The 72089-nt window shown below is 39.5% G+C and overlaps 3 protein-coding genes across 4 annotated transcripts; all 3 read left to right on the top strand.

The window, feature by feature from the left end:
- The first annotated feature begins 33521 nt into the window (after positions 1-33521).
- On the top strand, positions 33522-42246 carry siae (sialic acid acetylesterase). Its single transcript, XM_056256468.1, has 10 exons — positions 33522-33593; positions 37017-37178; positions 37310-37470; positions 37554-37692; positions 38129-38312; positions 38977-39113; positions 39200-39333; positions 39608-39762; positions 39842-40034; positions 41664-42246. The coding sequence occupies exons 1-10, from the start codon at positions 33533-33535 to the stop codon at positions 41904-41906; spliced, it is 1569 nt and encodes a 522-aa protein (XP_056112443.1). The 5' UTR covers positions 33522-33532; the 3' UTR covers positions 41907-42246.
- Positions 42247-44027: 1781 nt separating this feature from the next.
- Positions 44028-56192, top strand: clasrp (CLK4-associating serine/arginine rich protein). Of its 2 annotated transcripts, XM_056256451.1 has the most exons (21): positions 44028-44164; positions 45397-45536; positions 45667-45764; positions 45888-45992; positions 46674-46753; positions 46867-46951; positions 47037-47176; positions 47315-47411; positions 49722-49800; positions 49900-49973; positions 50301-50342; positions 51100-51282; positions 51605-51922; positions 52024-52194; positions 53106-53145; positions 54103-54163; positions 55362-55420; positions 55513-55559; positions 55666-55754; positions 55962-55986; positions 56087-56192. In XM_056256451.1, the coding sequence occupies exons 2-21, from the start codon at positions 45438-45440 to the stop codon at positions 56127-56129; spliced, it is 1935 nt and encodes a 644-aa protein (XP_056112426.1). In that variant the 5' UTR covers positions 44028-44164; positions 45397-45437; the 3' UTR covers positions 56130-56192. The 2 variants fall into 2 exon arrangements, with proteins under 2 accessions (XP_056112426.1, XP_056112433.1); XM_056256458.1 differs by lacking the exons at positions 55513-55559; positions 55666-55754; positions 55962-55986; positions 56087-56192 and having other exon boundaries at positions 53106-53149.
- Positions 56193-57423: 1231 nt separating this feature from the next.
- znf296 (zinc finger protein 296) lies at positions 57424-70891 on the top strand. Its single transcript, XM_056256442.1, has 3 exons — positions 57424-57658; positions 62396-62707; positions 69008-70891. Exons 1-3 carry the CDS (start codon positions 57607-57609, stop codon positions 70522-70524), a joined length of 1881 nt encoding a protein of 626 aa, XP_056112417.1. The 5' UTR covers positions 57424-57606; the 3' UTR covers positions 70525-70891.
- The last annotated feature ends 1198 nt before the right edge of the window (positions 70892-72089 follow it).

Here is a 72089-nt window from a genome sequence, read left to right as displayed (position 1 = left end):
TGGCGTGCCTACGAAATCTATTGGGCGTCTCCCCTAAAATCGGACAGGAGGAGGACTGACTCACGGGGTAACCTCGGGTTCACTGCCCCATCAGTCCGCACCCCAAAAACACATTTGTCCGGAAGCTCTAGGAATGGAGTGAATCCAGTCGGCACCTCACAGAACCTCGAGTTTAATCACGTCAAACTCACTCCTTCACCACAGACCCAGACCATCAGCATGGTTCATCTCTCTTACCCAATTCTCAGTGCCATTTGAGTTCAGTTTAGAATAAAAAGGAGGATGCAAAATAAAGCACAGTGTAATCAGTCGGACGTACAGTGGCACAGTGTTCATTCAGTAACTGCACAGCTGAACCGAAGTGTTTCGAGTCTGGATTTGAGTGAACCCTTGGTGTTTCTAGCTGATGTGATCCTGATGATCTGAGTGATGTGTTGGGTTTATATTCAGTGAGCATATCTGCGATGTATTGAGGACTTGTGCCATTGAATGATAAATCAATCCTAATTGTAACTGGGAGCCAGTGCAAAGACCTGAGGACTGGTGTGACCTGGAGGACTTCTAACAATCATCAGAAACGCTTTGAACTACTCAGAATGTCAGTGGAGAAAGGCTATAGTTCATCATAACTTTGTAATATACATCATACACCCTCTATAATGCCAAATCTACCCGATTTTTCATATCAACAAAATATACTGGGATAACATGGCATCTTTTGAGACTCCCCTGCTAGTTCCCTGTTAATGATATGCTAAAGCCCTCCGGCACGTTGATCTGATTGGTTACAAGGTAGTTTGTGACGTCAGAAACACCAGCGATTTCAAACCGTGTTTTTGAGACTTTCTTTGGTTCACTGCAGTTTTAAGCAGAAAATACTCAGCAATGCTGTCGACTTATGAATTTGCAATGCACATGGTTGTCTTAAAGTGTCATGATTCTGTCCTTGAGTTCTTTAGTTCTGAGACAGGATCATGGCAGACCCATGTTTGTGTACAACTCATGGTCTTTGGTTTTGGCCATGTGCTTGTGTGTCTCGTTACTTTACCCCGCCTCCTTGTTATCCTTGCTTGTCATGATTGTCTAGTTAGCATCACCTGTTCCCTTTATTGGTTCTCCTATTTAGTCTCCTTGTGTTTGCTGTCTTGTGTCGGTTCATTGCGATCCTTACCTCTGTGTGATCCTTGTGAGTTTTGAGACCTTGTGATATCCTGTGAGTTTCCTGTTCCAGAGTATTGTCTAGTTTTTGTTAGTCATAATCTAGTTTAGTCTCTTTGTGTTTTGTCTACGTTTTGCCCCCTCGTGGGTTTTTGTTTTCCCTGTTTGTTAGTAAATAAACTGTTTGTTATACATCCTGTTTGCGTTTGGGTTCACCCGTATTTATCGTGACAGAATGAACCGACCATACCAGAACCCAGCAAACAGTATGCCACCACGTCTTGATCAGCATTCGGACCCTCTTGTACAATGGTGGCAGGAGACGATTGCTGATAGTAGGAGGGGCAAACTTCCCTTCCCTCCCCAGGGTGAGTGGTCCCTGAGAGAGTACGCCCGGGTCGTGGACGAGAGGAGGGTTTTCTTGCCTGACGCCCTACTAAAACGCTACCTCATCGCGGGCCTGAATGAGCCGCCTCCTCTGGCTGAACGGGAGAAACTGGTTCGTCATCCGTTCCAGGAGATGATTACCTGTTTGGCACAGAAGGAATCACGGACTTCCATCAGACCGTCATCACCTGGTATGCTGCCCGTGATTCCAGAGGGTCGCATCCTCACCGTGGCCACGTTGGTGAGCCAGACTTGTCCCAGCGCAACCTCTGAAGCATCCTCCACAGCTACAAGTCTTCGTGGAAAACGAGAGAGACGGCTGTCGTGGGAGTCGGCTTCAGAGTCATCCTCCACAGAGACGACAGTTCCTGCTGTGGTTTCCTCTGAGTCTTTCCAACCGGTCTCAAGTCCGGTTTTGGCCTCTGCTCCGCGGCCGAGAAGAAAGAGGAGGAAGAGGGGAACTTTCTGTTCTCCGTCTCTGTCTTCTCCTGAGTCCACGAGGACTCTCGAACCTGCTGCAGAGAGCGCAGGTCCCCAGTCAGCACTGGTGAGAGTTGTTCCTGAGGCTGCTGCAGAGAGGATTATTCCGGATCCTGCAGCAGTGAAGATGGTTTTCGAGTCTGTTGCCACTAACGATATCTCAGAGTCAGTTTCAGAGAGGGCGGCGGCCGACACAGCTGCAGAAGCACTCCTCCGGGCAGTATCAGCTCCTCAGGACATGCCGATTGCAGTTACGGCCAAGACTTTATCTAACTACTTGTCTAGTCTTGTAAAGATTCTGGAAGTTCCTGTCAGACCTGTTTTACCCTCAAGTCCTGCGTCCACAGCAGAGGAGAGTGCGGGTTTCAAGTCGGCTGCAGAGAGAGCGGTCTCCATGGTTACTACAGAGAACTCTGTTTCTGAGTCAATGATGGAGTGTGTGGGTTCCGAATCTGTTTCAGAGGGTTTCGAATCTGTAGATGAGACCGTGGGTCCTGTCCCAGCGTCACCGTCTGCCGCAGCGCCTCTTGTTCCCGATTACTTACCACCGGCTACACCTCTTGTCTTCGTTCCGTTGCCGGTTGCAGCAGTTCCCACTGTCACCCAGCCTCTGTATGTTTCCCCTCTCCTCCCTGTTAAGGCTCAACCCCGGACTGTGTCTACCATTTCCGCACCCAAACCCGCCCGGGTCCCTCGTCAGAAGCCTACATCCCGTAGACCCAAGACCACCGTCCCACTCACCCACCCTGGACAGTCTCCCGTGAACTTTGTTGTGCCTCCACCTCCCCTCCCTTGTTTACTGTTCCTAATTTTTCACCCTAATCCTGTCATTGTGTTTTCATGTATGCCTTTGTTATTATTGGTTATGTTGTGTTGGTTCATGTCTATGTCTCGAGTTTTGTGTCCTCTGGAGAAGCGTCTGGTAGCCGCTTTTTAAGGGGGGGGTTCTGTCATGATTCTGTCCTTGAGTTCTCTAGTTCTGAGACAGGATCATGGCAGACCCATGTTTGTGTACAACTCATGGTCTTTGGTTTTGGCCATGTGCTTGTGTGTCTCGTTACTTTACCCCGCCTCCTTGTTATCCTTGCTTGTCATGATTGTCTAGTTAGCATCACCTGTTCCCTTTATTGGTTCTCCTATTTAGTCTCCTTGTGTTTGCTGTCTTGTGTCGGTTCATTGCGATCCTTACCTCTGTGTGATCCTTGTGAGTTTTGAGACCTTGTGATATCCTGTGAGTTTCCTGTTCCAGAGTATTGTCTAGTTTTTGTTAGTCATAATCTAGTTTAGTCTCTTTGTGTTTTGTCTACGTTTTGCCCCCTCGTGGGTTTTTGTTTTCCCTGTTTGTTAGTAAATAAACTGTTTGTTATACATCCTGTTTGCGTTTGGGTTCACCCGTATTTATCGTGACATAAAGCATATTAAAAACACCACATAGACATACTAACATCATTACAAACTTGATTTTCACCACAGGGGGACATTAAGCATTAAGTAAACATACCGGACATTTTATTTATCATTCATGCATTTTCTAAAAGTATATGCAGATGTATTTTTTATTTTTATAAAACTCTCTATCAAACCCTTTCCCCTGATCTGAAAACCATATTCAGATCCTTTTTTAGGGAAATCTAATTTCTATAAACTCTAAGGTATTGATTGCAATTGAGCTTTTGATAAACATCATCGCCCGGTTTGATATCCCTGTGAAGATGAGAGCGGTTTCTGAGGGGTTAGTCATGCTGTTCACATCTCCACTCTTCCACAGCAGGAGCTCAGAAACCTGTTTGATGTCTTCCTGACGTATTTCAGATCAAAGTCAGCAAACGTGCATCCCTGCCTCATTTTTGGCCTGTGTAGAAAGAGATGTATATGTCAACTGACTGTATCTGTTGTGTGTGTCTTTCATCTGAAACATTTTGTGGGTTCGTAAAGCACATTATGACAATATGTTACAATTTTACCATCATTGCCAGCGAGTGATACATCCATAAGCAAATAGCCTGCCATGTTCGACAGGAGCAGTTGTGTAAACTTTTGACGCAACCAAACCAAGTATGTATCCGCCTTTTTCCTAACTAATTCTTCTCCTTTTTCCAATCGCATATCAGCTCAGACAAGCATTTATTTTAAAGGTCCCCTGACATGAAATTTTCACTTTCTGAGGTTTTTTAACATTAATATTAGTTCCCCTAGCCTGTATTTGGTCCCCTCGTGTCTAGATTTTCAATCGGTGTAAACCGAGCTTTGGCTATTTTTCTCTTCTCTGCAGCTCAGACGCGCTGATCTTGAATCTCCTCGTTATGACGTCATAACGAGGAAAGGTTACCTCCCCTTTCTCTGCTTTGCCCGCCCGGAGAATTTGGCCCGTCCATGAGAAAACGAGCTAGGAATAGGAAAGACGAACGCGCCGGCGCGATTTGAGTTTTTCCTAGAGAAATAGCTTTGAGATTTGAGTTTTTCCTCGAGAGATATCATGGCTTGCAAACGAGCGAAGCATTGCATTTGATCAGTGTTCGTGTGTACAAATGAACACAAAAGTATTTTTTAGTTCCTTCATCCGAGCCTCTGAAGAAACAATGGGTTAATTTTATTTTCTCTGGAAATGCGCCGACAAGTTGTGTATGGTCCAAACATTTCACCGACGACTGTTTCCTCAACTCGATGAACGTCTGAAAATAAATCGATCGAGCTACCAAGCAACAATTTCTGATGTGTAGCCTAATTGTTCAAGTTCAGACAGGTAAGTTAATCTTTCTCTCAAAATCGTTCAATACTGTTTGTGCATCAGTAAGTCAAGCCAGTGACTAAAATATCAACTTCACATCGTTTCTTTAAGTAGGATGAAAATAATCTTATTTAAATTCTGAACAAATTATACAGAAAGCGATCAAAGAACAATCTTTCCACACAGCGCGAGTTTATCTGGACAACTCGTTATGAAATCAATGACGCACGTTACACTGCACAACGAAGCTCTTACTGTATGTACATCTTCGTGTTTGCATTGGGGAAAGCATTAGAGAGAGTGCAGAAACTGCGTTGCAATGATAAGATCTTCATGCTCGCGATCAACAGACTGTCATCTGCTCAATGCTCATGACGGCAACATTTTATGTGATGGGAATAGATCTAAATACTTTAAAAACTTCTCACGATTCGTTAATCTCGATAGCTGTAATAGTAAAAACGTAATAGCTGTAGTAAAAGTATTCGAGAGAGTTTCACATGTAATATGTAGCCATTTCATATGCAAGCATGTCAGCCAATCACAGCAGAGGCCGGTTACACACAGCAGACACGCCCCTTCAAACAGAGCGTTCAAATCAGAGGCTAAAATCAGGCTAGGAAAAATGCCTTTTATTTCTAAATTATGACTGTTTTTGATCTAAAAAACATACTAACATTATAAGGGTAACCCAGGAAACATTATAAAATAATAAAATAACCCCATGTCAGGGGACCTTTAAAGAAAAAGTGGAAAAGCCAAAAGTGGAAATAAAAAGCCATATGGTGCGTTCACACCGGACGCGAATAGCGCGTCAGGCGCGAGTGATTTCAATGTTAAGTCAATGCAAAGACGCGTTACGCGCGTAGAACATTCCTGCGGCGCGAATGAGGCGTAGAGCGCGGCGCGGTAGACGCGAATACGCCTCATTCGCGCATTACGCGCGAATGATTTAGTTAGTGCTATTTGTGCATTCACGCGTTTGACACGAATTCGCGTCTGCCGCCCTAGTTGAAAAATTTGAACTTCTGCGTCAATTCGCGCCGCGTTAACCAATCAGGAGCCTGCTTGCTGCTGTCACGTGGTGAAGTGAAAGTTTATGTTATTTTAATAAACTATTTTGTAATATTACTAAAATGTCGGGTGTGGTTCTAATGCACAACAAAGCAAATCTTTCACATAAAATCTTGATTTTAATATATGAGAGATAGTACTCATTTTGTATTGAATGCTATTTATTCCATATCTATTTTAGATTATATGAAACATTATTATTTTAATGTAAAAACAACAAACACTTAGTGTATAATAAATAAATAAAAATCACAGGACAGGTTTCACTTTTGGAGGCTGGCTCCATTTATTATCAAATAAATGTCCGGGCGAGGGTGAACCTCTTGCCGGGCTGTAGAGCGCGGGCTCGTCAGGCAGCGACCACTCGAGGCCGAGGCTTTACATGGCCTACGCTGTCCTCGTCAACGTCCTCACCGTTAGGTCCACCAAACCTAGCTCCTGGAACAAATGGTGAAACTCCTGAAACCCTCCGGAGGGTCTGGTGGATCCGAGTACAGTGACGATGTACCCTACGCAGCTGTTTCTGCTCTCCAGAGCAAATACGAGCGGTGACTCTCTCGATTAATGCTAATGCTAATGCTCGATAAACATCTAAAAAAGATGGCGGCCTCCGGATTTCGCTTCTGACGAATAGCGAATAGCGCGTCAAATTCGCGTCTACCGCGTCTAGTTTGACGCTTTACCACTTTGTGTTAATTCGCGCGTCAAGAGTGAAACTGACGCGCGTAAAAACAAAAGTTTGAAGCAAAATTTACGCGCGTCAGTTTCACTCTTGACGCGCGAATTAACACAAAGTGGTAAAGCGTCAAACTAGACGCGGTAGACGCAAATTTGACGCGCTATTCGCGTCCGGTGTGAATGCACAGTAACAGGTATTTAATTATTTCCCCACCATTGACAAGTTTTTTTCCGGTAGTCCCTGTTTTATACGGTAAGGGGGCGATGTTACGCATATTTTTAAAATAGTACAGCATCTCCAAATCCAAAAACAAGCTAAGAAGAAGATCTGCGTAAACATGGGCTGTGTTTGAAATCGCCACTATTCCCTACATTAGTCCACTAATATAGTCCACTTGAAGGAGTGAATGAAAACTAGTGAGTGAATTCAGACACCAAATGCGCCGCTTTTGCTCGCTGTTTAATAACCATTTGAAACTTTGCAAACTGGCAGCTAGTAAGATGAAAAGATTTATCTTGAATTTATCTAGCTTGTTTTAACCTTAATTAAACAATTTAATAATCAATTAAATAGGAATTTATACTTGTATGATATTACGCTGTAGCCACATTGGACCAGGCAGCGGTTTGGAAAATGGATGGATGGATGATTCAGCTGCGGGCGCAATGTTTTGGCGAGACGCAGGAATTCATTCATCACGTGACTCTCGCAGTGCATTCTGGCTAATCTCTAGCCGTTGAGCATACACACTCGTTATTGCGGTGTATTGTGGGATTGAATAAGCGCACTTGATAACTTCCGCTATGGTTTCGGACACCACTACAAATGGCTGTCCCCTCATATTATCAAAATAAAAGAGTTTATATTACGCAATTCTGACTTTATAACTTGCAATTGTGTAGCCTGGGAAAACCCAGACAACTTCCGGCAAATTTAGATTTGCTCTGAAAGTTAGTCTGGCAAAGAGCTCATTCAAGCCCATTTCCAATCCGCCGAAATCGCGGCAGCAATCAGAAACGTTGGGGCGGGCTTTACACGATGACGACAGCGCTGGGATTTTGAAGCAGATTTTGTAGCCTACATTACAAAGATGGATGCCGCCGTCGAACATCACTCGTTTGAATCAGCTATCGCGTCTGTTTTAAGATATTTGAACGTTTCCTTTTAGTTAAAAACCGAGCAAAGAACAACACTCGGAGATGTTTCTCCGCCGCTCTGCATACGTCATCTCCTTCATCGCTCTGATTGGGTTTAGGTCTATCCGCGACGTCCGTTGGTGACGCCCCTCTGGAAATGATTTGTCTATGACGCTTTGCCAGACCATAACTCCGTTACAACTGAGAATGGTCTGGTTTTAACCAGGCTAGCAATTGTGAGGAAAAAGTCGGAATTATCTTTTTAATTTGTTTTATTCCGTGGTGGAAACACGCTTCCATACTTTCTAAACCTGTATGACTATGACTGACTTTATTTTGAATTAAATGAGCGATATTGGCCAACTGTGTCGTCTTCATTGTTTTGTTGATGGGAACTTAAAATAGTTTTGACATCCACTGTTCCCCTGCTCTGCAGATGCACCGTCTGCCATTGTGCATGCCTCGCTGTCCCCTTCCTTTCATCCGCGTGCATAATGGATGTCCATCTGTGAGACACTCATAAACAGAGAAAGGAGATGCAGATGTTAGCGGGACAATGCAGATGGCACACATCACTCTCTCTGTCATCGCACATCTGCCCCACTGGCCCGCAGGCCGACCGTGCATGAGCGACTCTTGACATGCCCAGAGCTTTTGAAAGTTATTAAATATTGATTGAATTTGATTTTAGTGGTTTCTGTTTTAGAGTAATATTCAAGATGGTTGATTATTGTTTATTTGCAAGCAGATTACCAATTAAACGCCCATGCACTCAATGCTTCATTGTGCTGCTTGCACTAATTACTTTTTTTCTTTTAATGAAAGAAAGATTACAAGAGTGTAAACACATTACATCTTTCAGAGGATCTTGAACATTTTCAAACATATACATTTATCAAACATGTACACTTATTCTAGCACAATGTAACAATCCCATATCAGACAAAAGTAAAAACAAAACAAGAGAGCAAAAGAGGGGGGAAATAGCTTAACATTTACGGTACACGAAAGACCTCGTCATATTTTTTATTTATTTATTTTAATAAATAAATGCTAGTGATTTGATTAAATGTTCTACTTTGCATACAGACTCTATAAAAGTAGGTATATTTTAAAGAAACCATTGTTTGTGAAAATAAAGTTTTGCCACAAGAATTAGAAAGTTAACATTATTCTAATGACGTGTTTTGGTTTTCAAAAAATCAAATAACATCCTTAATGCAAACACTACAATTAATATTGCTTGCACTGATTACTATGCGTTAATGATGATTGTATGCTATGACAGGAATAAAAAAAAAACATTTCCTTGCAATTATTTATATGCAATATATTAAAAATACGACTAATAACAATAGTTTTTATATTACATTAATATTATTAATACATTTCAGTGTTTGATTATACATATTATTTACATATACATATTTTTGTTTACTTTGGTATCATAACTAATTTGAGTATTTTGTATATTGTTACACTTGATGTCAAATATAAAATATGGTTCCTGAAGGAAAACAATCTATAGCCTGTATAATATTGTTTATTATTATACAGTTAGGCTAGTTCCAGTTCTCAAATATGATTGGACAGGTTATATATATTGGTTAAGCCAATAGGTGACTAGATGAGTGACTTAAATAATTAATTCAACTGATTCGTTCAAAATGCTGATTCATTCAGGAACGATTTAGGTGTGTTCGTCTGCTCAGACCGATCGGTGTCTGACATCAAAGTACCGCGAGACGATTCGAAAGCATACGGAGCCGTCCGATCTTTAACTCGCGGTACTTTGATGTCATACACTGAGCGATCGGTTCAAGACAAACACACATATAAAGTCTGTACGAGTGAGTCATTGAATCACTCATTTAACTAATTCATTCAAAACGCTAAATCATTCAGGAACGAAACAAGTGACTGTCTTTATGAACGAGTCACTGAATTAATTTAACCAATTTGTTCAACAACAAAATCACCCAGGAGTGAAACACCATTGTGTTTGATTATTATTTTATTTTTTTACTTTTGTATCATAACCCTAAGTAAATTTTAGTATTTTTAATATTATTGCATTTGATATCCAATGTATCACCTGGCAAAAGGTTAAATAAGTAGCATGCATTTCAGGTTACATTTTTTGTCCTTTCTGCAAAACTGTTTTAGTGCTATATATTACATTTATGACCATTTTTTGCTAGTGCTGCTCTGTAAGGACACATCGAGTAGATTACCTCAGACAACATTTTCATTTGATTCAAAAGAGAAATGCAGTGTTTTGCTGTGTTTGCAGTAAAAGGTCATATTAATTCAGAAGCGAATGACAGCCACATCAGTTAAACTGTCAACATGTCAACGGTAACCTTTTAGAAAAAATATATGAAATTAGAAAATTGAGGAAATATTTCAGAGCAGCCGAGTGTGCAATCATTGCTCATTAATGAAGACCTTAAACCGTCTCGAGCTTTTAATTTGTAGGGTCCAGACAGCTGCAGAGGACAGCGTCTGTGGGAAGCAAATTGTTATTCACATCCACATGTGTGTGTTGAGAAATTGTTTGCATGATTTTATGGACTTTGAAAAGGTCAGTGTATATAAAGTGAGGATACTGACAAGCACATTTACAGTGATTTTAAGAAACAGGTGTATTTACCTTACAAACGACTTCACATCTGGTGCATACATGGCTATATTTTCAGGGAAACTCATTGCTGATTTACCTGGATTGCTACTTGAAATGTACTGGAACATATTTGTGATGATTAATAACTTTTCCCCAACAGTCACACATTTGTGCTTTGAGAACAGTTTGACATCACCATCAAACTGACAAATCCAATCGGCTTTCACGCCGACCCAGAGAGACGATGTTCCAGAGCGAATCTAAGACCATCTGTCCGCCAACTGAAGCTCAGCAGAAGTTGGGTGATGCAACAGGACAAAAACCCAAAGCACAGGAGTGAAACAGGATCATCTAGACTAGAGAGACCCAGAGAGAGACCTGATGCTTTGCCATGAGCTCAAGAGAGCAATTCACACCAAATATCCCTAGAATATTGCTGAAATTAAACTGTTTTGTAGTGCAAAACTCTTCCTGATTGTTGTGCAGGTCTATTCTGCAATTATGTGAAACTTTTGGTGGAGGTTATTGAAAAAAAAAAAAACATATTTGGCAAGCAATCCAGTGCATATCTGTGTTTGCGCTCTGGAGAATGTCAAAGGTTTCTATTTACAACATGTTTATGCAGCGTTAAGCAATGTAGCCAATCACAAACATATCTGTTGATTTCTTGAACGCAATGGCCAATCAGAGGTGTCTGAGTTAGCACTGAACAAAAACTGAACCAAAAAATGTGGATTCTGAGTTCTGCACGCTTGCAAGTCCTCTCATTATAACAAACAATATGCAAATAAGAAATTCATCGTGCTGTTAGCTTCAGTGATTATATCGTAACTTTGTGAGATTGTAATGAAATAAGATGAGTGACAGCTTTTTAGTGACTATTTGGAGTGATCTTTGCACGCTTTATGCCAATTCCCAAATATAGTTGCTTTTCTGTTGAAATTAACAGTGGTTGGTTTGTGAACATAGATGCTTTAATTACACAGGATGTGTAGGTTGTGCGGCGACTCGTAACTTGAAACTATTTCGAGGAAATCTATTTCAAATGTGTTTTTAAAGAGGAAGAGCATCTCCTTACCTTACCCTGAAGCCTCACCGCCTACGAATGTGTTGTTAAATTATTGAAATATTATCAAATTTATACATTTTAAGAGTACAAGTAAATATTTTAGTCAAAGGGTTTTGGCTGACCAAACCCTTTGGCAATCCCTGCTTTAAAGGGATATAAATAATATTTTTTTTTCTCATCATCTAAGGTCGTTCCAAACCTGTAGGACTTTCTTTTTTCTGTGGAACACAAAATAAGATTTTGTTAACAAAATGCGCAAGTTAATGGGGTCCAAAACTATTTTTGACCCCACTGACTTTCACTTTATTGAAGAAAGCAATTGTAACATTCTTTAAAATATCTTCTTTTGTGTTCTACGGAATAAAGAAAGTGACATAAGTTTGAAACAACATGAAGGTGAATTAATGATGACAGAACTTGATGCTTATAAAAACATCTACCACATGTACACATGCAAATGCAAACATTAGGATCAATTTATCCATAAATCCAGTTAAATCTTCATAATATTTACTCTTTCCAGCCCACATTTGCTTTCCATGTCTGCTGACTCACTGATTGTTTTGGAATAAATTAGGGCCTACTTTCGACTGACAGTTTCTCCAGATAACTTGTCATTTCAATATAATTTCCGTTCGGTTCGAGCTGTCAGAGCATAATGATGCTTTCCAACTAATGTTATTTTCATGCAGGGCATACTGCATAGTGTTTAGATATGAAGATTGCCCACTGGGGATTATGTGTTTTCATCACAAATATTTCCAGCTTCAGATCTTCCCCATGAGTTAACAACAGAGGAATGTTATCTACCAAGGTCTGAGACACTCTCTGGCCCCCAAACGATAAAAGTGATTAACTATAATGAGCACCAAAAGTGTTTGGACAACAAGCCTCTGCTGTGTACAACAGCTCATTATATTGAAATGACCTGGTAACACCACCACCACATGCATTCTGGGAGTGTCGGTAATTTATTGAAGTGCTGGTCTGCTGTGCATGACTTTCCATACATTAAATAAGATTGTGCAGTAGTTTGATATTAGATAGCAGAGCAACTGTATCTCATGTGCTAATGGACAGCTGTCCAGGTTGGTGATGCTGAAATGCTCTTAGATTTAATGTGAACCCCACAAAGCTGTTTATGGGGAAACCTCACAGCAGGAGTTTACGGGGGTTATTTCACGGCTTGCTCTTATCCATGCTAGGTTGCATGGATGTTCGTTTAGTTTTTGTCCAGAACAGAACCATACCGCCAATCCAAACTGTATGCTAATCGTCAGTTATCTTTGATGGAAGTGGTCCTGACAGAATGAGCTGATTCTTCTCAATGAATCTGTTGAATCAGTTTGCAAATAACACTGAACGATTAATTCGCTGCTTTGACTGATCCGATTGCAACTGTTCTCGAGTCAACAACAAACTCACTGGTCTGGTCAGAGTAAGTCTTCATGTCTGACTCAAGTTTAGCTAAGAAATAGGAGATCCTTGCAGCTTGAATGTCTGCACGACTAATGGCATGCAAAAATTAGTAATGCCGAATTTAAGTACTAGTTATTGTAAATGAAAATCATATTTAGGGCATTTGTCAACTAACCCTGCTAAATGGGTGACCAAATGGGTGAGTCATTTGTATGTCATTGTCTATATGTCTATAAAAACTGTAAAATAATGCAAATTAGCACCCACGAATCTTCCCCAATGCCAATCGCTCTGCATTTGCATAAAGTTAAACATATCTCACAGGACACGCCTCCATCCTGTCACTGTCACTCGTGTCGCTGGAAATCGCCAGCCCTCCATTGAAATAAATGGGATCATGTCGCTTTGTCGCAGCATGTTTCTGGCAGTGTGAACGAAGCTTTAGAAGTGCTTTAATCTAATTGAAAGCCAAAAGCTTAATATAAATAGCATAATTCACTTACAAGGACCTTTTTCATATCAATAGCAATTTTACGTTCTCTAAAGAAAATGTGGTGTTTGCCCATGCAAAACTCACCTCCATGTTGCAAGGGTATTGTTGTCAGGGTATTACTATGCGGTTGCAAAGGTGTTCTGAGTGGTTGTAACCTATTGCTATGCAGTTGCAAGGGTTGTGGGTGGTTGCTTCTCTCTAAAACTCTATGATATTCTGGTCTAGATATTGCTGGAGTCCATCTATTAATGTAAGCCCCATATTCACAATGAAGTTTAATACTTAAAAGGGTTTTAAAATTGTAATAGCAATGCTTGCCTTAACAAGCACATATGAATCAATTCTAACCCCCTATTTCTACAATCTTACTGTCCACTGACGTCAAATCAGGTTGAGTAATTTCAAATGACATTATTCCTTATTCACAAATAGACTTGAATAGATAGCAGGCCTGCTGGATTTGAGCCATTGTATGAGACTGGAAAAACAAACCCCAGAGTAGATGAGCTTGTCAGAGTTTTTTCTGTCCTCATCCTTTCTTTCTCCAGGCATATTTCTCAGCAGAACCATGTTGAAAATATGTGTGACTATTGTGTATGTCAGCTATGAAATTGGTTTGGATGCTGATAGGGCGGCAGCTCAACAACGGCCTGAAAGAAATCCGAGAAGTGTCATATTACAGTTGAGACAGCTTTTGTTTCGACAATTGCTTTATACTTTCTTCCCTGCCAAATTAGAAACACTATAAACTGCCTAGAAGAACCATGCACAGATATCCTTACGAAACATCATGCTTGTATTTGTGCACCATTTCTGCTTTCTAATTAAAGAGGGCAAGTACAGTCAAATTAATTAGAAATTAATCTGTTCGGAAGTACACTCTGCAACTGAAGCACATTGAGAATTTTAAAGATGTTTGGTACAAGATTAAAACATCAAGATTATAAAGCAAAACTTTGCCATATGCGAATTTTAGATACTGTCAGTTTTGAAATGCAAATGCAGATTGGCTGTGAATGTATAATCAGCTTGTTTATTCTGAATTGGTGCAGATCCTAAACGGCCTTCTCAAAGCCGACATTCTTTGAATTTCAATATGAATCGTGAAATACTGAAATGCAAATACAGAGGACTGGTCCGTTTGTTTAACTGAGTATCATGCTTGAGCAAACTCTGTGTTGAATGGTGGCAGAACTTTGAACTTTTTGTGCTATTTCCAAGGACAGCCATATGCTCGCACATGAATATTAATCTTTTCTCTGTGGGGTTTCATATTCTACTTCCCTGACATAGTTGTCATCGGCCATATTCATCCCACACCCCTGATATCCCCCTCTAGCTAAAGAAGGAAAAGCTTTCAGGAGGCCAGTGGGCATGGCTGATAGGGGCTTGAGGGTTTGTACAGATGGCTGGACCATGACGGTCCACAGGCGAGGACTGAGACAGCCCTGTTCCACTTCTTGCCCTCAGATAATTCCAAGACATCTGACTTGGGAACGGATTTCACAGTTGACGTGTAGATTGGCTTACCCTTCGTGGCAAGGCAATCTGCAGCATTTTTCACTGTAGCCAAGGCCATGATTTAGCCTTAAAGGGATGCACCCCCCAGATAAAGAAAATTATTTTATTTACTCACCCTCATGCTTTCCCAGATGTATATGACTTTATTTCTTCAGAAGAAAACAAAGCCATGTTTCAAACAACCCAGCATTTTTTTTAAATGCAAAACTGATAATTCATACAACCCCAGTTGATGAATCAATGTCTTCTGAAGCAAACGATAGGTGTGTATTTTAAAGAATATTTTAAAGACCCCCTGTGGTGAAAATCTATTTTTTAATGTTGTTTATGTGGTGTTTTTAGTATGCTTATAGACAAACCGTGTGCAAATTCATCAGTCAACAACACCATTGCTGAGTATTTTTTCTCCTTAAAACTGCAGTGAAACAAAGACAGTCTCGAAAACGCGTTTTGAAATCGCCCGTTTCCTACCGTCACAAACATGTAATCAATCACTTGTTGCGTGAGTTTCACAGCGCTTATAACATGCTGATGTCTGTCAAGCGTGAATTCATAAACCCGCATTTCACAGCTGGCCAGAATCAACGGTTTACAGTTTAAATTGTTCGAAGTTTTACTTCCGAACACATTGATCTTTCAACTGAGGTGGTGTGGATTACTGTCGTGTTCACTTTGTGTGGTTTTTAAAGTGTCAATTTTGGAGCTCCATGCACACTTGCTTTGTATGGACTTCCAGAGATGGATTATTTTTCAAAAAATCTTGGTTTGTGTTCATCTAAAGAAAGAAAGTCATGTACATACGGCTTGAGGGTGAGTAAACGATGAAAGTGTTTTCATTTTTGGGTGGAGTATTAGCCTGACTTCACAATACTCATATTCTAGTCAGAATGTGAGTCTGATACGGCTCCATAGGGCTTTGATTATGAGGCGTGTCTTAACCGAACCAGGAAAAAAGAAACCTCTGCACTCAATTGGATAGACCTACAACCAATCAGAGCAACGCAGTAAGTGGCGTATGTTGAGCTACGCAAAGTTGTCAACAGAACTCAACTGCACGCACGCTGGAAGAAGTAGTAAAAGAGTGTTGCTTCTTATACTTGGTCCTCCATAAGTGCGACCAAAGGAGAAACCACAACGACCACAGGGTTTTCATTGTGTCCCATCTTCTTAGAGACCATCGGAGCCAGCTGATAAATTAAACTTTTGCCGAATCCCGTAGGAAGGACGGCAAACACATCTTTCCGATCGACAAACATCTTTCTGTTCGTCTTTTAAAATGAATGCGCTGTCGATTTCTTTTACAACAGACGCAATAGCGGGATCTCTACATCTCAGTTCTCCAGCGGCAGTCATCTCTGAGGGAAACCAGTTCAACCCAAGCGCTCTTTGATAACGTGATGATTACGTAACTGCAGATCATCTGTCCATCATCGTATAAAGCCCGCCCTGGCAATTTGATTGGCCCGACGATTTCTGAACCGATCATAATTACTCCTCAATGGATCGAGTCCAGACCGAACTTCCCGATCAAAAAATGTTGTGGGCTGGCATCCAGGCTAGTGGAGTATACATTTAATAATGCTTTCCCTCCACATGAATCATAAATATCACTAGAGATGTTCTTCTTAAAAAGGGAAACAGAGAATGCATTTGGCATACAGTTTGTTCTATCAAAAAGTGGTTCAAATGAATACGCTTCACGTGGCTATTATCACCATGCCGTTCCATGGAGCATGCAATCAATTTTACCACTCACAGTTTTGCATTTGCAATGCATCATTAGAAGCACCCTGACTGTTTACATGACACTACACACTGAAACGCTGCAATGTGAGCTGAATACTGGCCATTAGATTGGGATCATACAGCATGTTCCTGCTGCTGGGATTTATGATGGCCTTATTGCTGTTTGTGTCATTTTATTTGCCTACATGATAGAGCTGTCAGGCCCTGGTATGATGAAGAGCATGCAGTGGATCGGACATATCTGCTGGGATTTTCCACTGTCATGTTACAGAGCTCGTCTCTCTCAGAAATTGCTCACTGGTTTATTGCCTGCTGTGAGATTAAATCTGGGGCAAAGACACACTCTTTTTGAACATTAGGCCGACAGTTTCCAAATACTGACACAGGCCTTTATTGCTACGGTCTGAGCTGCTTAAAACTTCAGGTTTCTAAAAACGTATAGCCGATTGTGCGGTAAATAGTGGTCGTCTGAAAAACAAATCATAAATAAATATTTACATATTAAAAACAATGACAGAACATCAGTTTATGGGGGGAAAATACAATTCTCTTATCCAAAACTGGAAAGAAAATAGCTGTTCGGAAAACATCACAGTGTAAACAACAATAACAGATGCTATATTAAGTCAATGATAATAATGTAAAACCAGACGAGTAAAGTTTGCTGACAAACTTTGATGTTGGCTTGATAAAGCCAGGTCAGAAAGTTGAAAGTCTAAAAAGAACATGTTGCTAGTAATTATTAACATGTTGCTAGCAAGTAGCTAGCATGTTTTAACACATTGCTAGCCTGTTTTAGCATGCTGTTAACATGATTAGTATGTTGCTAGCATGATTTAACACGTTGTTTAACATGTTAACATCCAATGATACAAATGTAAAATTAAACATCATAACTTTAAAGGGGTTCAAATGTTGACATATCTTACTAAGATGCGATTATATATAGTTTATACTCTTTATTAAATACAGACATGGACCATGGTGAACATATTTAGACAGTTTGTATCCCTGTTTTGTTTTCAGACAGTATAATATAACTTTCAATTAACTCTAGTACAAGCGATAATGTCACTCATAAACAGCAGCTGTCACAATTGCTACTACATTTTGTACTGGGATGCATCTACTGTGAGCGTTGTGTCAAATGAATTCCCCCATTTCACCAGAAGATGACGTCCACAGCATTTCTGGTGTCCAAATTCGCTCACTCATTTTCATCCTCTTATTCAGTGGACAAAATATATAGTGAATAAGGGTATAGGGTGCGATTTTGAATAAGACCTCGACCCATTTGTGGACACTTTGATTGTTCATGACACTAGTTTAATTTACACGATTGGTCAGATACAGTGTTATACAGATTTTACGATCTTCCGTTTTTTTATTTCGATGGCATCGCTGTCGAGTAATTAGCTGGTGAAGTGGATTTATTTAATGTAGACTTAACAAAAATCATCATTAACATTGTAATGTTTGAAGCGGATGTCATAAATTATTTTAAAACGACTGGATCATTCATAAATTCGTAAGATCTGTGGAAAAAATACAAACCGGAAGTTGACGAACGCGCTGAAAAGGGGCGGGGCTATAAGGTCAATTTCACAGCAGCGCCATCTTTTACTTTTTACGAGGCTGTTAGGGATAGACATACATCTCTTCAATGGCTTGTACTGTTATTTAATGTGTTTTTTGATTCAGCTGACGAAACACTGCAAAAACACCTTCCCAGGACATTGGAGCACAAAAACTCCAAACAACATGATATAGGAGCTTTATTATACAGCTTTTTACAGCAAACACCATTAAAAACACGGTAAGTGTAGCCCTCACAGCCTAGCTTTTATACCTGTCATGGCGCTACTCTGAATAAGGTCTATTGACGACGGCTATTCAAGTACACTGAAATCAAGTATTCCAGAAAGCCATATATCAACATTATCAAATTCAAGCTGATCTTTAGAAAATGGCTACAAAAATCGGTACATTTAAAAATAATAATGATTTTATGACAATTTATGTGACAATAAAATAGCATAAAACATAAGAACTCTGTTAAGTCTCTTCACCAATGAAGGAGCAACCACTAGGCAATTAAATTGTTCTCTCAGTGCTCTCCCCAAATGTGTTTTTAAAATGTTCTTCTCTCCTAAATCATGTTAATTATACTTACAAAGCCTTCAGCTCTCCAAATACCTGTCGGCATGATGAAACAGCTTAGCAATTCTCACAAATTTTTTACAGCAAATTCAGACTCATACTCCTTTAAACCAAGAAGTGCAGCTTCACAGGGAGAGTTAAATGAGTACTCCTTCAAGTACAGGCACAAATCTGGCCTCATTACAGCCAGCAGTCTCTCCTCTCCTCATTAAAGTCCCCATGAATTCAAATTTGACCATACTTACTTTGTTTGCCTAACCCTCTGGGCTTCTTCGGTCAAAAATGACCGAAAACTGTTACGTTTTGAAATGTTTAATTTTTTTGCTTGATCGGATCGGGCTGAAACTTGGTGACTTTTCATGTATTACCTATATGAACACACACAAAAATCAAGGAGATGATTCTGATTTGTTAAAGGGTCGTAAAAAAAAAAGTCACACTTAGCTTCCTCCCGGTCAAAAATGACCGACATAGGAAATGAATGGGAAATACGAAAAAATAGGAAAACTCAGAGAAACTTTTGCTGGTACAAGCTACAGATCAGCGACTGTGCCGAAAAAAAGTGTACAGCAATGAAGGGGTGACACTCTTGAACATCAAGAGTGCAAATAAGATCACCCCACACACACACACACACACACACACACACACACGCACACACACACACACACATACACAGATAAACTGGCAAGACTGCAACAGCAAATTTGTAGAATATGAAAAATAAAATCAATAAATGAGAAAAAAATCTTGCTCAAATGCGCACTCACACCCACACACGCATGCACGCACACACACACACACACACAGAGAGAGAGAGAGAGAGAGAGAGAGAGAGAGAGAGAGAGAGAGAGAGAGAGAGAGAGAGAGAGAGAGAGAGAGAGAGAGAGAGAGAGAGAGATTAACTGGTAAGACTGCAACAGCAATTTTTGCATATATTTGAGAATATGCAAAAATTTATAAATAAAAAATACAAAAGAGTGTCACTCAAATGCAACACACACACACACACACACACACACACACGCACACACACGCACACACATACACACACACACACACACACACACACAGATAAACTGGCAAGACTACAACAGAATTACAAATAATTACAGTTTGTATGTATATAGTTAAAATAATGTTTATTATTGTTATTATTATTATTATTAACATTTTATTTTTTAACCTAGTAAATGATTGTTTGCTGTTATTTATTTTGTTTATTTACGTTCATCACAATTGCTGTTCCCTTCTGAAGTTATTACTACTTATTGAATTAAAATTAATAAAAAATACCAATTTATTGCAAAATGTCTGTATGAAGTGTTTTGAATTATCACTAACCATCCCTTTTTTTGTTAAATTATTTGAATGATCAAATACTGAGTAACAAAAATGTTTGCATTGTGTTCCCTTTCTAACCAAATGCTATAGTTTGATTGTAATCATAACGCAAAACCTAATACTTATCTTAAAAAATTTGTTAAAAAAAATAAATAATTAGTCTTTTAGAATATCTAAATGTATATTTAAATAAAAAAAAAACGAATAAGATTGAGAAATCATGTCTAAACCAACAAAAAGAATCAAAAAGCCTTTCTATGTATTTATATAGGAAGCTATAGGCAGCCTACAGGCTGTACAGGACATTGCACACATGTAACTATTTTTAAAGCCACTGGGTGGCGCTCTTCTACTTGAATTTTTTTTTTTATTAAGCTGACACTCTATTTTGATGTGAAATGTTGTATTTATTGAAAAAAAATATATATATATATAAAATAAAAATATGTATATTAATTCTAATGGAAAAAATAGATCATAAAAATTATATAATTAATGCAAAGTATCCTAAAAAATTATAAAAATTCTAAATAATAATCAGAAAATATTATAGAACAAAAATATATTTGAATGGTTATCCTGGGAAGAAGTAAAGTTAAATTTTAAGGCTTCGTCTGTTTTTGACCGGGAGGAAGCTAAGTGTAACCCATTTACGAAGAAGTCCAGAGGGCTAAATTGATCGTTTTGTTGTGAACAATTCATCCATGCAAGTCAATCCACACAAAAAAAAATTTTGGCTTCGTAATCTTTAATCAAAATCTGAAATTTCCCCTCCCCTCTGCGTTGGAGGACCTTGCCTGATGACGTAGGTTTCACGGTTTGGGCGTCTTCTTAACATCCGTAATCACGCCCCTCCAACTGACAGTAGACAGGCTGAATGAAAACACCTACTTTTCTAGATCCAATCAGGTGCTAGTTGGGAAAAAAGCCACGCCCACCATTTTGCCTCATTTAGTATTCCGTTTCTCTCGGAAATACGTCACAACACTGGAGAAAAGTCGTTTGCAACTTCCGGTTCACGGGGACTTTAAGGTTGCACTCAATTAAGTCTTGTTGGGTGACGGCAAAATTGCAGCAACAAAATCTTAACATATTCTCTCATCTGTCCAGAATGAAAGAGTATCAGGACAGGTGAGAGAAGTAAAGGGAAGTGGATAATTTAATGTATTGCTGTAGAGTGGCTACAGCCTCTCTATTTAAAGGCACTAGTAGCTACTGTGTAGGATGATGTGTCTCTCATACACACATTTCAGTGTCATTTGAGCTCCCCCTGCTGACCAGGAGTCTAACTGCAGCTAGTAGATCAACCATCAACATACGTCTGTCTTTGTACCACATCCAGCCTGATTTTCACCGCTCCATAACTCACAAACATGTGCTCCTGCAGTTTTAAAGTAGTAAGTCTTTGCTGCTGTTTAAACAATGCTTTATTTTATTAATGCCAGCCCTATATTTTATGTTTGAAAGCACTGAATCATTTAACATAAGCTGGGAACATTGCCATCCAATAGAAATGAGAATCTGTCCATCTAAATTGCAGGCAGACACTGGGGATTCAGATTAGTAATAAAAGGCAGCTGAGGCTGTAAAATATTGTGCTATTATTATTATTATTATTATTATTATTATTATTATTGAGTGACCTGAAAGGTCATGTTGATAAGATTTAAAGGGTTCATGACATGAATATTTTTTATTTTGTAATTAAGTTGTTCCTTTAGGTTCACTTATTAATAGGGCTAATATTGTTTTGCACAAACAAACATATATCCTCCTGGGACCCAAGAATAGACTTTTGTCCACTGTAGTGGACATTATATTTTAGTGAATTTCTCTGACATCATACATGTCACATGACACAACCTGGCTGTCCTGTAAAGAGCACATTCAGGACTTTTCAGAGATACCAAATGTTTGGAGGTTTCACCATGAAAACAACTTCTCCTTGGTCTTTAAAAATGTCTGACATTAATTTAGTGATCAAATGTAGCATTCTTATGGAAATATGATAATATAGTGTAATTATAATATAAATTGGACTACTTTTCAAATTGTATTTCATAAAACAACATCTCAGGAAAATGTTAAGGGGTTTAAAAAAAAAAAAAACTTTCTGTTACAGAACAGGGCATTGATTTCAAACGTGTCCACTGTAGAGGACATCAGGACTAAAATCATGTTTATCAGGCATTCTGGGAGACACAACAAGTGAATATGGAAATAAATTATACATCAATATTCCTATGAAATGTTAGATATTGTTATTAAAATGTTGCCAATTATTACTCCAATTATTACCCTTTATTCTTTCATTAAATGTTGCTCCCAGAACACATTAATGTGCAAATTAGATACAGTGTATAGATACATTGCATTGAATGGGAATATTAACTTATGGCCATTTTACCCACATATTGCAAAAAGTAAAATGGTGTATCAATTCATTCCATTATTTCTTTCATAACATAGTTGAGAATAATCTTTATACAAATTTTGGTTGAAAAAATCCTGAAACCCCAAAATGTATTGGTGATTGAAAAAAAAATCCCATTGTTTTTGCCTATACATATAATTTCATGTCATTTTATTTTTTAAACAACTTAGTCCTGGCGTCCACTACAGAGGACATAGCATAACGTATGAATAAAATATTATTTTATATATGTGTTTTTTTACCATTTGTTTATTGTGCTCTAAACAGTGTGATGACATGGAAAAAAACTAAATTCAAAAAACTTTTTTTTTCTGGGTCTCAGGAGGATATGCAGAAAAACAATTATTTTCAAACCTCATTTTGACCCTCTTGTCTGAAATGATCCGCTTTTAATGCTCTGCTCCGTTAAGGCTTGTCAGTAAACGGCCACTGTTATGATTGGCTGACGTCATTGCATAGGAAACAGTATCAACAGTGTTTTCGAAACATTATCCAAATAAAATGGCCATGAAATGATTTACTTATGGTTTGTGATGCAGCTGCTGTCAGATCCAATACAGTTGCTGCTTCATCTTTCAAGAACAAAAGTTTCTTTGCGAACCCTTCATAACACTGTGCCTCGTTTACAAAACTAAATGCTCTGAAGAAACATGTAATAATAATAATAATTGGATCCTTCTGAAGTCTGTAGAGAGACACAAACGAGCTGTTTAAACTGGACGTGTTAAAGCGAACGTTCTTTCACTCTTCCATTTGTCCTGTTGTCGACAGACTCAAGCGTGTGGAGTGTGTCAGAAACTGAACACACATCTGTACACTGTTTTAGTGTAGACAGCGTCAGTGATTATAATGGGTTTTATTTGCTTTTGCTGTGACGTTCACATCCAGTGAAGGCGAATGCCAAACGTTAAAGCTGCAGTCGGCAAGTCTGGCAGATTGAGTGGACTTAGGCAAAAAATTTAATTTTTACAACTCTCATGCCCCTCCCCCACTATTAACGAATACCCTCCCACCGAGTTCATGCTCGTCAGTGCGTGTGCACCAGGTTATCTGTGAACGTGCCCGTCTCATCAGCATCCATCAACACCATGGAGTATTTGGAGGTATGCTAATCTACCGATAGATTGCAATTGCTAACGTCATTTATACTCTAAATGAGCATACTTGATTTGTTAGTGTTTTGAAAGCGAGATACATCCGTCATCACTCTTCGTTACTGCGCGAACTTCCGGCGTGTGCATGTGATTGTAACGTGCGCGAGGGGTGGCGTGTGCCCGATCTGTGATTGACAGTCAGATCTCACCCCCCTGCGCTGATTGGACCCGATGATCCGGGAGCGGTGGATTTTTGCAAAACAAATAACACGCTCCAGGTGGAGTTAGAAGCTCGGGTTTTTTTCTAAAACCACTTTATTTATGTTGTTCTGTCGGATTATAGTGTCGATTTCACTGAATATGATCAAAAAAATGTTGCCGACGGCAGCTTTAAGCAACTGAACGCCAGGGGGCGGGGCCTACGGTGTGATGATGTATAAGTCATATGCAAATGTATTCGCCCGTGTGACGTCACAGATCCTGTAATATCAAAACGAGCTGTTTTTGGAGCATGATTAAATAAATGCTTTGTTTATAATGAGGATAATGTTTTAAGCTCTGAAACTTGCAGGATGTTTTAATGGTACAAGACCTCTTACACTCACCGGCCACTTTATTAGGTACCCCATGCTAGTAACGGGTTGGACCCCCTTTTGCCTTCAGAACTGCCTCAATTCTTCATGGCATAGATTCAACAAGGTGCTGGAAGCATTCCTCAGGGAGTTTGGTCCATATTGACATGATGGCATCACACAGTTGCCGCAGATTTGTCGGCTGCACATCCATGATGCGAATCTCCCGTTCCACCACATCCCAAAGATGCTCTATTGGGTTGAGATCTGGTGACTGTGGAGGCCATTTTAGTACAGTGAACTCATTGTCATGTTCAAGAAACCAATTTGAAATGATTAGAGCTTTGTGACATGGTGGAAGTAGCCATCAGAGGATGGGTACATGGTGGCCATAAAGGGATGGACATGGTCAGAAACAATGCTCAGGTAGGCCGTGGCATTTAAACGATGCCCAATTGGCACTAAGGGGCCTAAAGTGTGCCAGGAAAACATCCCCCACACCATTACACCACCACCACCAGCCTGCACAGTGGTAACAAGGCATGATGGTTCCATGTTCTCATTCTGTTTACGCCAAATTCTGACTCTAACATCTGAATGTCTCAACAGAAATCGAGACTCATCAGACCAGGCAACATTTTTCCAGTCTTCAACTGTTCAATTTTGGTGAGCTCTTGCAAATTGTAGCCTCTTTTTCCTATTTGTAGTGGAGATGAGTGGTACCCGGTGGAGTCTTCTGCTGTTGTAGCCCATCCGCCTCAAGGTTGTGCGTGTTGTGGCTTCACAAATGCTTTGCTGCATACCTCGGTTGTAACGAGTGGTTATTTCAGTCACTGTTGCCCTTCTATCAGCTCGAACCAGTCTGGCCATTCTCCTCTGACCTCTGGCATCAACAAGGCATTTCCGCCCACAGAACTGCCGCTCACTGGATGTTTTTTCTTTTTCGGACCATTCTCTGTAAACCCTAGAGATGGTTGTGCGTGAAAATCCTAGTAGATTAGCAGTTTCTAAAATACTCAGACCAGCCCTTCTGGCACCAACAATCATGCCACGTTCAAAGTCACTCAAATCACCTTTCTTCCCCATACTGATGCTCGGTTTGAACTGCAGGAGATTGTCTTGACCATGTCTACATGCCTAAATGCACTGAGTTGCCGCCATGTGATTGGCTGCTTAGAAATTAAGTGTTAACGAGCAGTTGGACAGGTGTACCTAATAAAGTGGCCGGTGAGTGTATATGTCAAAAGATCAAGGTCAATTTGATTTCTAATGTCATGCAACTTTAACATGAAAACAAAAACCTGTGATTTGTTTCAGGCTAAAAGTCACATTCGGTCATGAAGCAAAATTTGATGTTACTTTTAGGAACACATCTCTGGGCTGTTTTCTTCCTACTAACTAAATATGAAATGCATCACAGCAGATGCAAAGTGCAAAGGCTGCGTTCAAAATGTATTTAATTAGCAATGCTTGTCCTCAGAGAAGACATGCAGTGAATCTCAGGTTAACATCTGCAATGGAGATAACAGTGACTAAGCGATGCATATAATTAAATTCCACCCAATTAATGAGATTTCTGCTGTGAACGAACACCGTGTCATTGTCAGTCCAATTTCGTGCTGGAGTCTAAAGAGTTTGATAACGTTTTTATTACAGAATATCTTTTGTTTGCAGATTCTGTTTTTACAGCATACATTTTTAATCTGCAGTTTTCTTTGCATTCATTGTAAGCAGAAGAAGATAAAAGGTTAGCAAACATGAAATTAACTCATTATGTTTTATATTACTGTCCGAGTCAAATGATTTCCACTTTCATCCTTGATCCACTTCCAGTTTTCTGAAGAATGTTCCTAACAGGATCTTGATATCAAACATTTAAACATGCAGAGCACAGCAGGATGTTATAGTAAGGTATTACAACACATAAATCATTTATTTTCTAATATTTAAAAGACTTGAAGCAGGAAAGAATATGCTTTTTTTTTTTTAAATGCATGAATTTTTTGCATCAGACAAATACTGACCGTCTCTGGACCAGCAGATTTATTAACTATGCTATCATGATGACAAAAGCCGTGTTCAATTTATGCTTGAAATTGGTCTGAAAATATATGATGCTGGTCTGTTATATGACTATTTGTCAAACTAATGTATATGTCTTCAGTCTCAAGATAGATGGAGCTGATGTTCAAGAAACTGGCCCTTTTCCTAGTGCGCCGTTCATGTGCATCTTAAAGCCATCTAATAGATCAGCGTGCTGGTGTTAAAATTCAGGCCTCATGCTCCCTCTCTGTCACATCTTGATTTATAACGCCGGAGGACTCAATTAAACGCTAATGGCCATTACGATTACTCACTTTGCATTTAAATTTTCTTCTCAAATCATTCTTTCTCCCACCATCAACTTGTTCACTTTCAAACCTAAATGGTAAAATACAACGGTAAAATGTTTGAGGAACCCTGGTCTGGCACCAAATGAAATACAAGTATCCCAATTTTTATTAAGATAAATATTTGAAATGTGATATGTAGCCTAATTATAAAACAAGAGAGGACTTTTGTTTTTACAATTTACAAGACCAAGTAAATGTTCCTCTCCCAAGCTAAAGCTAGTGTGCAAAATATCTCCATTAACTGAAGTCCTAAGCACAGCATTTTCGTTTAATATAAAAGCAACTGCCTTTGCAATGTGCTTCAACTTCCCCTAATGACCTAATTATTCAGTAATGATTCACTGACCATTTAAAACCCCTGTTTCTTCATCCCTTCCTGCTGGGTTTTAACTAGCTGATTGATCAACATATTTCTGCTCTCTCTCTCTCTCTCTCTCTCTCTCTCTCTCTCTCTCTCTCTCTCTCTCTCTCTCTCTCTCTCTCTCTCTCTCTCTCTCTCTCTCTCTCCTCTCTCTCTCTCTCTCTCTCTCTCCTCTCTCTCTCTCTCTCTCTCTCTCTCTCTCTCTCTCTCAGTCGTATGTAAAGCTTTTATCTTGAATACCATCCCATCAGCTGTAAGGATGTTGCAAAGTTAGGCAGTCAATTAGCCTCTGCCAGGATGTAATTAGACTGATGGGATGCCATGTTTACTGAAATGTAAGCAAAGATGATGAAGTGGGTCATTGGTGTCTGCATCTATTGACAGCGTGATTGGTGCTATTTAGTGTCGACGTGCACATTGCAACGCTGAAAATGTGATTTTATTGTTTTGTTTAAATTTAAATTGTAACTGGACATTTCATGTAATTTTACAATAAAATACTGTTAATTGTACAATTTAGAGGTAAAAAAACAAATCATTGTATTAGCTATTTAGTCAAAAGCTGTAAACTGACAGAATTCCACGTAACACTCCACATTTGAAGGTATTTTGTTTAAATAATCATGTTTCTTAGTTTTTGTAAGTAACTTAGTTTTAGTTATGCACATTTGGATTTTATGTTACATCTTCCGTTGTTGAATGAATGTGTATTGCTTTATTCAAGTGCATGTGTGTTACCGTTATGGTGTTTGTTTGAATGATCCTCTATATTAAATGATTTCCATTACACGAGAGTAGATGTTAAAACTTCATGCTGATTTGTACTCGGCTTTCGCCAAGATAAGAACTAAGACGTAGCTTTACAGTAAACTATGCTTCTCCATCCATTTACGCTTCTTTCCATACGGTGGCGTGACTTCCCTTCTGTCCGGCGTTAACGGCTGCAGTGTACTTGGCGCGTCAGCACACGCGACGGCTGCAACTACAGGACCAGCACGACAACCGTCTGGATTGAGCCGAGTAGGGGACATCTCTAGGGTCTTCAAGTGGGCACCTTCCGTCCTCAGTGTTTCGTCGAATCAAAGCTGATGAAACACTTAGTGAAACATTTCGAGGCTTCGTTTGGCCATAGTCTTCTTCTATTCCTTTCCGGCAGACTAGGCACTGTTAGTGCATTGCTGCCTCCCACTGGTGATAGAGACAGATTACATTAATGCTCCCCTAGTCTATATTTTCCAATATATGCCTGCTGTCTTCAGAAAATGAAATAATTCCAGTGCTCTCTCTGTTTGATTAGGACCATCTCCCATCAGAGATTTAACAGAGATTATATTAACTCCCAGAACGTTTAGTCCAATGAACAACAGTCTCCTTTCCTCAGCATATCTCGGGCAGAACATGATGACATGTTTGACAGATTCTTGAACTCCACAGACTTGACACTTGCCGTCCTTGTGTTTTCCCACCAGAAAAAGCCCACTTGCCAATCCACAATGACCCAGTCTTAATCTGGCCAATTTGATCTGATCCATCCGAGGAAGGGTAATTATATTCCCAGGGTTGACTAATGGTTTTACATCATATAACTTCCTCCCGCTAGCGTTTTTACTCCACTCATACTGCCATAGCTGTGACAGTCTTTCATTAATGATGCTATGGCACTCCAGTCTACCAAATGGCACCTCCACCTCCACATTTTCCTTAACTAAACTTGCCCTAGCAGCCTCATCAGCAGCCTCATTCCCCACAACCCCCACGTGTGCTGGAACCCACAAGAAACCCACACTACATCCCCGCCTCTCTAATCTATGAACCCTTATTAAAATCTCCCCGACTAAATCCAACCTAGCCCCTCTTCTCTCACCCCCTATCCCCATCAAGCCAGATAGTGAATCAGAGCAAATTATGGCTTTCTCCACCCCACCTTCTTCCACCCACCACAAAGCCGCTATGATTGCTACCAGTTCAGCTGTGAAGATTGACAGACCATCAGGCAATCTATAACTCTGTCTAACATTAAAATGAGGAACATAAAAACCAAAACCCACTTTCTTACTCTCAGGGTCTCTAGATCCATCTGTATAAATATCTATGTAGCTATTCCATACTTTCCTAAGATGTTCTTGTACATAATGATCAACATTTCCTACACTTCCTTCCTTTATTACATTTTTAATAGATATGTCTACATCAGCCTCAGGCAGTAACCAAGGAGGGATAGGTGGCCAGTAGACAGAAGGCACCATTTCCTTTTCATTAAGCTTAAGCTCCTCTGCGTATGTCTTAACAGAATATAGAACACTATACCTATTTAGTCTACTCTCACCCTTACTAAACTCCCAACACTCTGCTAACAAAGAAACTGAAGGAAGAGTTGATCCAAAGCTTTTAATTTTTACGAGATAATTCAATGCCAATTTTACACGTCTCAGCCTCAGCGGAACCTCCCCTGCCTCCACTAGCAGCGACAGAATCGGCGTTGTTCGGAATGCCCCAGTACATATCCTCAAAGCCCTAGCTTGAACCACGTCTACCTTATTAAGCGTGGACCTAGCTGCTGATCCGTATACAAGACACCCATAATCAAAAACTGATCTTATCATAGCTTTATAAATCATCATCATAAGATTCCTATCTGCACCCCAAGAGCACCCCGTCAAACACCTCAAAATATTAATAACCTTTACACATTTATTCACCATTCTACATACATGTTCTTCATACGTTAGCTTCTCATCTACCCAAACCCCAAGAAACTTGAAAACCCTAACTCTCTCAAGAGGTTCTCCATACAACTTAAGACCTAGACTATTTACATTCCTCTTCCTGCCAAAAACCATATACTTTGTTTTTGTCAATGATAGTCCCCATGATAAGCCCCACTTATCACTCCAATCCTGCACTTTATTCAAAGCGCACTGCATTTGTTTAAATAAATATCCTGTATTACGGCCTCTTTTCCATAATGCTCCATCATCAGCAAACAAAGATCGCTGAAATCCACTTCCTACTTCATCAAACATATTATTAACCATTATATTAAACAAGACTGGGCTGATTACACTACCCTGCGGAGTCCCATTTTCTACAAACATATAATCAGAAAAGCTCCCTCCTACTTTTACCTGAATACATCGTGCTCTCAGAAAGTCCTTAATCCAATTGATCATTCTGCCCCGAATCCCTGCATCATACAACTTAATGATTACTCCTTCCTTCCACAGCATATCATAGGCCTTCTCGATGTCAAAAAACACACCTAACACCACCTCTTTATTTACAAGGGCTTTCTTGATATCATCATCCAGCACTAAAACTGAATCCATAGTACCTCGACCCAGTCTAAAACCATTCTGATATGTAGAGAAAAATTCTTTCTTTTCCAATCTATATACCAACCTATCAGTAACCATCCTTTCCATAATCTTACAGATAACAGCTGTAAGAGCAATTGGTCTATATGAACCAGGGCTTTCCGCTTCCTTGCCGGGTTTTAAAATCGGCACAATTACTGCATGTTTCCATTCAGCTGGAATTAATCCTTCCTCCCACACTGTATTAATTAATGCCAATACCTCCTCCAATGCAAATTCATCCATCTGCTGAAAGATCTCATATCCTAATCCATCTCTCCCAGGAGTAGTGTGTCGCCCTCGTCTTATTGACTTTCTTAACTCATATAAAGAGAAAAACCTATTAATTACATCACTGTTGTCATTACTCTTGTTAAGTTTATGTCCTTCCAGCTTAAGCATTAACTCTCTCCTAATCAAACCTTCACTACCAACATTACTATCACTGTGCACTAGCTGGAAACTCCTAACCAACAGATCAGCCTTGTCCTCGTTACTCACCACTTCTCTACACCCTTCTACCAAAACACGAATGGCAAAACCTCTATTAATTCCCGCCATCCGATGAATCATATTCCAAACCTGTTTAATATTAGTCTCAGAGCCAAGAGTGCCACAGAACTTCTGCCAACTCTCTCTCTTCGCACACTTTATAACCTTCCTTGCCTCAGCTCTCCGTTGCTTATATTCAATAACAAGACTCTCAACAGGACATCTACGAAGCTGCCTATAAGCTCTATTTCTAATCCACACAGCCTCATCACAAGCCTGATTCCACCACGGCACTACTTTATTCTTTTTCCTCTCACCTTTCATTTTAATGGCTTTTTCTGCGACTTTCCTCACTACGCCACAAAGAGAATTACTCCACTCATCAGTGCTACCTTGACTATTTACATCTCCTAAACTTCCTACCAACTGCTCTCTGAATTTTTCCCAATCTGCTTTTTGAAAATTAAACCGTCTCTCCACTCTCTCCTTCTCCACCTGCAAAACTCTGCCAAATTCACTAAAAATAGGGAAATGGTCACTCCCTAAAGTGTTAAGACCCATAGGGTACCAACTCCCACACCTAGCAAGTTCTCCTGACGCAAAGGTTAAATCAATACATGAAAGACTCCCACTATTTACCTGAAACCTAGTCGGTCTTCCATCATTTAACAACACCAAATTATTTTTGTCTATAAAATCTTCTATTAAAACCCCATTTACATCTCTAATTCTACTACCCCAAAGAGGATTGTGAGCATTAAAATCTCCTGTCCACACTACTGGAAGTCTCACCTGATTCATTATATCATCCAATTTATCCATTTCCAACCGAAGACAAGGATTATAAAAATTCACCAATGTAAACCTACCTACTGTGCTCCATACTTCAATTGCTATACATTCCAGTCCTGATGTTATATTTACTTGTTTATATTGAACACCTATTTTAACAAATATTGCACAACCCCCTCCAGTCAAATTTCTGTCTTTACGTAAACAAATAAAACCTGGTATCACAAAATCTAAAGACGGTTTTAACCATGTCTCCTGAATACATATTAACTGTGGTTTATTTTTGCAACCATCCACAAACTTTTTTAATTCCTGTCCATTTGCTACCAAACTCCTGGCATTCCACTGCAGGATACAAAACATTACTAGACTAACTATCAATTTCATCACCATCATCATCATCTTCCATTTGACCTCCATTATTCTTTCCCCTTCTGTCTCTTGAAAACACATATCTATATAGGGCAGCTGGCTCAACCTCTACAACCCCAAGACTCCTCTCAGCAGCCTTCACCACACTTCTAACAACGTCTGAATTATTCTTAGTCTGCTTCATGTCACACATCACATCCACAATGAAAGCCAGGAATTTCATCTTACTCACCACCACTGATTCTTCTGTTACATAAGCTACCGGTGGAGGGTTTTCCGCTTCTCTCCTTCTTGAGTCAACCACCTTACTACATGTTACAACCTTTTTAACAGCCTCAGCATAAGATACCCCTTTGTTAATCTCCCTAAACTGCTGTACCCTCATAGCCTGCTTATATTGTTCACATTCACGATTTCCAGCTATGTGCCCTCCACCACATGTACCACACTTTACCACCTTCTCCTTACACTCAGAGAACTCATGCTCACCTCCACACTTTCCACATCTTCTATCTCCTCTACAAGCAGCCGCAATATGTCCATACCTCTGACACTTAAAGCACCTCAAAGGTGGCCTTCTATATGGATGCACTTTAAATGACAAACACCCTAGGAACACTCGTTCTGGCAGGGCTCTTTCCTGAAAAGATACCACCACAGTTAATGTTTCCCGCTTAGCTCCATCACGAAAAACTTTCATTCGTGTAGCATCATCAATCCTCGCCCCCTCTATACCCCTCACCAACTCAACCATGGAAATCTCCAGAGAAACCCCATAAATCACCCCTTTCAAGCCCATCTTGCTCCCTGGAATAAATCCTTCCACTCGCCTTTTCCCTATCGCATCCAGTGAAACAGCTTTGTTCATCTGAGCCACAGACCTGCAAAATACAAGCAGTTTCCCATCACCCAAAATTCTTGCACTCAGGATATCACCCAACTCTTCCTTCAATGCCCCAGCAAGCCTAATTGGGTTGAAAGAACTAAATCCAGCCTCTCCTTCCTTCAACTTAAAAATCACTTTATACTCTTCTGACTGGATACTGTTTCTTCTCATTACCTTTACCTGCTGATCTCTCCCTCCATCTGACTCTTGTGAATCACTAATTTTATTTCTCTTTTTCCTGTTTTTCTTCCTATTATTTTGTTACCCTTCTTCCCCACCTTCATCCTTGTCCTGCATTGCAGGAACAATATCTTAATTATTGTAGCTTAAACGAGCTGAAGTGCATGCAAACAAGATCGTTGTCGACTTTCGTCTCTATCAGCGATCCAGGAGACGAACTTTCACTTTCTATGTGTGAAGAGAGAGAGACGTAAACAGGTACGCGTGTTCCTCGGCGTCACTCCAGCGTTTGGCCATAGTCACGTGACATGGGTGTTTTGAATCACGCTTCGGAAACAGTGTTTCGAAACATCTGAGCTTCGGCATCTCGCAAAGCTTCGGAACGACTGTTTCGTGTCAGCCATAGGGACAGGCAGCCAGCGGTTAGTGAGGAGATGTTTGCTGTATGTGACAAAAAATGTTTTGGCCTAAAAAACGCGTGACATCGCTTAGAGCACCTTTAAGTTAAGGAAGTGAAGCTACCGGTTTGGCACCATCGTGTGAATGCTCAGCTTCTCGGCACTGCGGTCTTTGAATCACTTGGAAGATGTTCATTCCGCTGATTTTCTCATTAGTTTTTAGCGCATTTTTCAGTGTTTTCTCGGCAGGTAAGTCACAATACAGCTAATTACATATTGGTTGAATTGTTTCCGCGTGTCTTGCAATGCGCTTTTCAAATAGACATTTTTTGACATGCATTTGATATGTGCATATTCTGTCTGACGCTGTAGGCTACAAATGGTTTTATTGAACTCGAACGCAAACAGAAATTGCGTAAACTTGTGCAATTTTACATTATGTGAAATCCAGTCCAGCTGAAATGGCAATGCAGTACCACTGCATGTTTGTGAAAGAGTCTGGATCTTTTCACTGAACGAATGAATTAATAAATTACCAGTAAACCGGACGTTGTGTTCACGAATCGGTCGGAACGCGGTGTTCCCTAAACCTATGCTTGAGCTGATTCTAAACATTTAGTGTAAATCCTAAACGGAGTGTTCCAATAATTTGACTGGGGGGCGCAAAGTAACTTAGGCTACTTTAAAAACGAGAAAGCAGAAATACTAAAAATAAAACATCCTGGTTGTATACGGTTTAGCAAAAACGCGTGATAAACAGCAGTGGATTTTTTTAGGACGTGTTTGTTTACAACATGCAGGTGATATGTCACGCGGGCGGGGGTGGTGGAGGATCACGTAATGACGTATTAGCGTCATGACGTTTTGTTTTGTTTTGTTTTTGCCCAGCATGGCTTAGTTTAGTCTTCCTCCGCATTAAATGCTAGATAAAATGAATAAGTCTAGTAATACTCATAACACGAAGGTATACAAAATACAAGAATTAGCCTATTTTTAAAAAAAAAAAAAAAAAAGAATACATCTAAAAATGATTGAAATACAGCATGTAAATTTATCATTCATTATTTTTTATTCACTACAGATTTGTTTTCTGCTCACTGATCTCTAGATATAGATTAAATATATAGCCTATTATTTACACTATAGATCAGTGTTTCAGCAATATTTAAAGTTGACATGCCCCTTCCAAATCAGCAACCCGTGTGCACTGCAAAAAAAATGTCTAAAAATTCTTAAATCAAGATGCATTTACTAAATTTGTACAAAATGACTTAAGATATTATGTCCTATTTTCCAGGGGAATTAATCAAAATTATCTGCCAATGGTGTAAGAAAAATAATCTTAATTCAAACTAGGGATGCAACGATACCGCTTTTTCAAAACCGATCCGATCCGATACCAAAATTCTGAGTATTGGCCGATACCGATACCAATCCGATACCAGTGCAGTTTTTTTTATATCAAGTAAAATTTATATAACTCTGTGTTTAACACACAAAAGAGTGATTATTAGTTCAACACACAATCTACTTAATACAGATAACTTAATTTTAAAGAAAAACAACAAATCCAAAAAATATTTGATCATAATCTGTGACAAAAATGCTATTATAAACTAGATTAGTGGATAATTCAGCAGTAAAATTTAGTCTAGAAAAATCACGAGTGCACAATAATTGTATAAAATCTGAACATTTAGTGAAAAGAATTAGGGGAACAAATAAGAGACAATAAGTGTAACACTAAATCTGGTCAAACGTTACAAATGGATTGTTGTTTTTGTATTGTTGTAAAATACATTCATGAAAAACAAGATAACAAAAATCAAAAAGATAAATTATTATATATAGCCTATATAGGCTACTATAAAATTGAGACATGTTTTAAATGTATAGCACAGCTGTTTAATGAGGCAGCAACATATGATAGATAGGACAGAACAAGAAAGGCTATTAATAATCTTTCATTGCGCAAAAGTAGTATGATATGATTATGAAAGACTCCAATACAGTGCGGCACACATCGCTTATGCGCATCGCGAGCGCAGAATGATGTGCTTGAAGCAACACGGAGTCACAGCGCGTCGAGTCCGCATTTAAAAGTTCAAAGCACAAAGGAAATACATATTGATGCGTAGTGTACACAGTATCTATCTAATCTATGCAATCGTTTATTGAGCCTTTTCTTTTAACAGTTTTAAATTTCAGTTACTGTGCGCGTGAAGAACTATATAGTGCTCTGACTCTACTTTAGTGTTGCGATCTAACAGACGCCCGGTAGAAAGTAACATGATTTAGTTACAGCAATAAAGTCCAGCAATATAAAGTTGTTTTATGCGAAACCATAGACCTTTATCTACAGATCAAGTATAATAATAGTAACATTGAATCATCTTGGAGAGTTTCATCGTGTTGACTCTTGTACCCGAACGCGACGCGCTGTTTGATGCTGAATGGAGAATGACTGACAGCCGCAGCGGAGGGAAAAAGTTTACGTGGTCTTGAATTTAATGACTTAAATATTCATTTATATCTCACATTATACTATATAATGGCTTCAGAACACTTAGAAGATAGTGCACGAAAACTTTATGGTGCTTTATAATGTTTTTGTGCCTTTTGTGGGGCTTAACAATAACACAGAATAATATGCACAATATCGGATTTGGATCGGCCTCGTCTGACCGATACCCGATCCGGCAAAAATGGCAGTATCGGAGCCGATATCGATACTGAGTATCGGATCGATGCATCCCTAATTCAAACAGAAACAATATTATTTTTCTTACCCCATTGGTAGATAATTGAGCTTTTTTTTAAGCAAAAACTCACTTCATTTTTATTTATTTCCCAAGAAAACAAGACATACTATCTTATGTAATTTTACAACTTTAGTAAATGCATCTTGATTTAAGAAAAGTTTGAAATTTGACTGGAAACAAGAGAAAAATACTTAGTAAGAAAAGCATTTTGTGCAGTGTATCATCTAGAATTTCGAGTTTCCTATTTGCAAATACAAGTTTGCTCTGTCATTCATGTTCTCAGAACTCATAATTATGAAATTTCCAACTCCACTTGAAGGCCACATAAGCCTGCATGGCTACGTTATAAAGGTTTCTGCCCCGGGGTCATGGCACAAGAATACTATTAAAAACCTAATTTTGGAACAATTCTATTTAAAAATAAAAATACAATTAATGCAATTCAGCAAATGACAACCAATCATGTCATGGGCAGTTTAGAATTATGTGACTTATTTACAACATGCCTTCAAATCTTTGAAAATGTTTTTTAAAAAAAATCTTGCATTTCATAATGAAATTAGACACGCTCAGTGCAGACTCGTTTTCTGCTAATTATTTTTCATTAACTTTTATGTATGTAAAGGATTGTGGGTAATTGTGAGATGTAAATGCTAAACTTGATGCATCTTTCAAAATATGCCGAAACAAGGATGCAAAACAAAGACCATCTTCCAAGGATCCTTCAAACTGATACGGCCTTCGATGGTGTTTCATGACATGGCAGCCTTACTAGCCAGAAACACACAAATTCTTTTAAATAACTGTAACTGTTCGATGAACCGATTCATAGTTGGTCTTCCCCATCACTCCAATGCAATCTTATCTTACCATTATATAAAAGCTCATGATAATTTCTTTGTATTCCCAGCGGAAGTGTTACGATTCTCTTCTTATTATGGGAGTCACATGGTTCTGCAGAAAGCCCCAGCCAAAGCAGTTGTGTGGGGATTTGGACAGACAGGAGCCAAGGTTGTGGTGTCGTTGTCTGGACCACACAAAGTGTCTGCACACTCTGTTCCTGTTATCAATGGTAACTCTTGTCATTTCAAATCTGTATGACTGACTTTCTTCTGCGAATCACAAAAGGAGAGATCATAATGAATAATTTGGCTGGAAGAATTCAGAACAATGACAGTGCATTCTGGCTTCAATGTCTCACAGGTATTTGGCGCACAACTCTCAATCCTGTGGAGGCCGGTGGTCCCTACATATTGACTGCATCTCAGAGTACAACTAACAGCTCAATCACTCTTACAGATGTGCTCTTTGGAGACATCTGGTTATGTAGTGGTCAGAGTAACATGGCATTCACTGTTGATCAAGTGAGTAAATTTCTCTTAACTCTTAAAGTTGACATCTTTCAGATGTGTAGTTAACCCCAAAAATGTATCTTGTTCTTTAAAAGTTGATCAATGCAACAGAGGAGCTGGCCATGGCATCTAAGTTCCCTGACGTGAGGATCTTCCAGGCTGCCTTGGAGAAGAGCGACGAGGAACTAATTGATCTCGCAGGAGTGGAGATTCCTTGGTCCCGACCAACAGCAGGCATGGAAAACCGAATACGTTCTTACAAATCTAAAAGCTAAAATGGGATATTTGTTGAATTCCTGTTTTATCTCAGAGGGATAGTTCACTTCAAAATGAAAATGCTGTCATCATTTACTCACCCTCGAGTTGTTGGACCCATTGATTTCCATAGTATTTTTTTTTTCCTACTATGGAAGTCAATGGGTCCAGTTAACTGTTTGGTTACTGACATTCTTCAAAATATCTTCCTTTGTGTTCAGCAGAAGAAAGACATTCATACAGGTTTGAAACAACTCGAGGGTGAGTAAATGATGACAGAATATTAATTTTGAAGTGAATGATGTCCAACCGGTTTTTTGTTTTCTAGATGAAAATGAAAAATTGTTAGCAAAAGGTATGCATGACACTGTACATGTCCCTGAAGAGAAATGTCTTTTTGTGTTCCTCATTCAAGAATTACTTGGTGGAAAGGAATTCAGCCATTTCTCTGCAGTTTGCTGGCTCTTTGGTCGCTATCTCTATGAGACACGGAAATATCCCATCGGACTAGTAGAGACGTGTTGGGGAGGCACACCTGTGGAAGCCTGGTCAACACCAAGGTCGCTTCACAAGTGTGGATTGAAGAGCTCAATGACCAGGTATAACACTAAAACACCCTGTTTCTGAAAGGAAAACCTTCGATAGTTTGGTATAAGTAGGGTTTTTTTTAGGGGGAAAGAAATGTAATACTTTTTTTCCACAAGGATTCATTAAATTTATCAAAAGTGACAGTAAAGATTTATAATGTTGATAATAATGTTACAAAAAAATATATATTTCAAATAGAACTTTCTATTCTTTAAAGACTCCTTTTCATAGAAAAAAATATATATTTTAACAAAACTTGCAGAAAAAACAGGAAATTAAATAAAAAAAGAACCTTTCACACCATCATGACTGTGTGTCTAGGTCAGTAAGTATATACAAATATCAGAATATTTTACCTGTGTATGACAAGGTGGGTTTAGTTCAGGTTTAAACTCCCCAAAAAACTTTAAGTATCATATCAAATGTTAAATTAACTTTTCTTGTACATGAAATCACCAAGCATTACATTTCCAAGAACTTGGCACATTTTTTAAACTACATTTTTTAAAAGATTGTTCTTTTCTTTATCATGAACACTCTTGTATAGTACGTTATTGACCTACATAAGTAAATGTGGTTGGCTGAATGAATAGTTTGTAAAATACAGTACAGTTAACATACATTTAATACAAATACATTTGACATTCTCAACTTCTGAACCTGAATTCACTACAGTGATCCTTATAGCCCTCCGTCTGTGCGAAGTTACTTCTTGGGGAACATCTCTGCTAAATGGACGAGTTCAGTGCTGTGGAATGCCATGATCCATCCGTTACTCAACATGACCATAACAGGAGCCATATGGTACCAAGGTAGTACTTCTCACTCAGGTGATGAATTATAGCCCTTTATAACATGTGCAAAGACTTGCTATCTTTACCTTTGCTCTTTGTCTCAGGTGAGGCTAATGCAAACTACAACAGGGATAAATACAACTGCTCTTTCCCTGCCATGATTGACGACTGGAGGATGGCTTTCCATGAAGGCTCAGATGGCCAAACTGCACTAGACTTCCCATTTGGATTCGTACAGGTACTCTTAAATAGAGAGGCACTGCAGAGCCAATGGGAGGAGCTTGATGTCCAGCTCCCCCTCGCTGGATGTAATGGGGTGAGCTAGAAAGTCCAACACACTAAACATACTTAACTCCACCCATTACATCAAGAGAGTGCGATCTCCCTGTCATTTGGCTCTGCAGTGAGCACCACTTTCTTAAATAGTCAGTAATGGAAGGAAATATCTTGAGAGCTATATGTCATCAATACTTATTACATGAAATTAAATTGAACTTCCATTTCATTTCTAGCTAAGCACATATCGCAAAAACGATCAGCTTGATGGGTTCAGAGAAATACGCTGGCATCAGACAGCAGACTATGGCTTTGCCCCTAATGAGCGCATGAAGAACACCTTTATGGCTGTTGCTATCGATGTACCTGATAAAAAGTCCCCTTGGGGAAGGTGAGGAGGAGCAGAAACTATTCCAATAGTTTAATGGAAGTGCTGGACTCTAACATGCCTGTTTTTGGGGGTTCAATAGTATCCACCCAGAGGATAAACAGGACGTGGCGTACAGACTTGTGCTTGGGGCAAGAGCTGTCGCCTATGGGGAGAAGAACGTGTCTTTCCAAGGACCTTTCCCTACTCACGCCATCCTCTACAAGTCTTTCATTAGCATCGTGTTTAATCAGGCTGTTAATGCCATTCATGATGATGATGATGATTTTTTTGAGGTAATTCAAGTACATGTTCAATTAGAAAACTGTGATTTAAAAAAATATGAATTCAAACAAGGGCTGATTTTAAAGGTTGGGTAGGCAATGTTTTTATTTTGTTATACTGGTTAAAACTCTCTTCACATCCTGATAGCAATCAATAATAGAAGTGGTCTAAATATTAAAACAAATACATAGTATACACTCACCTAAAGGATTTTTAGGAACACCATACTAATACTGTGTTTGACCCCCTTTCGCCTTCAGAACTGCTTTAATTGTACGTGGCATTGATTCAACAAGGTGCTGAAAGCATTTTTTAGAAATGTTGGCCCATATTGATAGGATAGCATCTTGCAGTTGATGGAGATTTGTGGGATGCACATCCAGGGCACGAAGCTCCCGTTCCACCACATCCAAAAGATGCTCTATTGGGTTGAGATCTGGTGACTGGGGGCCATTTTAGTACAGTGAACTCATTGTCATGTTCAAGAAACCAATTTGAAATGATTCGAGCTTTGTGACATGGTGCATTATCCTGCTGGAAGTAGCCATCAGAGGATGGGTACATGGTGGCCATAAAGGGATGGACATGGTCAGAAACAATACTCAGGTAGGCCGCGGGATTTAAACGATGCCCAATTGGCACTAAGGGGCCTAAAGTGTGCCAAGAAAACATCCCCCACACCATTACACCACCACCACCAGCCTGCACAGTGGTAACAAGGCATGATGGAGCCATGTTCTCATTCTGTTTACGCCAAATTCTGACTCTACCATCTGAATGTCTCAACAGAAATCGAGACTCATCAGACCAGGCAACATTTTTCCAGGCTTCAACTGTCCAATTTTGGTGAGCTCTTGCAAGTGGTAGCCTCTTTTTCCTATTTGTAGTGGAGATGAGTGGTACCCGGTGGGGTCTTCTGCTGTTGTAGCCCATCTGCCTCAAGGTTGTGTGTGTTGTGGCTTCACAAATGCTTTGCTGCATACCTCGGTTGTAACGAGTGGTTATTTCAGTCAAAGTTGCTCTTCTATCAGCTTGAATCAGTCGGCCCATTCTCCTCTGACCTCTAGCATCAACAAGGCATTTTCGCCCACAGGACTGCCGCATACTGGATGTTTTTCCCTTTTCACACCATTCTTTGTAAACCCTAGAAATGGTTGTGCGTGAAAATCCTAGTAACTGAGCAGATTGTGAAATACTCAGACCGGCCCGTCTGGCACCAACAACCATGCCATGCTCAAAATTGCTTAAATCACCTTTCTTTCCCATTCTGACATTCAGTTTGGAGTTCAGGAGATTGTCTTGACCAGGACCACACCCCTAAATGCATTGAAGCAACTGCCATGTGATTGGTTGATTAGATAATTGCATTAATGAGAAATTGAACAGGTGTTCCTAATAATCCTTTAGGTGAGTGTATCTTCTGTGGAAGTCTTGAGGCCAAAAAAAATGTCATTCAATCACTGTATTCGGTCCGAATGCAATTATAGGCTGTCCTACCTGCCTGTCAACCTAAGTATTTGCATACCTTGCTCGCGCTATTGCTATTGCTAGCCTCTCCAAAATTGCCTACCCTTCTTTTAAGATGAGAATGTTACTGTTGATCTTACCTTGACTGTGTATGCTTTTTTTTTCTACTGTAGATCTGCTGTTCTGAGGATAAAATGTGTGGATCAAACAACAATTGGTTGCCTGTTCCCATAATAAAACATGGCTTAAATTATGTCTATGTATCTAAACCACCGTGTACAGCTGCTTCAATTACTGCGGTGCGTTATCTCTGGACAGACTGGCCCTGTCAATTTAAAGCTTGCCCCATCTACAGCACTTATGGGCACTTACCTGCACCACCATTCATCCTGGCCATAACAGAACCAGTATACTGAACCATCATGTTTTTAAAATGTCTCTTCATATCATGTAGCAGTGATTAAATATATATATATATATAAATGAGTAAAATGTATGCAAGAGAGAGATTTGGATGCACTTCTACAAATCTTTTTGAGTGACATAAGCTGGAAATGTCTGTGATTTGAACTTGACTGGAGAGCCATTTTACACAATTCAGTCAGTTTGCACTTTGGATGTGTCCTTTTTTAAAAGGTCACCCTTTTTTGTGTGGTATAATATCAAATACCACTGTGTCTAATGTTTATGTTTCATAAATTGTTTGATGTTTATTTTTGTCCTCTAACAATTAAAGTTTGTTCAGTGGAGAATTCATTATGATATTTTTATATACATGATTGATTAATAAAAATAAATCAATGTAAAGTGGAGCGTTATCCGGCACTAATCAGAAAGTATGATTTGCCTTTCACTGAGATGCAAAACAGAGAAAGAGGTAAGACTTTATTTCAATGGTTCACTTTTAGACATTCTACTAACTATATAAGTAACTTTGCAACTTCATGTCAACTAACTCTCATTGGAGTATAGACAGGTTAGGGTTAAGTGTTAGGATTTGGGTTAGTAGAATAAGTTGACATGTAGTTACAAATCAATAGTCAGTAGAATGTCTGTTGAGAGACCATCAAAAGTTTTTGCAGATATGGAGTCTACTAACCCTCTAATGTAGTTGCAAACTTACTTATAGTTAGATAAACAGACAAACATGAATTTAAGACTTGAGAGGTTAAAACAAAGGCACTTTCTCCTTCACTGATGAGTGTCTCGAATTGATCGAATATTAATATATGTACCTGTAAACCTCAAAACTTCACAGCATTTATTCTCATTTTTCATTTTAATGAATGTCCCGAACAAATGTTTATTTATTCTTGAATATGTGTACTCCATAGTCTATTCACAAGGCTTTAACAAAGCTCTTGAATGGGGGCTCCCTGGCTCTCCTGTAGGGCTCAGTGAATGTGAAGACTCATTCAATACATTCTCACAATCTCACTATATTCAATTTAGACTACAAACTCTCATTCACAATAATGTTAATTGAGAAATACATTTATATGAACAATACACTGAAGTTTAACCCAATAATGTTTTTTGCAGTTGTATTTATTTTAACTGCACTGTTCAACAAAGTATTTCAACATTTTTGGGTGGAAACATGTTCAAAGTACGATTTAGAGATGCTCTACGATGCCAGGTGATGACTGTTCAATATATATATAAGCTATTGTATATATTATAAAATATAAATGCAAGTATTTGTATTCGTAAATTCCTATAGAATTAGTAGCAGAGCAGAGGAAAACAACAAAGGTTAAAGGTGCATTTAGTCATTAACCTTATTAAAAAGATTTTCATCTCACATGAAATAAATTGCCTCTGTCATATCAGTAGCCTAATTAAACTGTTTTATTTTACATGGAGGTAGCCGTCATGTTGAGATCACACAACCAGCTGTATACAGTAGGCCTACAGTACCTGTTATTATTGGAGTCTGTCCCTTGCATAATTAACTGTGTTCAGTAATGGAAAGTAGTGGCAAGTGAAACTTTTAGCGTTTATGTGGAGTCCAAGACAAATTTCAAATCAGGCAGCACTTGTAATATATTTGTGTTTGAGTGCATCTTTAATACATTTTGCTGTAATTTTCCAGCCATTGTGCCATATTTTATGAGGTAGCTTAGCTAAAGTCCAAATATCTTCTTCTGACTCCTCTAATAGGCTGAACTCACCACATGTACAAAAACACTAACAACAACAAAAAATCACTTTAGGCTACAACCAAAAGTCTATGATAACCAACAGTAGACAGATGATCACTGACCACTTTGCTTACTAAACTCAATAAATGGGCCTAAATGATTTCTAGTCGATGCATGCATCCTAAACCAATTTATGACATCCTTATATGTTATTTGACTTTCCAAATATTTCTAAAGAGCCTAAAACGTCTTTAGAGAATATAAGATTACACTAATATTCAAACATGTTCTTTATGTACCGCCTTTTAGAGAATCTAGATTCTCAAATACAGCAAAGTGTCGGCTACTAGCGCCTCTAGTTGTTTTCTCAGCTCATTGATCTGAGCTGCTCATGCGCAGGGAGGCGTGCACGCGCCAGTCTATGGCACGCGCATGTATGTAAACTAGCGGCCTGTTTCAGTTGGTGGTGACCGACGTATGTGTTTTTCTGTCACGAAAAATCAGATTATACATACTGTAAACATAAACAGGTAATTCATTTTTATCATATAACTTGCAAAAGGAATTTGGTGACTATCACATAGCTTCATCGTCGGCTGTGTTAGCTAACGCTAGATGTGAAAAATAGCAGCTAGCACGTTAGCGTTAGCGGGTACGTCCGCCAGCTTTTTGCAACATTATACAGAATTGCACGTGAGCTGTAAATCTTAACTTTGCACGGGAGCTAAATAATTGACAGTCCTTAGTGTGTGTTCATAAATACAGTATGAATCACTGACAGAATTGGCATGCAACTTATGTGTTGTTAGCCTGTGAGGCTTCAGCCACTTGGCTATGTCAACACTTAATTTTGTTACCGAGTAACGTTAGTTAAAAATGTGTTACTATGCAATTCTACTGTGAAGACCAAGCGTTTCAAACATTGGTAGCTGCTAATTATATAGTTTTGATTTTATTAGTGAAGCGAACGCTACTATTTTTACTCAAAAGATGGCCGTGTCAAACTTTATTGATCAGGTTTGTTAATCTGTAACCTAACACCCTTGCCTTTAAGTGGTTAGACACATTTTCGGTGTTCAGTAATGACGGTTAACCAGTTTTCTTAATATTTTTGTGACCGTTGTATTGATTGACACGTATGACACACAAGTGGCGTATTTTCCTTATACAGTTAACGTGCAGTGGTGAAAACCATACAATATAATACCACATTTCCTATGCACCGAAGGTGGCAAAGAAGCGCTTCTGAAGTGGCAATTTGGTGTCTTCACACATTGTTTAATGCTGCTCAGAGGTGGCATTAATGCATTTACACACATTTTAACTGCATGTTGTTATACTAAATGCTGAGATGGGTTAGAGCAGGGATATATTAGTCTGGCTTTTATGCTGCAGTGTGTCTTTACACAGAACTGAGAAGCCTACTCAAAATTATATGTGAAGATGCAATGCAGCATGCAAGCCAGACTAAATTATGCCTGCTCTGACCCACCTAAGCCCCTTGTTTAACAATATGAAGTTACAATTGCTGTGTAAATGCATTTATGCCACTTCTGAGCAGCATTAAACAGTCTGTGTAAAGACAGCTAATTGCCACTTCAGAAAAGCTTCTGTGCCACCTTTGCGGTGTAAATTCACCATGTTTTCCCGTGGTGAAATATACCTTTCTCCAAGTGTAAAGATCCAGAGTGGCACTGTATGTGGCAACTATTGTGTTTGTTGGATAGGTTGGTTGATTTGAATCATCTGTGTCCCCTAATAGCAGCCCTGCCCCGACGCGGCCCAACCCCAAGCGGCGCCGTCATGTGGCAGGAGGCCCGCAAACATGAGCGGAAACTGCGCGGGATGATGGTGGACTACAAGCGGCGTGGGGAGAGACGCAGAGAGTACTATGAGAAAATCGTAAGTCAAAAGACAAGAGTCTGTGACCTTGACATCACTTTCATCATGTTTTGTTTCCTGAGCACAGCTTAATCCTGGTACTGGACAGAGGCTTTTGAATGAAGAAACACACTTCTCTTGTTCTGTGTAGAAAAAGGATCCAGCCCAGTTCCTGCAGGTTCATGGTCGAGCGTACAAAATCCACCTGGATTCAGCTGTAGCCCTGGCAGCTGAGAGTCCCATCAACATGTATGTCACTAGCATACAGATCAGTCTGCATAAATGCTCATAGTTCCCACACCAACATAAAATTAGCCCATTTTAATGGGTTTTCTTGGAAAACTGTCACAACTTCATCTTATGTTCTAACAGGATGCCTTGGCAAGGAGATACCAACAACATGATTGATAGATTTGATGTCAGGGCACACCTGGACTACATCCCCACCTATACACCTATACCTCTCCTGAACACTACGTGAGTAGTCTGATCTTATTGCATCTCATGCTGGAAACTAAAATAAATTACCTTGAGTATTCTAAGAACTATACAATATATAGCATACAAAATAAGGTATACAAATACATGGGCACAGTGTATAATTAATGATTTTTCAATTTAACTCTGGTATTTCTCATTTAGGGGTCACACTTGTGATCCTCGGCAGTCAAAACAGTGCAAAGACGATAGGGATTTTGTTTCAGTATTATTTATTCCTTAATATTTAGGAGTTTCAGGGGGTTTTATGGTACTATTTTTATTCATAATATGACTAATCATTATTTTAATCATAAGTAAATATTGTTGCTTATAAGATTATTTACAGACATAACTACTTTTTTGTTTTGTGTTTGGATATATATTTAGACATTGTCAAGTACTGCTTTGTTTTGTAGACACCCAAAAAATTGCTCTTCATTTTTATATTTCCCATTAATTTCCTATGGATGTCATTTTGGACCATGAAGATCACAAGTGTGACTTTAAGACCTTTTAAACTTCTAATCATGTTCACATTTTGTTTTTTTAATTTAAAAAAGTGCCATTTCTGGTCTAAAATGACTAGACCACCAGATAGTTAAAGATGTTTTGATAAAATAATGCAGAACTGGTTGCTACTTTGTGTAATTGTTGATAGAGCTCATTGTTTTTTCACAGCACCCCAGAGCAGGAATCAGAAGAGAGGAAGTGCAATTATGAACGCTATAGAGGTCTGGTGCAGAATGACTTTGCGACCAGTGAGTCCCCTTTAATTTCAGCATGCTTCAATCAAATTTTGACCCGTGTAATGTGACTAGATGCCATTGATAAACTTGGAAGAACCCACACAAATGTTCTTGTCATTTTGTAGTCTCTGAAGAGCAGTGTTTGTACCAGATCTATGTGGATGAACTCTACGGTGGCCTACAGAAACCAAATGAGGATGAAAAGAAAAAGTATGATCTTGTGAATCATTAGTTACCAAATGTATGCCTGAAAATACATTCAGTTAGAATGATCACATCTTATGTTTTTCTCTAGACTTTCTGAGAAGAAAGCTCAGATCGGTTATACATATGAGGACAGCACAGTGACTGAACCAGATGAAGAGACAGAGAAGGGAAACGAGGAGGACTCAGAAAACAGCGATTCTGAGGAAGACGAAGTCATCCCTGATATTGGTGTGTCCTTCATATACAATAAACACTTCCTGTTGGGACAATGCTTTTTTTATAATATACTAACACTCTAGAAATGTGATTTACTTCAACAGAATATAGAAGGTAACCAATGTGTGTGAATGCTTTCTCATGTTGTAGATGTTGAGGTGGATGTAGATGAACTGAACCCAGAGCAGGTGACGGAGATTAACAAGATGGGCACCACTTACGGCATGGCAGAGGGGGACTTTGTTTGGTTTGTTCACACATTCTTCAGCTAAACCATTGTAATGCAAATCAGAGGAGATTGATTGTTACATTGATTGAGTCTTAGGGTGCTTTCACGCTTGCATTTTTGGTGTGCACCTGGGTCTGATTGAGGTCGAAGAGTTCAGTTGATCTGGGTGATGAACAGGTACCCACAAACCGTACCCGAGTCCGCATAAAAAGGGTGGTCTGGGGTACGAGTTCGCTGCTGAGATGAACTCAAGTATGCTAAATCCCGGAGGTGAACCGCTGTTGATGACGTAGGGGTAAACCGCTGCTTCTTTAGGGTGTGTTCACACTCTGCATGTTTGGTTTGATTAAAACAAACCCTGGTGCGATTGCTCTGTTAGTGCGGCTCATTTGAATAAGTGTGTGAAGGCTGCCATCTGAACCCTGGTGCGCACCAAACAAGCGGACCGAGACGCTGAAAAGATGAGTGTTGGTCCGCTTCCAAACAAACTCTAGTGCTGTTTTAATGAAATATGAACGCAACACTATACACAATATAATTGTAATGTATTTTATTTGATACATGCCTATTGACAACTGACAATCAGGCTAAAGCTGCTCTTTTTATCAAAAGGAACTGTCCACGTCATTATAAACTAATAAACTAAACTAACCCCGGACCAAAGACATGTATGCTAATCAAAAACGGGACATGTCATGATGTCACAAGATGCGACCCTAAAAAGGACACCTGTTTTTTCTCGTGATAGTCGCTATGTTGTCTATCACAGTTCAGTACAGGCATCAGAACCACGTCTCCTCGCAGCAGATCTTCGCTTGTGTGTGTGACGAAGGGATTTCTGATGCTGTTTTTACTCCTTTACACGTTTTAAAAGCTCTTTACGAGTTCTCAGCTGGTCAAAATACCATCATATGTAGGGTGAGCGCATTTAGCCCAGAACAGCCTTTCTCAAACTTTTTTCAGTCGGGGCACCTTTCAAAAGTGCATAAAATCTCAAGGCACCCCAGTGTAAAATATAAATTAAAAACACTGCATAACCCAAATGTAAATGCAAATGTCCTGTTTATTTAGACAGAACAGTAATGAACAGAGCATAATACGAACTGTAAATAACAATAACAATAATAATAACAACTTTACAGGGCTATCAGTTTTGTGAAAAAATCCTGATCGATTTTTGAGACATAAACGTTCATTGAATCGATTGTAAAATCGATTTTCCATGTCTAAAGACGTTTCCATTTTCAGCGCCAAATATAGGCAAATCCACGGACAACTAACAGGCATTAGCACGAGCGTAAAGAGTGCGCTTGAGACGCGCATAAGTCAGCAATATTTCTGATGATTTATTGGCATGAAGTTTCGTGCACAATGACAAACAGGAGTGCAAGATTCTCGAAAAACAATAAGCAGAGTGGACTGCCATAACATCAATGAAAAACATTGCTGCAGGCTTCGACATGGCTGTGTTTACGATTAGAAATGTCAAACAAATTTCGCCTACGTAGGCGATTGTAGGCCTGATCTGTATCTGTATGCATGGGACTGTCTGAATACCGGCAGAATTCACATTTTTGTTGTAAAAAGAGACACGTTATGCAGAAGTATAGTATAGTTTGTATGTGTGTTTGTCAGAGCCTGCAGTTGCTGTGTGACGCACGTTCGCGCGGTCGGTGTTGTTGCTATAACGCGGTGCTATGGGTTGCGTCACTTGCGTCAAGTTGTGAGTGTGTCTTGCTTCGGCCTTGTGAGACGGATTTCTATGGTTAATTTTATATATATATATTTATCTAAAATGAATTTACAATTTTATTAATACGTTCATATGTTTAAAAAGAAGAAGAATGTATTTATGTAAATTCAAATATATATATATATGTATTTTTAGCCTACGTAATTTTTTGGCGGCACCCCTGACAAAGTCAGGGGGCACCCCAGTGTGCCGCGGCACCCACTTTGAGAAAGGCTGGCCCAGAACATCGCATCATTTTGGATGTTTGGTAAGTTCCGTCACGAAATATATGTAATAAAAGCTCAAAAAAACGATCAGGTTGTGTACGTATTCCTATGCCTTTTGGTCCGATGTTAAAATGCCAATGTGACCGCTAAGCTGACCAGGACTGAATGTTTTGGGGGTTTTTTTTTGGTCCGGACCCAAATAATATGATGTGAACACAGTCCAGTGGGGGGAGCAATCGAACTCAAGGTCGAACCAGGCAATCGAACCAAGTGTGAAAGCACCCGTAATTAACACACTGTATTTTTCTTGTAAATCTTCTTTAAAAAAAACGTAAAGTGTAGTTAAAATCTGATGTGTCTTTGTGGCAGGATGTTGAGGAAGGACAAGGAGGAAGTGGAGGCCATTAAGCATGCTAAAGCACTGGAAGCAGAGAAGGCCATGTACTCTGTATGGGCAGAAGCTTTTCAACTGTTCTTCTCTCCCAATAAGTTGTTTGGGTTTTTTATTCGTATTGGTAATACTTTAATGTTGCTTTGCTTCCATCAGGGCCGGCGGTCTCGCAGACAGCGAAGAGAGTTTAGAGAGAAGTATATGAAAGGCCGGCAGATCAGCCCACCAAGGTAACAGCACAACAAATATGAGCTACAAGTTTTTAGATGGGTGACAAAGTTTGAATGTTTTTACTCATAAATAATAATCCCAGACTTATTAGTAGTGTCTTACATTGTTATTTGTATTCAGTCTCTATTTCTGGTTCCATAACCACCACCCAATTTACTAACCTTTTAAACATTCAAAAATTTAAAAGTGTGTGTGTATTTATATATATATATATACACACTTATTTTCCTAAAAAGACAAAAAAAAATGTATGTGCACCACCTTCACATTACTGATGTTTTGATTGAAAATTGATTAACTGAAATGAATGTGAATTTCAAAAACAGCTATGCCAGAAGAGACAGTCCTACATACGACCCCTACAAACGGTAAGTGTTTTTGATGGATTGATATTTCGCACATTAGTTTTGAATGATGTTCAAATTATGTAAAAATTTGCCCAAAAACCATTACAATTCAGGTTGCATCTATATTAAAATTCTGGCCTATACTGATAAACTCATTTTCATGATTTAGCTGATAACCAATAAATGCCCATTATTAAAAAGTATATAGTGTTTTGTCTAAAAAAAATGAAAATAGGTGTTATAATGTACATTATGATAAATTTATATTTTGATACTTTCTGAAGATTACATTTAACAGTGACATTAAGTTATTAGTGTTTTTAAAGATTAATGTTGAGGGTTAAAAGTTTGCAAAGTTAATCAGCGCCAAAATAGGGTAAATGACAATGCACAATACAATATGACCAATAATGATAAATAAATAAAAAACTCCTAATTTATGGGACAGATATATTGTGCATTACTGATTACAATTACATACCTTTCAAAGAAATTCCTTCTTTTATTCACAATTTGACCAGAAGTGACAATGATAAAGTTTATAAAATCACAAAATATTTCTACGTAAAAATAAATGTCGTTCTTTTAAACTTTCTATTCATCCTGAAAAAAATGTATCCTTGTTTCCACAAAAATATTAAACAGCCCAATCGCACCAAATCATGTAAGAATGATTTTTGAATGGAGTAATGAGCCCAAACCTTTGAACAGTGATGTACATCATATATTAATATGAATGCATCTTGCTACTCTCTCTTTTCTCTCCTTCATGTCCCAGGCCAGAGTCAGACTCAAGTTCAGAGTCACGCTCTCGTTCCCGAACCCCAGGCAATGACAAGATCACCTTCATCACCAGCTTCGGGGGCAGTGAGGATGAGGGAGCCACAGCTGCACAACCTCCACCTGCAGCGGCGTCAAGCCAAACCTCCTCCAACACTGCAGGTCATAGCAGGGGCTCCCGGTCGGTAACTTCCCCTTTCTACTTTCTGGCTCCTTAGTGGCTTTTTCTCCATTTATTTATAAGCGTGTTCAGCTGTGATAGCATGTAGTCCACTGTGCGAAGAGAATTGCCACAGGTTGAGCTTTAAAATGATTGGTGATATGGTTGAGAGAGAGCCAGCTGATATCTGAGTTGGCTTTTTAGTCTGTTGATTATATTTTGTGGGTTAAAACAGCTTGGAATCATTTAATCCTCAGAGCTAGAATCTCTTTGGCTTGTCTTGTGATTAAATCGCTTTTATAGGTTGCTCATGATGACATAGCGCTTTGTGTATATCTTTCAGCCGAAGACGGTCTTCCTCCAGTCACTCATCCTCTTCCTCCCGCTCCTCTTCGCACCGGTCCTCGCGCTCATCCTCACGTTCCCGTCGGAGTCGTCGTTCTCGCGGGGGCCGGGACCGGGACAGCCGTTACTCCAGGTCTCGCTCTCGCTCTCGACGGCGGTCTGACTCTCGTTCACGGCAGCGCAGTGGAGGAGTCGGGTCGAGGAGACGATACGACAGGACGAGGTCTCGTTCCACGGATCGAGGTAGAGACAGAAACCGAGACAGAGACAGAGACCGGGATAGGGGGAGGCGCTACACGGGCCGCAGACGAACCAGGCAAGGAACTTCCTTGAATTCAAGGCTGTAGATTCTTTGATTGAAAACATGTATAGTTTGTCTTTTGTGAATTTGATCGGATGAAACACTCCCTCCCTCAGGTCTCGCTCGCGTTCACGTTCGGGTGATCGTTACCAGCGTCGGAGTCGCAGCTCTGCGTACAGGAGGGGTGGCAGCGTCAGTCAAAGCCCCTCACACTCGCCTGCTATCAGCCACAGCCCCTCCCCCTCCTCCCATTCTGCTACGCCTGCTTCTGCAGACAAGCTGAGAAAGTAAGTTATGAAAGAAAAGTAGATACGCTTTACCGGTTTGAACGTCAGGGATGGGATTTCCATATTTTCTACCCTGAGAAATATGAACCACATGAATTGTGCAAATTGCTACATGTCTGTCTTGTCAAAAAAAAACATTAATTTTACTCAAGAGGCCCAAACTAAGCAAAATTATGCTATTTGGTGCAGTTGTTATTTATTTGGCCAGAAAATAAGATGCAATTCTGATAGCTTGCAATGTAAATCATTTAAATTTTTTCAACAGTATAGCAGACTAACACAAAATGCATGTAATAATCAGTTGTCACTCTGTATCTCCCATAAATATGACTAAGTATGATATTTAACTGCTTAGTTTTATGATAACAGCCTTGATCAGAAAAAAGTATAAGCAAAGCAAAGTAAGCAAAGTATATAATTCAATGAAATACAATAATGATTCAGAGATTTACAAATAAACACTCTTTTAAAGCCTAATGTATCATATTTGGTACATTTTAACATGAATTTTCTAAAAAATTATGTACAGATAGTCAAGTAAACCCAAATTGCTTCAGTCTAGTAAGAGTTCATCCAGAAATAATTCTAACAATATAAGTTATTCCTACAATTACCTGATACAATTTTTGAAATATCACAGCAAAAAGACCTGAAGGCGGGTGTTTTTAGAATTAAACTTAAAGGCCTTTTGCTTGCTAAACAATATGAATTATCAATCAGATGACAGAAGGCATGTAGTGGATTGGCTACAACTGTTTTTTCGGCAGTTTTGATCATATTAATAATTTAGAGGCTTTTGAAATTTGCAGCTCAAATTTGATACAGTAGACTTTATTAGTGTCTTAAGCTGATCCACATGCCTGAAAAGTGACAACTTACTAAATGTTGTGTCTTATTTTTCTCTCTCGTAGGCCTGAAACTCCGGGTGGTAAAGAGACTGGAGCTGCCAAAGTCAGTAAGAATTTGATATATCTCGATTTGTTGCTAAAGACTCCGCCTCCCTCACCCCTGACAGGCTGATGCAGTTAACAATCAGGCTGGGGCTCCTGCCCATCTCTCGGCTCTTCAGAGAGCCGTTCTCATTTGAAATGTGTGTGTGATTGGCTGTCCACTTGGTAATCAGCTGCCCTCTGTTTGCAGAATGGCAGCCATATCTGAACTTACCTGACTTTTTTTGGTATGCGTGTTAAGAAAGAGGCGGGGGGTGACCAGCGTTATCTCGAAAGAACACGATATTTCTGTGTGCTCTTCTTTGGAACCGTGAGAGATTTGTCTTCTATTTAAGGAAATTATACTTTTATTTAACTAAGTATGATTATCTGAATGATAGGTTATTGATAGACACCTGTTAATGAATGGAAAACTTCAAAGGAATAATGGTTCCTAGCAGGTTTGCTCAGAGTTTCCCAGCTCAGGTGTTGCTTCTGCCCTGGGCTTGTCAAGACAGGCAGAGCAACTTCATTCACTCGCACACCTAAACACACCTGCATAAGTCAATACACATTGTCCTTGTATGTAAAGGTTGAACAGCTTTAAGCTCCTTCTGCAATGGCTAAAGTTGCAGTCATTTTGTAACTGTTCCATCGAGTTGGTGTATCTGACCTGCAGAGGAAACGAGTCAACAGTTCTGTACTATTCGAAATTAGTGCCTTCATTTGTCTGTTCACACCTTTCCATATACCTAAAAATACGTCCAAAATACGGCATTTCTGCGTAACGGGACCAGCTGGTGCTATTCAACATGCAGCGTATGAAATGATCTGTATGTAGTTTAAAACTCTCGTATTTCTGCATGACAAGACACAAGCTTAACCTAGTAAATTAGATGTCTTGTTGTCGGTCGCTGTTCTTTGCCTGAACAAGACCTTTCCCATCCTGCTTGTTCTAAAGTCTTTGTGTCCATTGCAGCCCAAGATGACCCCTCAAGAGAAGCTCAAAATCCGAATGCAGAAGGCCCTAAACAAACAATGTGAGTTACTCATTCAGGCATCAATATTTATGCCAAGAATAATATATCGGTACTATATCGGTTGGCATGTATTTATCAGTCAGAATTGGATATTTAAATGTACTCTCTGTAACTTTTGGCCCTCTAGCAGTTAAACAACAAAACTGCATTTATTTTGCGTAAGAACGTTGTTTTAGTTGTGCTTCGGCTCTGTGTGACTGTGGGGATGAATATGGTTCTTTCTCATTTGATTTTTTTATTTATCTTATACTGAATAATACAGAATTTTAATTGTGTGTGTGTGTACAGGTTTGGCTATACCTGTTGAGGGCCTAATGTCCTCCCGTATAAGTGAAATATTATGACAACCAACTAGTGAGGACATTTTTCACTAGTAGTTAAAAAAAAAACATGTTTTCATTTAAATCTAGTGTTTTGCTCGTTTCTATGATGGGTTGCTTTAGGGATGGGGGTCGGGTTAGGCCATAGAAAATATCATTAACCTGATATAAAATCAATGCAAGTTTACGCAATGTCCTTACTAGTGAAACAAACGTGTTAAGGTTCATTAATTTGACTAGACATGAGGCATTAATGTAATAGCTTTTTTGTTTGATCTTATCTGTTCCTGGCATATGTTTACATGCGCATGTATACAGTCAGTGATCATATTTTTAGTGAAATGTGCATTGACTGGCTCTGATTACACTACTGTTCAGTTTGGAGTCAGATAATTATTTATTGCATTTTTTTTATTAAAGAAGTCTATTTGCTTGATCAAAAATACTATGACGATTAAATTCAATTTACTTCTGTAACGCAAAGCTGAATTTTCAGCATCATTACTCCAGTCTTCAGTGTCTCATGATCCTTCAGAAATTATTCTAATATGATGATTTGCTGCTCAAGAAACATTTCTTATCACACTTAAAAACAGTTGTGCTGCTTATTTTTGTGAAAACCATGATACAGTTTTCCTGGATTCTTTGATGAAAAGAAAGTTCAAAAGAGCAGAATTAATTTAAAATGGAAATCTTTTGTCACCTTTGATCAATTTAACGCATCCATGCTGAGTAAAAGTATTCAAAATCTTACTGACCCAAAGGTTTTGAATAGTAGTGTATACCACATGTTTCTAAGCTGTGCGTGTGTTATGGGAAAGACATCTGAAATAAAAGCCTGTTGACCCTGCCTCACTTTCTGCTTTCACCTTCATCAGCCAAGGCGGATAAGAAGGCGGCGCAAGCCAAGATCCAGCAACAAGAAAACAAGCGTCAGGTAAAAGCATGGGTGTACATTTGGTATGTGTGGGTGGGGAGTACCAGGTAGTTCTGAACTTAAACACTCATGCTTTCCCCCTCCCATCACAGGAACGAGAAGGAGTTCTTCGCGCAATGGCACGGAAAATACGCATGAAGTGAGTCCCAACATGTATATACATGTGCAACGTGTTCATGTTGTGGGAACTGTCCTCTCGGTTTGCAACGGAGAAGATACAGTTTGGTCATTGTTTGGTCTTGTAGGGAGCGGGAGCGGCGGGAAAAAGAAAGGGATGAATGGGAGAGGCAGTATGGACGTCAGAGTCACTCGCCCTCTCCCAACGCTAAACACGGTGAGTTTACATCGCACCAAAGAATCCCATCTTCGTACAGTAAAACGTGATGTTATCATCCACATTATGAAAGAACTGAATCGAGACACTTGTGGAATTAATTGTGCTCTGGTAAAGGATTCTGTAGATTTAACGTGTGGGAATAAAACATATGAACAAACAAACTCATGAAGAAGATTCTAATCATAAATCTTGAACAACCCACAGGTCGAGACTATGGCTCATCTAGAAGGTATGCTGAAACCAGTTTGGACCAGCCACACTTGTCCATTTGATCTAAACGTACTGCCGTTCAGGCTCATTTCAACCATTTTTACTGTCTTCCTCAACAGGAGATCACGCTCAAGATCACGGAGTCCGCATTACCGGTACTGAAGAATCGGCTGATAAAACACAAGACATTTTAGGAGTCCATGGTGACCAGATCGCATGAGTTTAGATGAAAGTTTGGGGAAAAATTACCAATAAAATTCTTTTCACTCACTTCAGCTTCATACATCTTCTGAAGGTTGCAATGGAAACAAATAAAATCATTTCTAAAATGTGAAAATGAACACCACCGTGCTCTAAAAACACATTTTGCCTCGATGTCTTGATATTTCACAGCAGGGTTCCCAGGAATGCTTTGAGCTGCTATGATTCTAATCAAGGTTTGCTGATTGTGGAGATCTGTGTTGAGTTTTGTGACATAAGATTGGGATGGACCTATCTCTCCCTTGTGTCTCATACCCTATTTTAAGATGGAGTTCCCCCAAAAAAAGCAAAAACTGTCATTTACTCACTCTCATGTACTAAACTAGCAAGACTGACTTGAGTTTTTGTGAAACACGTCATTCTGCCTAATGTGTTCTATGAAAAAAAAAAGTCAGTGAGGGTGAATAAATGACAGACTACTTGTTTGGGGGTAAACGGTCTCTAAGCGGTGAATCTGCGCATTTTACCTCATCATTGTACATAATCCCTTCATTAAAGAGTGAGAAAGTCTTTTACAGAAAATGCAGATTCTAAATGCTCATAATCTTTTTCACTCAGCAATGTAAATGTCTAGTGGTTATATCTTGAATTGGAAACAATCATCGATGGTCACAGATTTTTGACATTGAAATAAAAAGCTAATCATGATTAAAAAACCGTTGGTTTGGGTGTTTTTTTTCCCGCGTTCTCTTTGCCGTCACCACTGTTACGTGTTCTATCCGCCAGATGGCGCACGTCACTATTAGAACTACCACTGAGAATCATTCTATGCAAATTGCTGTTTTAAGTGGGAATTTGATCAGTTTACACAGACACATGTAAACAGTGTCCGTCAGCCTGTATTTACCCCCGTAATTCACTACATAGAAGCAAGCCTCTGAAAGTAAAGCGACAGTTACTTTGGATTTCGAAACAAGCCGGACAGCCAAACAAACACCTGTCTCAGTCGACCTCGATAAAGCCACTTCCTCTTCACCCACATCCTTAACCAGCACATTTTTATTGGTGTCAGAGCAGCAGCTGCGCGCCATCAAAACGACTATTTACATAAGTCCACCAATACGACAGGTAGATAAGGTATAGACTGAGTTTGAATCGTTTAAAGTGGCTCTAATGTTGTTGCTTAAGCACAGCAGAGTTGTTTAATGAGGTCAGTGATGATAAGACCGAGGATGATGATGATGATGATGATGGGCGGGCTGAAGGGCTGGAGGCGTTGCTCATGCCCTCCTCCTCCTGTAGGGCCAGCACACAGAGACAGTGTGTGAACTTGAATACTGACGGGCTCAGCAGCAGTCACACATCATTGGTGTTTTATGAGATTTAAAGTGTTCGCTTAGTTTTGGTGTCGTTCGGTTCTAGAGGAGCTTCTCTCACTATGTCCAGACGCAAACTCGGCAGCAGACCGCAACACCTGAGCGCAATGCAAGGTAAGCTGGATTCAAGACAACTTCATTCACATTTACACGAGAAAACACAACATATGCATGGAGAACCGAATATGGATAATGTGGGAGAGAGCATAACCAATAACGAGAGATCAATAACGTTAGCCAATAACTTTTCACGTGGTTTGTGTCTCACTCAAGTGCGTGTCCAGAACTTGACATTGGAGTTGAAATGATAACATACCCTCATGTTTTGTATTTTTTTTTATTTAAATGTGTTGCTGTCGAGAAGTATCGAATCACTAGTCAATCCGTGTTAAATGTGTATAGGCTATTTAAGGTTTTTTTTTTTTTTTTTTTTAGGTTAAAGTTCCGAGTTGGAGCAATAACATTGCACTTCCTTATTGCAACTTCACGATATCTTTATGTTTTGGTGTCGTCACTCATACCTTAGTGGCTGCTTTTTAATATTTACAGTTAGTTTTCATATTTTTACACACCCTCATTCTCGGATGGTATTCTTAATTTTACCTGCTGACAAGTGCGCTTGCTTCACTTCCAATATTTCTGTTGTTGTTGTTTATTGATATTAATAATTGATTGATAAACATAGTCGGCGTACTAAGACGTACGAGTGGATATTAAATATTGTTTTGATCATGCCAGGATCATCGTCTTGTTTTGTTTTATCTTCTAACTGTGGGCAGCTGTGCGTGCCTCACCTGACCACAAGACTTAAGTCTTGATGTGTGTGTGTTGGCGGAGTCTGATTTGTGAGTCGGATCTGTTCAATGAATCGGTTGAACCAAATCATTGACTGACGGGGCTAAAAGGCAAAGTTACTTTAAAAGCCGAATGTCAGAGAAATAAATATTTTAGTAAACTAAAATGTGTTTTTGTAATGTTGCTATGACATTTTATCACCACAGGTAATTTTAGTTTTACTTCGTTGCATTTTACTAGCACGTATTTAATCATTTAATTTGAGGTAGCTATAAGTTGATTTTAGTATTACAATGAAAGTGAACATTATATTTAGGATTTTAATGACTTTTCTTTGTGATCTGAACTGAGACATATGAAATTGTAATAAACATCCCTAATAATAAATGGAAAAAAACGTGATAAACCGCATTGCATATGGCTCTACTTATCAATTAAAATATTCTCCAACGAGATGTCAAGGGCCACGTGATAACGTGAAAACAACCGCTAAACGCGTGAAACGAACTGTCCGAAAGAACCGATTCACTTAAATAAATCGGACTTCCAGTCACTAATTTGTGAGAGAGAGCAGCCGCGCCTTTTGCGTGTCGGCACAAACAACCAGAGCTGTTGAAACAGGAAAGGTGACATTTTTGAGTAACCACAGGTGAAATCCTCCCCTTCCCAGGACTGTCTGTACCTGCATCGGCATGGACAGCCTAGCCCGGGCAGTTGGATCCAGTCCAGGCTCTCTCTCTCTTGCTCTCTCTCTTACTCTCTGTGTGTGTGTGTGTGTGTGTGTGTGTGTGCTCTGGAGTCCATGACCACAGCAGCGGCACCCAGGTCAAAGGGCAAGTTCCTCTTAACTCGCCTTCTTCACAGTCGAGTTAAATGTGCTCTGAGCAGGATCTGTGTCTGCAGCAAATTCATTGTGTATAAAAATGAAATCCTCCATAAAGATGTAGCCTACTTAAATATGGAGATTTGATTCACCCCAGGCGGCCCAGATGCTGATTTGCTTCTGTATAAATGAAATTCAGCAGCATTGCAGCCTTAAATGTTGCCTTTATCATTGCAGAGTAGTATTAGTAGTGTAATGTTTCTATATTCGTAATTCATAAATTTCATAAATTTACATTTTTGTGTAACTTAGTTTATTTTATCCTATGTATGGAGCTTCTGTGTCACTTTCACAGTGTATGAAGGGGCAATGGCCAATGCATGAAACTTTCAGTTTAGGCACGGATTGTCATAAATTTAAATGCACTTTATGTAGTACACTGTAAAAAATATATGATCAATAAGTTATGACAAAGTTTTTTGCATTTCTTTAACTTTCTTTAAACCTAGCCATTTTCAACTTATTTTATAAGTTATACAAGTTTCAACTCATTTTTTTAAAACCGGGTTAATGTAATTTAATTTGAAATGACTTAAACATCCAAGTTGATTGTACTTCAAAAAGTAAGGCAGCAACTTTTTTTCAATGTATACAGGCAGCTTCTGTGCCACCGCAGTGTAAAAATGACATTAGATGCACTAAGGGACAAAATATGAAAGCGTCTTTCTCTTTAGACACTTTGAAAATAAAGTAAAATAAAGATTTTTTTCTTCAGTTTGGCTCAGCTTTTGACCTGGCTTGATTTACATACTGCATACACACATACGCTCATTCGCCCCGGCGGTTATGAGTGGTGTGAAAGACACCTTGTGTATGTCAGCAGACTTGTGAGCATGGCAGGACGACTACAGTGCAAAGAGCCTGATATATCAGCATGCACTAATGGGTGAATTGCTCAAGCATGTCGGAGCTGCATCGCTCTACTTCCTGTCACAGCAGCCCTCGGTGGCAGAGACACAGGAAGTGGTCAGTATCTGTATCTGCTGACCAGACAGAGCCTGCTGATGATGACAGTTTAGCAGTACGCCGTCGCCGACAAATGCAGAGAACTGAAAGTAGCACATTAGAAGAGAAACGAAGCTGTTGCAAAGCCGCTCAGTTGGGTCATTTCAAGACTTCCAAGGGCTCGTTGCACTGTGCTTAACCCCTGGTTATCGTCGTTTTAAACCCCGCTTGTGTTTAGAAGTGGGATTGGCACCACCTTTTTACCCTGTGGTTAAACTGCTCAAATTGAGTGTTTTTGACCCTGTATTGTGGTTCTAAGCATGTGCTGTGTGAAACGAGACAGTGTGAGAATGTTACAGCAATCATGTACCTCACATTCACATGCTTTGGACAGTAACAGAAACACCCTGTATTGTATAAACAGTTTCAGCATTTGAAGGTGTTGTGGCAAAAATCATTAACCAATCAATATCACTGCGTAAGAGACATTCAGAGTCAAATTCAGTAAAAAGAAGTATTTTATTCTTGCAAGAATAGGTTCAGTCCCAAACACACAGAGGTTCAATCTGTGCGAGGAGTGACACAGATGCATGAGCAGAAGGGGGGTTCTTATAGCATTTTCAAGGACCTTTCTTTCTAAGTTTACACTATGATATGGGCTGTTATGTCTTTTAAGGGCATGACTGCAACTTCCAGAAACCTCTCAGGGCGCCTCAGTCCCTCTCAGGCCTTAACCTAATACATAAATGCACTGGTCAACACTGACCAGTCCCTAAGGTCAAAAGGTCTGCTCCTGAGCATCACCCCAAGCACGTACACAGATATTTTAGTTCATGTTATAGGATCATCAGGAGCCACATGGCTCAGATTCACCTAGTAAAATGTACTACTGATCAATGTAAGAAAAAAATTGCACCCACAAAGGGAAAATGGTGACAGAAAGCACACCAACTGGAATAAATACGTTGAGTGACTTACTTTCACAGTCCGAAAAGTCCATTCAGTGATAGTACAATCCGAAATATATGGTATCAGGGTGTAAAATGCTACAGCCTTTCTATGAACAGGTCGTGTGTCTCTTTCGTCCAATCACTGACATTGACACTGCGAATATGCAAATAAAAATGTTTACCTAGGGTTTAGGAATGTACAGTGTGAAATGTCATATTGTTATTAGTTTATAAATAACAAGCATTCATTGTTAACACCATGTAACATGAAAGGGTTCCTTTAACCCAGGTTTAGAATGACCCAGGGTTAACTCTTTATAGCACTAAAGCAGGGCTGGACATTAACTTGTTTGCTCACTAGCCACTTTGGCTATTAAGTTACTAGCTACATACACTAGATTTGTATGTACATTTCTGAAATGCATAACTTGGACACAGTCACCTCTAATAACAGATCACTCTAAATTGTAATGTAGACATGCATTTTTTTGTTGTTGTAAAGCTTCTTTGAAACAATATGTATTGTGAAAAGTACTATACAAATGATCGAATTGAACTAGCCACTCAGCATTTTCACAGGCCACAATTTTGACATCGATACCATGAGGAAAATATAGATTTCTTTAATATCGTCTCATTGTAATTTGTCAGCAGGAATAATAGGCTGCTGTCACTTTAAGACCTGACACACGGATCCATTATACGGTTAAACATGCGTTTTCTTTATCAAGTGTTTACGTTCACTTAAAACATAACTGACAATATTTTGTGTGTATTTTAAATGCAATAAGCAGCAAAACAATAACTCCATTTAGTAGTGAGACGGCTTTATGTGCATGCACTAAAATTATGCTCAATATGTGCAATCCCACACTGAAACTAAGCCCTGTAACAGCCAACAATATTCATCCGGAGCAACTGAAATGAGTGAGTGAGAGGAGGCGGGTTTGTGTGTCACTCGCTGTTGGAGAGATGAGAGAGCGAGAAAGCCCAGCTGGAATCATGTCTATTCTGTATGTAAATTAGTATTGGAAGCGCTTCAGATATTTATGTATTGATATGTATTGAAAAATCGCTATTTTTGATAACACTACATTGCACTTAGTTTATCATTTCAGATGCTTTTTGAAAAAAAAACCCTGAAAAATGTATATATTATATACATTTCAACCCGCCAAAGTGTCTGGTAAGGGTGACTGCGTTAGGTTGGCGGATGTTAATGTCAAGCCCTGCACTAAAGACCATTTTTACAGAAATATGGTGTTGTTCTGCTCATAGACGCTCCGGATCCCACAGTCGTCCCTGTCGTCTCCTCGCGGTCACCCGAGCGGATGCCTCCGCCTGAGGATGGAGGTCGTGACCTGCTGACATGTGGCCAGTGTGGTCAGGCGTTCCCGCTGGCACACATCCTCACCTTCATCCAGCACAAACAGGGCGGGTGTAGCACAGCCAGAGCCCAACCTCAGGGCCACACCCCTCCCTCTCCGGCCAATCGCACGCAGGTGGAGGCGGGGTTTGTGGAGCTCCGCCGCGTGAAGGGCAGGAGATGGAAGGAAGAGCCAGGTGTGAGGGTGGAGGCCAACCGAGCCGGTGAGTTCTAGCTGCTAATTAGTGTCTTTTTTTGTAAACTGTCCCCTCATTTAACAGCCTCGTCCCCAGTCCGGCTCATTAGGCCGCCGTTGCTGTGGCGCTGAGGCCTTGGTGAGTTGGAGAGTTAGAGACGCCGGGTCTAATTGTGTGGAAGGGATAGGTAGTTCTGCGACACACGCGAGCAAACGTACACTTATACACACGCCCTAGGGGACGCTGGAAAGACACCTGAGCATCTCCTTAGCTCTGTCTCTCAGGTGAAATGGCCAGGTAAACACAGCACAGTCAGGCCAGCAAACTGCACAACTCCCACAGCGCAAAGCCCTCATTATTCCTGCACTCAGTCGTACAGGTGCTGCTGACCTGGGCTGTTATTCCCACAGTCCCATCCGCTCACTGCACTCTTCACAATAAAGTCTTGAAATGTCAAATGTACACTCTTAAATATAAAGGTCTCAAAACGTTTTGTTTTTTTGCAGCGATTCCACAGTAAAAAACATTTCGGGTTTCCAATTTCTTTTTCTTAGTGTGAAGAACATTTTAATAATCTGAAATAGAACTGCATGGTTAATCAAAATAAAACCAAAATCGCGATATGACCGCAAAAGGCTGCAAGGTAATTAAATAAATATATGCTCTGCGTGATTCTTTCCCATGTTTGCAGCTTCTCAGAGCACCTGAACATCACAGTTAATGCAGTTTTCCATCAAAATAAAAGTTTTGAAGAATTTAAGACAGCCGAGCCGTAAAAATTAGTTTTTTAGTTGTAATGTAAAATTAAATTATTATATTATTTTTCTTAAATACTTTTTTTTTTTTTGAGTCAAGTATTACTGTAGTAATATTTCTTATTTAGTTTTTAATTAGTAATGTACTTTTTTTTACCTATTATTATTATTATTATTATTTTATAGCCACAAAAGAAGCACAGAAATGTTATTCTCAATCAGAATTTTTATCAGAAAAATCCAAAATTAGATTATTATTTTTTTACCCCAATCGTGCGCCTCTTATCTGAAAAACCTTTTGTGCAATGAAAAGTTCTTCATGGAAGCAAAGATGCCGATAAACCTTTAAGATTGTAAAAAAAAAAAAAAAAAAATTGGGGTGAAACATTGAACTCTTTCGACTGTTAAACAGGATGTTGGTGTGTGTGTGTGTGTGTGTGTGTGAGTGTTTCTCAGTGCAGTAGTGGGCCGTAGAGGGACTCGTCCGCCTGTGCAGGTGTTGGTGTTTCTCAGTATGATGCTATTGAACCGTGACCTGAACCGCTTCCTCATATGGGCCGGATTCTTTCCCCCTACAACACGAGCAAACCAAACATTTATTAGTTTATCATTACAGACCGTTTATAGAGGCAAGCAAATGATTCCGATTGATTGTGATTAACAAACGCACCCTTGCTTTCCGCTCACTCCCTCTAACACACACGTTTGCGCTTCCTTCCTTTTCATGCTCTGCATCCGTCCGTCCACGTTTCTTGATTCTCTGGGGTTCATTCCCTCTTGTGTTTTTGTGTGTGTGAAGGTGTATGTCGCTGATAAAGGTGTCAGGGTGAGAGGTGCAAAATATGCTAATGTGTTACTTCCTCACTGTCAACAGTCTTTCACTATCAGAGTCTATTATTATTAGACTATCAGAGTCTCAGACTGTCCCAAGCATAAAACTTTTGCTTGAAAGACATTTCAAAATGAGTATGTGATATACGGATGAGAGTGAGTGATAATTTGTTTAAACTGACATGTCAGGGTTGCCAGGTCTGCAAGACAAAAACAGTCCACTGGAAGAATATACTGCCATTCAAAAGTTTTTTTAATATATATATTTTTTAAAAGTCTTGTCTATCAAGGCTGTATTTATTTGCATTTATAAAACTGTAATATTGTGACATATTTTTACACTTTTACACTAACTCCATAACCAAAAAATGTGAACTATTTTACATTTACTTGTATGTATAGGCATAACATATAATGTAGGTTATCTCATTAAAAATAACAAAATCATCAAAAAAAATGACAAGTTTATAGCCATAGAAGAAAGATGAAGCCTGACAAGGCCAATGTCATATTTATATCTATTTTACTTGTGCTACATATAGTTAGATCTTTAAGGATTCAGAATATATCAGTACCATATTGGTTATCTGTTGATATTAGACTTTTAAATAAAAATATATGTCCATATTGGATATTTAATTGTAAATATTTTTTTCCATTTAATTGATCTAACACACACATATAGTTAATCTTTAAAAACACAAATTATTTAATAACACATGTAATCTTTAGCAAATCTCTAAATAATATCAATTTTTCATACTGTATTATAATGTTGTGATTCCTAAATTTTCTATATATATTTAGCATTTAAAACAATTGATTTTAGTTTTTAGTGTTTTAATATTAATTTATTCATACAAAATAATATAGAATTTTAATATCAGCTTATCGGTCATAATATTTTCAAATGTACACATGTTAAATTATATAAAAAGTGACATCGCTAACTACTGGTCTGGCAGCAGAATGCAGCGTTTTTAGTCGTTTTTCGCGGAAACGTTTCCATTTTTAGTACTTCGCTGTCGTGTAAACATGCCCATAAAAACTATGTTGTAACCGGATAAAATGGTTAATACATATTTTTATCCGTTATAAATGTTTTTGCAAATTTTTACTAAACGAATCTAATTTGATCCATTTAAATGCAACAGCAAATCTATCGGTGACCGAGTTTAAAAGTAACTCAATTCTTGGCAACTCTTGAACCCCAGGATACATTTTTGTTCTGCTTGGATGAGGGCGTTTTGTATGCACGTCGTATTTTGTGCTTTCATTTTGACTCATCCAATGAAAAATCAGTTAACCCACAAAGCATCAGACGTGTGTGTGTGTGTATGTGGGTGTAAACTAGTGACATAGAGAGATTTTGGAGAGGAATGGATTATTGAATTAGTTTAGACAATGCATCAATAGTCTTATTTTTATTTCCTCCAGCCCTCTCTTTGCTCTTCATTTCAACTGTCCCTTTATTCTCTCTCTCTCTCTCTCTCTCTTCCTCTCTCCGTTCCCTAGAGAGAGAAGATTCTGCCTGCTGCTCGTTAGCGCTCTCAGCCAATCTGCATTTTTAATTAGCGGTTATTGCTTCTGCTTAATATGCAATTGCTACCCTGGGCCAAATGGGAATCCTTACAAAAAGAGTGAGGGGAAAGAATGAAAGAAAGGGAGAGGGAAGAGAGAGAGAGAGACAGGCTGGGTATTGTGTTTCACTCCAAGACCCTGAGACAAAAGCCCCTCCACCCGTCCTCGCACCCTCCACCCGAGGGAGAGATTTGGAGGCAGAAGGGCTGTGTGTGCGTGTGTGTGTGTGTGTGTGGGGTGAAGGTGCAGTCACAGGGGCGATGATTTTTCTCTTGTTTTTCATGACCTGTGCAGCTATTCCTTTTTTGTTCTTAAATTAAACGCGTTTCCTCCGTCTGTTTTAACCTCTGCTTCTTGCTTCTTGACTCGAGTTCTTCTCCAGGCACAGAGTACGAAAGAAGAGAATAGAAGAGGCTCTTCTTAATCTTCTTCTTTTGCCCCCTCCCAATAAAATGCAGAAGGATTTTGACTTGAGGAGATGTAAAAGAGGCTTATAGCACTCTGCTTTGAACCCTTTGTAAGAGAATGGGAAAAAATGAAATGAATTTTCCTCTCAGTTTTGGGATCCTCTTTGCAGACGGGCCCCATTTATCAAGGAGGCTGAGTCAGGACTCATTTGCATAAAACCTTCGTTTGCTCCGTTCCGCTAATTAGCAATTTGCAGCTTAATTGGCGAGCGGCTCTCTGAAATAGAGACAAAGCTAACCACGTTTAAAAATACCACCAGAGCTGCTGAAGGAGCCCATCCGTGGTCGTTCTCTCCTGTGAGCACACCTTTAATCAGGCAAGCTTTCTGACATTCCCGGCTCATTATTGCTCTGACACCTGCAGGGGTTTGTGACATGCAGCTTTTCTAATGAAAAGAAAATTAGCAAAACGAGGAAAAATGAGGAAAACGTGTTCTCTTGAGGTGATGCAGTAAAATAGGAGGATGAGTTTTGGGCTGTGTTCAACACTTGGATTATTTTAGCAAGGTGCAGATATGGGTGATTAGCACGAAAACACGAACCGATCACATTTCACTCCAGAAAGAAAGATTTTTTTTATACGTTGTGACCAATATTTTCATGAAAGGAATGTTTTCCTCCAAAGTTTCCATTACTGTTACATCCCTATAGATCTTTTTCTTTCTTTTTTTTTTTGGGACAGAAAAACAAATGCATCCATTATGTATAAATGCAATTTAAATAATATATGATTTAATTTTAATATTCCACTTTACCATAATATTAGCCTGGTTAAAACCAGACCATTCTCAGTTGTAACTGAGTTATGGTCTGGCAAAGCGTCATAGACAAATCATTTCCAGAGGGGCGTCACCAACGGACGTCGCGGATAGACCTAAACCCAATCAGAGCGATGAAGGAGATGACGTATGCAGAGCGGCGGAGAAACATCTCCGAGTGTTGTTCTTTGCTCGGTTTTTAACAAAAAGGAAACGTTCAAATGGCTTAAAACAGACGCGATAGCTGATTCAAACGAGTGATGTTCGATGGCGGCATCCATCTTTGTAATGTAGGCTACAAAATCTGCTTCAAAATCCCAGCGCTGTCGTCATCGTGTAAAGAAAAGAAAAACCAACGTTTCTGATTGGTGCCTCGATTTCGGCGGATTGGAAATGGGCTTGAATGAGCTCTTTGCCAGACTAACTTTCAGAGCAAATCTAGATTTGCCGGAAGTTGTCTGGGTTTTCCCAGGCTACCATAATATTACTGCAATGACAACTTGGAAGGAATGGCATGAAAATATCACAATGCAAAAAACTTAATGATCCCCAAAAATAGGCTTCATTTTAGTCAAGCAAAATTTCTGCATTTGGATTTTGGGGTTCAATATGATCTTGACCTGCACAGGAATACCTGGATAACCTAATACTTTTGCCAAAATGTACAGTATACAGCAGGTATATAACAAGATTTCTCTTGCTTTTATTATTTTTATAGGACTGGTGAAAGTTGATGATGTTTTTACACAAAATCTGATATAAACTAAACCACATAATCTCTTAGATCAAAGCATACAATGTATTTAGGTCATGTGATTAGCATTGTAGCTGATTGAAACGTTTATTGTTGCATTCAGCATACTGTTACATTTAATGTAATATTATTTTTTTAATATTGGGCCCTGTGTAATATGACATAACAAGAACAGTATGTTAGCATTCTTTTCTAAACATAGCCATGGACTGTACCTGCCCCGTTTTCACAAGTATTTGTGGTTTTACCTGTTTTGTTCTGTTTTCTGTAAATGACCAAGTTCGCCTGCAGCCTTTCCTTTCTGCCGTTTCATTTTCAGTGCGTCATGATAGACATCTTTCCAGTTCACTCAATTACTCAGATATGTACTGCATGAGAAAGGCTCTGTTTGTTTGCACATTTTAGTATAGACATTCACACAACCTAGAAATGAAGATTCGGTTAATGGACCTCATCAGTTGGCCACCACATGGCTAGCGAGAGATATATGCATGTTATGGACCATTTATTGATTCCAGTACTAAATCAAGGAGTTAATCGTTATTATTTTGAAAATAGACATGACCAGGTTGTATATACAAAATGCCGAATTAGACATTGAATACGCACTTATTCATATTTATTGAAAGGGGAAGAGAAACTGGTTTGTGATTTGTGTATTTATTTTCATATTTATTTATATATTTCAATAGAATGTCCTTTTTAAAATTATATTAGACAACATTTTTATTCAGAAAATATATTAATGGACTTTAAAAAAAAAGTTTCTCCTGGAATAATTGTAGAATTTTTGACACATATTAAATTGAAAGATTCTATGTAAATGTTATTAATACTGTTGTTACTATTTGTATACATATCTGATTTTGTATATTGATTGTTTTACAGTAAGAAAAATGGTTAAATTATTGTAAACAATGTATTGAATTGATTGTAATCATAATTATTTTTAAATTGAAATACTGTGATTGCCATGAATATAGCCATTGCTGCCGATATGGTGTTAAAATCATAAATAAATAAAAATGGACCATTTATTAGTCAAATAAGTTTGGTTTTCTCTCCTGAATGTACTGCTATTTAAAAAAAATGCCATTTGTTAGGGTGTTTTTGAGTGATTTTAGGTGTTTGTTTGACTGATAAATTAATTCTCTCTCTCTCTCTCTTCCTTTCCAAAACAGAAGAGCCCTCCATTTTCACCTGCCAGGTGTGTCAGTGTGTGTTCTCCAGCGCATGGACTCTCCTCCAGCACGCTCAGAACGCACATTCTCTCAGCATCTACCAGGACGACACCATCGCGCACACATCTAAACCGCCGGCCACGATGGATCCGCGTCACCTGGGCGCCGCTCTGGCCTCTGCGTTCCAGCCGTCCTCCGTGAGATCCGCTCGCTCTCACAAACCTCACATCTCCACCCCTGCCCCGCGGGATCTCCAGGGCCTGAACTTCTCCATGTGTTTACAGCGCCTGGCGGAGGTGAGCTGCAACAGCGGTGGAGTGGTGCCGTCTCCATCCCCGTCTCCTCCAGCCGCTTCACCTTTCCCCCTGTCCTCTCCTCCACTTCACACAGGCTTCTCCTGCCAGCTGTGTGGCCAGGGCTTTCAGTCTCTGCGTAGCCTGTCCGCGCACCGGCGCACTCACGCCTGCGATAGACCATATCACTGCGGTGTGTGTCAGCTCACGTTCTCTCAGAGCGGCGAACTTGCACGACACATGAGAAGCCACCGTCGTTCTGCAGCTGGACCGGAAGCATCCGATCCCAGCCCTGCCAGTGCGGATGAGGACAGAAAGCTTTCTGGACTGGGAGATAATGATATCTCCGGTGGTCATAACGCCAGCTTGGAGGCTGGGAAGCATCCAGGAGGAACCAGCCTGATCTTGATATCTTCTCAGTCCAGGGGTGCGGATCGCAATCTGCTGCGGTACTACCAGCCTCTGAGAGAAGCTGAAGAAGAGGGTCAAGGTGAACCTCAACAGGCTTCTCCCTATGGCAGCCCCTCGGAGGGCTCTCTGGAGAGCGGAGATACAGGTGGAAGTGGAGAGAGCGGGATCGCCAGCGGGAACTGCACACCGAAGCGCCCCGAACGGGAGGATCGTCCTCAAGGCGAATGGGAGCAAGAGGTGGAGGCCGTGGAGATAGTCACGGACTGGCAGCGGGAGAACGAAAGGAGGCAGGTCACCAGCGGAGGGGGCAAGAAGAAAAAAGAAGAGGCGTGCGAATTCTGCGGAAAGTGTTTCCGTAACAGCAGCAACCTTACGGTTCACCGGCGCAGCCACACGGGGGAAAGACCGTACCGATGCGGACTCTGTAGCTACGCCTGCGCGCAGAGCAGCAAACTCACACGCCACATGAAAACACACGGTGCCCGCGGGACACGCGCACCCTTTCAGTGTCAGCTTTGCTCTGTCCCGTTCACCGTCTACGCCACGCTGGAGAAACACCTCAAGAAGGTCCACGGACTCACTCACGCCAGTGCAGGAGCCTACAGCCAGGGCTCGCTTGCCGATTACAACGGCCTCAACATCAAAATGGAGGATGACAAATCAGGAGCTCCAATCACAATGCTCACAGAATCTAATGTGGACCTATCAGAGCAGCTGAAAGAGGAGGACGCTGAAATGAGGGTGAGTGTTGATGTGCCCCCTTCTTCTGAAGAAACAGGTTGTACTGCGGCTCTGGGTGAAACCGCAGTATAAAGACAGCAACAAGACACTCTGATAATGACCAAAACCACCATCTTCTGCCCACAACTCAGTATGCCCATCTTATCAAAAACCAAGACGACCTTACCCGCCTTCACCTCAAGTCACTCTAGAGAGGACAGCTGGTACTGACCGAGACTTGACATATTCTCATATCAGTACAAGTGCCTACTGTGAAATCCTGACTTGCAATAGACTTCTTAGTCCCAGCCACCGTCGTACAAGGCACTTCGAACCCAGAACATGAACGTTTGACTACTCAGAGTATACGGAGATGGTTACAAACCATTTGAGCCTTTAGTTGAGCCCAAAAGACAATCAGACAGGAAGGCCTGCAGGTGATCTGTCAATGTGATTTTGAATTCTGGACACTGTTGTAGCACTCTACCACCGAGCCTTAAAGGTTCGTGGTTCATAAAAACCTGTGTGACAAAAAAAAAAAGAGAGAATGGATGTCCAATCCTGCTTCAGGAGGGCCTCTGTCCAGCAGAGTTCGGCTCCAAGCTTAATTAAACACACCTGAAACGGCTCATCAAGGACCTTTGCTAAAACCGTTCAGGCTAAAGTTGGAGCTGATCTCTGCAGGATTGGACACCCCTGGTCTACATCAGTGTAGTAAGAGTAAGACTTGCACAGATGCATTTGAGCTTGTGTTTTCCCATCTATCTGACAGGGTTGTTTCCTTTTTTTGACACTGTATATTAAACAGGACTGATTGGGTCTGTGGCAATACATGTTCACTGTCACATATCACTGTTAAAGAGCATTTGTTTGCCATTTAGTTCATTTAGAATGTCAGAATTGTGTAAATGTATATTTTGCAACTTATTACACAAAAATGTACAACTTTTTTTTTTCTACTGCACAACAAATTAATTTTCGTTGTATTTTGTGAGCCTGTTTAGTCCTTTTGCAGACATTTGTTTTACTGCCCGAGCACATAGAAAAATACTATGGAAAGTTTCTCTTATTTTGTTTGTTCAGTTGTGTTTTGTGGAATGAAAAGCCTTGGTTTCTGACGAAATACTGGATGGGGAACAGCGCTGTTGAATGGTGAACCCACTGAGAGAGCACTTGTGTTTGTTTGTGTATATTTGAGCGAGTTAGAGACCAGATATATGATAAATCTATACAGGGAAAGTCTGCTTTGTTACAGTTTTTTATGATTATCAATGTCAGGGATCTGTTATGTTACACTTTATGTTCGCGTGGTAACAAATATGGTAGAATAAGTCATCAAATGGAATTTAAAAAAGCCATTTTTTTTGTATTAATAAGCAAATGTGAAAATAGTTGGACATCCAGTTATGTCCGTTTCTTCAGGGAGCAGCGAAAACAAAGCTCTTTTTGTCCTCTGAATATTGTTATAATAATTTCTGCTGATTGAAATGTCATGTCTTATATGTGATTTCTCCCAGAAATCCCTGTGTAGCCCACCAACTTTGTGTATTTTGTATTTCTATGGCTATTTGTATGATAATTAAAAGACTGAGGTAAAGTCAGAGGGTGTGTGTTTGAGTATGTGAGAACCAGAAAGTGTGACGGCAAGTCGAGCCTGT

Source organism: Rhinichthys klamathensis, unplaced genomic scaffold, assembly GCF_029890125.1.
Source record: "Rhinichthys klamathensis goyatoka isolate OS25496 unplaced genomic scaffold, OSU_Roscu_1.1 h1tg000005l_1, whole genome shotgun sequence".
Taxonomy (NCBI): Eukaryota; Metazoa; Chordata; class Actinopteri; order Cypriniformes; family Leuciscidae; genus Rhinichthys; species Rhinichthys klamathensis.
This window is presented reverse-complemented; position numbering and strand designations above follow the sequence as displayed.

Coding starts and splice junctions, on each gene's coding strand:
- clasrp (XM_056256451.1), top strand. CDS start 45,438: ATGTGGCAGGAGGCCCGCAAACATGAGCGGAAACTGCGCGGGATGATG. Junction 45,537..45,666: donor GAGAGTACTATGAGAAAATC/GTAAGTCAAAAG, acceptor TGTTCTGTGTAG/AAAAAGGATCCAGCCCAGTT. Junction 53,146..54,102: donor AAGAGACTGGAGCTGCCAAA/GTCAGTAAGAAT, acceptor TGTCCATTGCAG/CCCAAGATGACCCCTCAAGA.
- znf296 (XM_056256442.1), top strand. CDS start 57,607: ATGTCCAGACGCAAACTCGGCAGCAGACCGCAACACCTGAGCGCAATG. Junction 57,659..62,395: donor ACACCTGAGCGCAATGCAAG/GTAAGCTGGATT, acceptor TTCTGCTCATAG/ACGCTCCGGATCCCACAGTC. Junction 62,708..69,007: donor GGTGGAGGCCAACCGAGCCG/GTGAGTTCTAGC, acceptor TTTCCAAAACAG/AAGAGCCCTCCATTTTCACC.
- siae (XM_056256468.1), top strand. CDS start 33,533: ATGTTCATTCCGCTGATTTTCTCATTAGTTTTTAGCGCATTTTTCAGT. Junction 39,334..39,607: donor TCCCATTTGGATTCGTACAG/GTACTCTTAAAT, acceptor TTTCATTTCTAG/CTAAGCACATATCGCAAAAA. Junction 40,035..41,663: donor ATGATGATGATTTTTTTGAG/GTAATTCAAGTA, acceptor TTTCTACTGTAG/ATCTGCTGTTCTGAGGATAA.